Source organism: Diadema antillarum, unplaced genomic scaffold, assembly GCF_040938485.1.
Source record: "Diadema antillarum isolate AM-2024a unplaced genomic scaffold, OU_Dant_1.0 seq00001829_RagTag, whole genome shotgun sequence".
Lineage (NCBI taxonomy): Eukaryota > Metazoa > Echinodermata > Echinoidea > Diadematoida > Diadematidae > Diadema > Diadema antillarum.
In genome coordinates, this window is record NW_027272502.1 from 479,864 (window position 1) to 551,952 (window position 72,089).

The 72,089-nt window shown below is 37.3% G+C and overlaps 1 protein-coding gene across 1 annotated transcript; it reads right to left on the minus strand.

Annotated features, from left to right (window-relative positions):
* Window positions 1–1,263: 1,263 nt before the first annotated feature.
* Window positions 1,264–37,977, minus strand: LOC139712613 (uncharacterized). Its single transcript, XM_071624418.1, has 4 exons — window positions 37,895–37,977; window positions 37,061–37,236; window positions 24,368–25,280; window positions 1,264–1,495 (listed from the first exon to the last, which is right to left on the minus strand). Exons 1-4 carry the CDS (start codon window positions 37,975–37,977, stop codon window positions 1,273–1,275), a joined length of 1,395 nt encoding a protein of 464 aa, XP_071480519.1. The 3' UTR covers window positions 1,264–1,272.
* Window positions 37,978–72,089: the final 34,112 nt, after the last annotated feature.

Genomic DNA, 72,089 nt, shown 5'->3' on the forward strand with positions numbered 1-72,089 from the left:
TTAACAAAACGGGTTATGAATATTTATCTTCATGATGGAAAACGGAAAAAAACGAGTTTTCTTTTCATCCCTTCATCATCTCATTTGCATTACGTGATCGTGTCCCATATCAACCTGTCAAAAATGTAGAAAGGTAAAAACTATAAACATAAAATACTATGCTAAAACTATGCAACATGGAAAGAAACAAACTATTCTTTTTAGTCCGACACGGTGAAAACATCGTTTAGTATCTCAATCATCTGTTTGTTTGTTTGTTTGTTTGTTTTTGTGTTGTTGTTTTTTTATTGCAGGAAGGTTACCATGTATTGGAAACAAAATGAAGCAAAGAAGAAAGATATACCTTCGATCCTGCTGCCGATGTACAGGTGGCAAGAAAGAAATCGTCTGCTATCTTGACATCGGAAAGCTTTAACCGACGCACAGTGGGCCAGAATGAGCTGAAAGTGCGCCAAAATTATATCCCATGGTTTCTTTTTACCCAAATTTGGTGTCTAGGGGTAATTTGGGGCGTAGAATTGATTGAACATAATTTCAAACTCATATGACGTCACTGTGATGCTGATTTTTCATTGGCTACCAAAAATCGGTCTGTAAATGACGAATAAAGCAGTGCAAATCTTAGGCTGTTTTATTTTCTTTAAAGGTTAATTTGAAAAGGGGTTCATTTATCTTTTCACATTCACTGACACTGCTTATCTACTACCATTGAATACAAGATGCTTACATAATTGGCCACAGAAAGTGTATAAACATTCTGCGATCGAATTCATGCTGCGCTGGAAGTTCCATATTATACACACGTACTGCAAAATAATACTGTTGTCCGTGTAAATTAGAATAAGTTTATGATGTACGCTGTACTTTTGGGTGAATTTCTTCACTCTATTCTAGCAGGACATAAATGTGTGATATCAAATCAATCCCTCTGCTTTATAACCTTAGGCCTATGCCATATCAATTTATACAAGCGCAACACTCGAAAAACCATTTTGTCTAATTTTACTGGAAAGATAACAAATTGTGAAGTCAGTAATCAGGAGAATGAAAGGTTATGACTTAACAACTAAGAATGAGTCTGCCGTGTATGAAGGTTTACTTGAAAAAGCTATAATAAAAGATTTTTTAATGAAAAATCTATCGGAATCACTATCATGTGAAATTATAAATTCATCCCCATTCCACAAGGATTTTTTTTTTTTCTCATCAGTCAGTCGTCGGAAGCACTCTTTTTTTTTTTTTTTTTTTTTTTTTTTGCTTCCGGCAACCCACCTATTCCAAGTATGTGGGATCACAGTCTGATGAATCCGACTTGTATTTGTCGCCTATCAGGTCAATGTCAGACAGGTCGGGCATGATCCCATGAGGCAAGATCGTCCGATGAGGATCACGCGAGCAATGTCTGACATTGACCTGATAGTCGATCGACACAGTCGGATTCATCAGACTGCGATCCGATACACTTTGGTGAGCAGCCGGATAGCAACAGACTTTGCTTTCAAAGAGTAACCGATGAGAATAGAATATCTGTGTTTAGGTGTATAACGTTCTATCTGCATATGTCAAGAGTAGGATCGAAGTATTTAGGTGTCCATACAGTATGTATCGCAGAGGGAATAGCTTGTTTACAGCAGTGGCTATGACAATATGGACAATAATATGGCTATGACCTTGGTTATATGCAATTATGTAGGGCCTACTCTTTTATCTTTGAAAGAAGGGTCTTTTAGGTGCCGGAACTAGCCCTATTCATATATTTATAACTCTGTTTACCTCTTATTCAGTGTTAATCATGTTTGCGGGCCTTTAACGTGCAAGAAAAAAAAAATGAATTAAAATATAATGCCGCCCTCGTGCGGCGCCGTACACTGTATGATAACAGAATTCCTAAGTGGCTGCCAGGTCCAAAATATACGTAATGTGCCGCGGAAAATCGGCTCTAACACAAAAAGTGGCAAAAGGTGGCAGCCAAATCTGGTATCAGCTTAAAGCTGAGACATCAGGGAATGTTGTGGTAATAGAATTTAGTTGGAAATCCGTGGCAATCTAAACTTTTCATTTGGATATATAAAAAAAGACAAATAATTACCCTCTTTTCAAGGATATTTACCGGAAAATGTTCATGAAGATTAGGTTTCTTTGCATTTTTACGGCATTCATAACGTAAGATAAACTCTGAGAAATATGTTGGAGAAATTACAGGTTGATATCTCAAAAACTATATGTCGAAATTACGTATTCATTAAAGAGGTTACAATTTGCTTTGAAACTCTTAAAATGTTGTATTTTGCTACTTCAGGTAGGAAATATATCCCTTTAATGTACATATCTAATTTAAATATTTCACTGAAATATTCTTCAAAGTATTTCCTCTCAAGAGCGCATGTCAAAAATTAAAAAAATCCCAAGTGCCCAAAATGACTTTTGGCGCACTTTGGTATCTCTCTGGCCCACTGTGCGACGGTTTGGCATGGCGCAGTGTGTTAATGATTGAAGCTTTGCAGCAAAATAATATAAGGAATAGATTAATGATAATATGACCATTACAAAATGACCATTGAAATATATATATATATATAATAATCTTGCTCATATTTTCGTAAAGATTTGATTTCCTTCTCCTCATCCACTTCAACCCGTTCTCTCCGTTCTCCTTCACTCTCCAGTTATCACGTGATCCCCGCACCTATACCCCATCTCTTTTCAATAAACTCCCTATCTATATTCGTAATGGAAGTGTTGACCAAGTTCAAACCATTGTTGAAAACTTATCTGTTTACGCAATCCTATTTTGTTTTATTGTTGTTGTTGTTGTTGTTGTTGCTGTTATATCATATGCACATAATGCTGTATCTGTTCTCATTTTTTCCGGATTAATGCACTTAGAAACATCAGTATTACGTGCTAAAGAATCAACTTTAGTGTCATCAATAATAAATGCTACATTCATAAAGCTTATCATAACGTATGCTTTTATGTGCGCTGTACAATGGAGATACAAAATATAAACAAACAAATGAATAACAAGTATAACAATCAATCTAATACATACAATAATTAACAAAAAGGGTTATGAATATTTATCTTCATGATGGAAAACGGAAAAAACGGGTTTTCTTTCCATCCCTTCATCATCTCATTTGCATTACGTGATCGTGTCCTATAAACCTGTCATAAATGTAGAAAGGTGAAACCTATAAACATAAGATACTATGCTAAAACTATGCAACATGGAAAGAAACAAACTATTCTTTTTAGTCCAACATGGCGAAAACATCGTTTAGTATCTGAATCACGTGTTTGTTTGTTTGCTTGTTTTTTTAATTACAGGAAGGTTTCCCATGCATTGGAAACTAAATGAGGCAAAGAAGATACCTTCGCTCCTGCTGCTGATGACAAGGGCAAAAAAAAAAAAAAAAAAAAAAATCTGCTATTTTGACTTTGTATAGGTGTAACGTCTGAAGGTTTGGAATGGTGCAGATACTCTTGGGGTAGGACTTTGATATAACAGGGGAGATGTCAGGTCCGCAAAGGTGTGTTATTGATTGAAGCTTTACAGCAACAAAATATAAGGAATACATTAATGATATGACCCTTACAACAAGATATGACCACATTACTCCATGCAGTTCTCCAACCCCCCATTGGCTTCCCATACATCAACGTATCAGCTTTAAAGTCCTGCTTATTGTTTACAAGACATGAAATAATCTTGCTCCATTTTTTCTTAAAGATTGATTTCTTTCTCCTCATCCACTTCAACCCGTTCTCTCCGTTCTTCCTCCAGCCTCCAGTTATCACGTGGCCCCCGCACTTATACCCTCAGCGGCTACGGCGATATGGATTTTTTTTTTCTTTTTATTTCCCCAACTCTTTGCAAGAAAAAACTCCCTATTTATATTCGTAATTAAAGTGTTGACCAAGTTCAAATCATTGTTGAAAACTTATCTGTTTATTCAATCCTAATTTTGTTGTTCTTGTTGTTGCTATTGTTATATCGTATGCACATAATGCTGGTTCTTTATACCTCATTTCTTTCGGGATTAAAGCCCTTATAGAAACGTCAGTATTACGCGCTTTATAAGGAATCAACTTTAGTGTCACCAATAATAAATGCTACATTCATAAGCGCATCAAAAACACATGCTTCTTTAATTATGCGCTGTACAATTCATATACAAGATACAAACAAACAAATTAATGAATAACAAGTATAACAACCAATCTAATACATACAATGATTAACAAAAAGGGGTTATGAATATTCATCTTGATGATGGAAGACGGAAAAACAGGTTTTCTTTCAATTCCGTTATCACTTCATTCGCATCACGTGATCGTGTCCCATATCAATCTGTCATAAACGTATAAAGGTGAAAACTATAAACATGAAATACTTTGCTAACACTATGTAACATGGAAAGAAACAGACTATTCTTTTTAGTCCAACACGGCAAAAACATCGTCTAGTATCTCAATCATCTGTTTGTTTGTTTGTTTTTGTGTTGATGTTTTTTTTTTTATTGCAGGAAGGTTTACCACGAATTGGAAACCAAATGAAGCAAAGAAGATACATATACCTTCGATCCTGCTGCTGATGTATAGAGGGCAAGAAAGAAATCGTCTGCTATCTTGACATCGTCAAGCTTTAAGGTCTGAAGGTTTGGCATGGTGCAGATACTCTTGGCGTAAGCCTCTGATGCAGCAGGGGAGATGCCAGGTCCACAACGGTGTTCTATTGATTGAAGCTTTGCAGCAACATAATATAAGGAATACATTATTAATATGATCATTAATATATATATATATATATATATATATATATATATATATATATATATAATACTAATCTTGCTCATATTTTCTTAAAGATTTGATTTCCATCCGCTCATCCACTTCAACCCGTTCTCTCCGTTCTTCCTTCACTCTCCAGTTATCACGTGATCCCCGCACCTATACCCGCAGCGGCTACATACAGTAATAGGGCTCTTTCGGTTACTCCAGTATTTCCCCATCTCTTTGCAATAAACTCCCTATCTATATTCGTAATGGAAGTGTTGACCAAGTTCATACCATTGTTGAAAACTTATCTGTTTACTCAATCCTAATTTTGCTATTGTTGTTGTTGTCGTTGCTGTTATATCATATGCAAATAATGCTGTATCTGTCCTCATTTTTTTTTTCCGGATTAATGCACTTAGAAACATCAATATTACGCGCTAAGGAATCAACTTTAGTGTCATCAATAATAAATGCTACATTCATATACCGTATGCACATAATGCTGGTACTTTATACCTCATTTCTTTAGGGATTAAAGCCCTTAGAAACGTCAGCATTACGCGCTATATAAGGAATCAACTTTAGTGTCATCAATAATAAATGCTATATTCATAAGCGCATCAAAAACACATGCTTCTTTAATTATGCGATGTACAATTCATATACAAGATACAAACAAACAAATTAATGAATAACAAGTATAACAACCAATCTAATACATACAATAATTAACAAAAAGGGGTTATGAATATTCATCTTGATGATGGAAGACGGAAAAACAGGTTTTCTTTCAATTCCGTTATCACTTCATTCGCATCACGTGATCGTGTCCCATATCAATCTGTCATAAACGTATAAAGGTGAAAACTATAAACATGAAATACTTTGCTAACACTATGTAACATGGAAAGAAACAGACTATTCTTTTTAGTCCAACACGGCAAAAACATCGTCTAGTATCTCAATCATCTGTTTGTTTGTTTGTTTTTGTGTTGTTGTTTTTTTTTTTTTATTGCAGGAAGGTTTACCACGAATTGGAAACCAAATGAAGCAAAGAAGATACATATACCTTCGATCCTGCTGCTGATGTATAGAGGCCAAAAAAGAAATCGTCTGCTATCTTGACATCGTCAAGCTTTAAGGTCTGAAGGTTTGGCATGGTGCAGATACTCTTGGCGTAAGCCTCTGATGCAGCAGGGGAGATGTCAGGTCCACAACGGTGTTCTATTGATTGAAGCTTTGCAGCAACATAATATAAGGAATACATTATTGATATGATCATTAATATATATATATATATATATATATATATATATATATAATACTAATCTTGCTCATATTTTCTTAAAGATTTGATTTCCATCCGCTCATCCACTTCAACCCGTTCTCTCCGTTCTTCCTTCACTCTCCAGTTATCACGTGATCCCCGCACCTATACCCGCAGCGGCTACATACAGTAATAGGGCTCTTTCGGTTACTCCAGTATTTCCCCATCTCTTTGCAATAAACTCCCTATCTATATTCGTAATGGAAGTGTTGACCAAGTTCATACCATTGTTGAAAACTTATCTGTTTACTCAATCCTAATTTTGCTATTGTTGTTGTTGTCGTTGCTGTTATATCATATGCAAATAATGCTGTATCTGTCCTCATTTTTTTTTCCGGATTAATGCACTTAGAAACATCAATATTACGCGCTAAGGAATCAACTTTAGTGCCATCAATAATAAATGCTACATTCATATACCGTATGCACATAATGCTGGTACTTTATACCTCATTTCTTTAGGGATTAAAGCCCTTAGAAACGTCAGCATTACGCGCTATATAAGGAATCAACTTTAGTGTCATCAATAATAAATGCTACATTCATAAGCGCATCAAAAACACATGCTTCTTTAATTATGCGATGTACAATTCATATACAAGATACAAACAAACAAATGAATAACAAGTATAACAACCAATCTAATACATACAATAATTAACAAAAAGGGGTTATGAATATTCATCTTGATGATGGAAGACGGAAAAACAGGTTTTCTTTCATTCCTTTATCACTTCATTCGCATCACGTGATCGTGTCCCATATCAATCTGTCATAAACGTATAAAGGTGAAAACTATAAACATGAAATACTTTGCTAACACTATGTAACATGGAAAGAAACAGACTATTCTTTTTAGTCCAACACGGCAAAAACATCGTCTAGTATCTCAATCATCTGTTTGTTTGTTTGTTTTTGTGTTGTTGTTTTTTCTATTGCAGGAAGGTTTCAACATGCATTGAAAACCAAATGAAGCAAAGAAGATACATATACCTTCGATCCTGCTGCTGATGTATAGAGGCCAAAAAAGAAATCGTCTGCTATCTTGACATCGTCAAGCTTTAAGGTCTGAAGGTTTGGCATGGTGCAGATACTCTTGGCGTAAGCCTCTGATGCAGCAGGGGAGATGTCAGGTCCACAACGGTGTTCTATTGATTGAAGCTTTGCAGCAACATAATATAAGGAATACATTATTGATATGATCATTAATATATATATATAATACTAATCTTGCTCATATTTTCTTAAAGATTTGATTTCCATCCGCTCATCCACTTCAACCCGTTCTCTCCGTTCTTCCTTCACTCTCCAGTTATCACGTGATCCCCGCACCTATACCCGCAGCGGCTACATACAGTAATAGGGCTCTTTCGGTTACTCCAGTATTTCCCCATCTCTTTGCAATAAACTCCCTATCTATATTCGTAATGGAAGTGTTGACCAAGTTCATACCATTGTTCAAAACTTATCTGTTTACTCAATCCTAATTTTGCTATTGTTGTTGTTGTCGTTGCTGTTATATCATATGCAAATAATGCTGTATCTGTCCTCATTTTTTTCCGGATTAATGCACTTAGAAACATCAATATTACGCGCTAAGGAATCAACTTTAGTGTCATCAATAATAAATGCTACATTCATATACCGTATGCACATAATGCTGGTACTTTATACCTCATTTCTTTAGGGATTAAAGCCCTTAGAAACGTCAGCATTACGCGCTATATAAGGAATCAACCTTAGTGTCACCAATAATAAATGCTACATTCATAAGTGCATCAAAAACACATGCTTCTTTAATTATGCGATGTACAAATCATATACAAGATACAAACAAACAAATGAATAACAAGTATAACAACCAATCTAATACATACAATAATTAACAAAAAGGGGTTATGAATATTCATCTTGATGATGGAAGACGGAACAACAGGTTTTCTTTCCATTCCTTTATCACTTCATTCGCATCACGTGATCGTGTCCCATATCAATCTGTCATAAACGTATAAAGGTGAAAACTATAAACATGAAATACTTTGCTAACACTATGTAACATGGAAAGAAACAGACTATTCTTTTTAGTCCAACACGGCAAAAACATCGTCTAGTATCTCAATCATCTGTTTGTTTGTTTGTTTTTGTGTTGTTGTTTTTTCTATTGCAGGAAGGTTTCAACATGCATTGAAAACCAAATGAAGCAAAGAAGATACATATACCTTCGCTCCTGCTGCTGATGTACAGAGGGCAAGAAAGAAATCGTCTGCTTTCTTGACATCGTCAAGCGTTAACCCTTGAAGGTTTTTTTTTTTTCCGGATTAATGCACTTAGAAACATCAGTATTACGCGCTAAGGAATCAACTTTAGTGTCATCAATAATAAATGCTACATTCATATACCGTATGCACATAATGCTGGTACTTTATACCTCATTTCTTTAGGGATTAAAGCCCTAAAGCGGGGTTCCCACTATCACGATTGGCGCCACGATTGAAATCGTGGTCTTAATCGTGAAGCAATCGTGGTGATCTTATTAGATCGTATCAGATTGTATCAGATCTTGAGGTCAATCGCAGCGATCGCGTTAATCGCAGACAATTTTTGGACGGTTCAAAAATTTTCTACGATTAACACGATTCATTTTTGATCGTGATCATCGCATCAAATTGTCTTGGATCGTATCAAAACGCAGCAAATCTTATCTTATCATGCTTCTTAATCGTGTTGATCGGGATCGACTTTTTCACTTTCCTTCTGCTTATTTTTTTTTTTTGCACATTTATTTTGCCCTTATTTTACCTGCAAATCGTATATATTTTGTATTCCGCGAGGTTCAATAAGGGAGGGGTGGCATAATGAAATATAAAACAACGACATCACTGAAACATCCACCCGAAGTAGAATGTTTCACATACCCCACAAAGTAACTTTTGTGACTTTTGAAAAGTGACAATTGTCGTGGATGTTAGGCCACTCGTACATGACTATAAAAATCACTGTCATTATTTCTCACATAGAAGTTAGTCAATAAGTCTAGCAACACCCCTGCAAAATGATTTTGCTTGATTTTGTTGTTGTTGAAGTGACATTATTTCAGGGGAGTAAATATCTTACTGTTGTGTGTGTATATCGGTTTTGTTAAACACTGTTAAATAAAACAGTAAATCAAGCCAAACCAACCAAACTTTCAATACCCCATGAGATAACGACATTTTGAAATAGAAATGTATATGATACATACTATGCGAATATGAAATCAAACACACAAGTAATACTATCATTTCGGCCAACTTTCTTATATTTAGAGTATGTTATATCATATTTTCTTCATGTATCAAAAGAAGGTGAAAACATTTTGTCTTGATCTTTTTTTTTTCTAGGGAAGAGGGGGCAATGATCTGATCTTGTGTATTCGGGTTTTTTTGTTTTTGTTTTTGTTTTTTTTTTGGTGGGGGAGGGGGAGGGGAAGGGTGAGCAGGTCGATTCAATAATTTATTTCTTTAGGTTAATAGAGTAGGGACTATCTCAGGTTGTGGCTGGCCTAGGTGATGCTTTCTCTCTGATGATAACATAATTGTCATTTGCAATACTGCAAAGGTCACGTTGTCATCATTCTCAACCTGTCAACCCTTGCCATCATCAATGATTGTGGATAGTAGGCCTAATCATTCTGCAGAAGTTAAGGAAATGATGAAATCCATTGTCGGTCGGACTATAATTTCCCATTCGGGTCCAATCGCACCTTAAATGGGGGTCGCTTTTGATCCCGATCGTGAAAGATATCTTATCTTATCTCGACAGCCCGCATTGGTTCGCGGTATTCGTATTCGAACGAGTCAGAAAGTAACTGCACGCACCAAATCGGGGATCCCGATCGTAATGATCGTGGTAGATCGGAACCAATCATGGACTCAATCGGGACAATCCTATCGGATCGTATTTGAACGGCAGACCAGATCGTGACAGATCGTATCGCTTGAAATAGACCAATCGTGACCATATCGCATCCAAGCGTACCAACACGTATTGACTCGCATAACCTCGTATCCAAACGTGAAATTTCAGATGAGTTCAACAAATTTTCCACGATCAGTTACGAATGTCCAATCGTGGCGTTCGCAATGGATCGCACGATAGTGGGAACCCCGCTTTAGAAACGTAAGCATTACGCGCTATATAAGGAATCAACCTTAGCGTCACCAATAATAAATGCTACATTCATAAGAGCATCAAAAACACATGCTTCTTTAATTATGCGATGTACAAATCATATACAAGATACAAACAAACAAATGAATAACAAGTATATCGACCAATCTAATACATACAATAATTAACAAAAAGGGGTTATGAATATTCATCTTGATGATGGAAGACGGAAAAACAGGTTTTCTTTCCATTCCTTTATCACTTCATTCGCATCACGTGATCGTGTCCCTTATCAATCTGTCATAAACGTATAAAGGTGAAAACTATAAACATGAAATACTTTGCTAACACTATGTAACATGGAAAGAAACAGACTATTCTTTTTAGTCCAACACGGCAAAAACATCGTCTAGTATCTCAATCATCTGTTTGTTTGTTTGTTTTTGTGTTGTTGTTTTTTTTTATTGCAGGAAGGTTTACCACGAATTGGAAACCAAATGAAGCAAAGAAGATACATATACCTTCGATCCTGCTGCTGATGTACAGAGGGCAAGAAAGAAATCGTCTGCTATCTTGACATCGTCAAGCTTTAAGGTCTGAAGGTTTGGCATGGTGCAGATACTCTTGGCGTAAGCCTCTGATGCAGCAGGGGAGATGTCAGGTCCACAACGGTGTTCTATTGATTGAAGCTTTGCAGCAACATAATATAAGGAATACATTATTGATATGATCATTAATATATATATATATATATATATATATATATATATATATATATATATAATACTAATCTTGCTCATATTTTCTTAAAGATTTGATTTCCATCCGCTCATCCACTTCAACCCGTTCTCTCCGTTCTTCCTTCACTCTCCAGTTATCACGTGATCCCCGCACCTATACCCGCAGCGGCTACATACAGTAATAGGGCTCTTTCGGTTACTCCAGTATTTCCCCATCTCTTTGCAATAAACTCCCTATCTATATTCGTAATGGAAGTGTTGACCAAGTTCATACCATTGTTGAAAACTTATCTGTTTACTCAATCCTAATTTTGCTATTGTTGTTGTTGTCGTTGCTGTTATATCATATGCAAATAATGCTGTATCTGTCCTCATTTTTTTTCCGGATTAATGCACTTAGAAACATCAATATTACGCGCTAAGGAATCAACTTTAGTGTCATCAATAATAAATGCTACATTCATATACCGTATGCACATAATGCTGGTACTTTATACCTCATTTCTTTAGGGATTAAAGCCCTTAGAAACGTCAGCATTACGCGCTATATAAGGAATCAACTTTAGTGTCATCAATAATAAATGCTACATTCATAAGCGCATCAAAAACACATGCTTCTTTAATTGTGCAATGTACAATTCATATACAAGATACAAACAAACAAATGAATAACAAGTATAACAACCAATCTAATACATACAATAATTAACAAAAAGGGGTTATGAATATTCATCTTGATGATGGAAGACGGAAAAACAGGTTTTCTTTCATTCCTTTATCACTTCATTCGCATTACGTGATCGTGTCCCATATCAATCTGTCATAAACGTATAAAGGTGAAAACTATAAACATGAAATACTTTGCTAACACTATGTAACATGGAAAGAAACAGACTATTCTTTTTAGTCCAACACGGCAAAAACATCGTCTAGTATCTCAATCATCTGTTTGTTTGTTTGTTTTTGTGTTGTTGTTTTTTTTTTTATTGCAGGAAGGTTTACCACGAATTGGAAACCAAATGAAGCAAAGAAGATACATATACCTTCGATCCTGCTGCTGATGTATAGAGGCCAAAAAAGAAATCGTCTGCTATCTTGACATCGTCAAGCTTTAAGGTCTGAAGGTTTGGCATGGTGCAGATACTCTTGGCGTAAGCCTCTGATGCAGCAGGGGAGATGTCAGGTCCACAACGGTGTTCTATTGATTGAAGCTTTGCAGCAACATAATATAAGGAATACATTATTGATATGATCATTAATATATATATATATATATATATATATATATATAATACTAATCTTGCTCATATTTTCTTAAAGATTTGATTTCCATCCGCTCATCCACTTCAACCCGTTCTCTCCGTTCTTCCTTCACTCTCCAGTTATCACGTGATCCCCGCACCTATACCCGCAGCGGCTACATACAGTAATAGGGCTCTTTCGGTTACTCCAGTATTTCCCCATCTCTTTGCAATAAACTCCCTATATATATTCGTAATGGAAGTGTTGACCAAGTTCATACCATTGTTGAAAACTTATCTGTTTACTCAATCCTAATTTTGCTATTGTTGTTGTTGTCGTTGCTGTTATATCATATGCAAATAATGCTGTATCTGTCCTCATTTTTTTTTTCGGATTAATGCACTTAGAAACATCAATATTACGCGCTAAGGAATCAACTTTAGTGTCATCAATAATAAATGCTACATTCATATACCGTATGCACATAATGCTGGTACTTTATACCTCATTTCTTTAGGGATTAAAGCCCTTAGAAACGTCAGCATTACGCGCTATATAAGGAATCAATTTAGTGTCATCAATAATAAATGCTACATTCATAAGCGCATCAAAAACACATGCTTCTTTAATTATGCGATGTACAATTCATATACAAGATACAAACAAACAAATGAATAACAAGTATAACAACCAATCTAATACATACAATAATTAACAAAAAGGGGTTATGAATATTCATCTTGATGATGGAAGACGGAAAAACAGGTTTTCTTTCATTCCTTCATCACTTCATTCGCATTACGTGATCGTGTCCCATATCAATCTGTCATAAACGTATAAAGGTGAAAACTATAAACATGAAATACTTTGCTAACACTATGTAACATGGAAAGAAACAGACTATTCTTTTTAGTCCAACACGGCAAAAACATCGTCTAGTATCTCAATCATCTGTTTGTTTGTTTGTTTTTGTGTTGTTGTTTTTTCTATTGCAGGAAGGTTTCAACATGCATTGAAAACCAAATGAAGCAAAGAAGATACATATACCTTCGCTCCTGCTGCTGATGTACAGAGGGCAAGAAAGAAATCGTCTGCTTTCTTGACATCGTCAAGCGTTAACCCCTGAAGGTTTTTTTTTCCGGATTAATGCACTTAGAAACATCAGTATTACGCGCTAAGGAATCAACTTTAGTGTCATCAATAATAAATGCTACATTCATATACCGTATGCACATAACGCTGGTACTTTATACCTCATTTCTTTAGGGATTAAAGCCCTTAGAAACGTAAGCATTACGCGCTATATAAGGAATCAACCTTAGCGTCACCAATGATAAATGCTACATTCATAAGAGCATCAAAAACACATGCTTCTTTAATTATGCGATGTACAAATCATATACAAGATACAAACAAACAAATGAATAACAAGTATAACGACCAATCTAATACATACAATAATTAACAAAAAGGGGTTATGAATATTCATCTTGATGATGGAAGACGGAAAAACAGGTTTTCTTTCCATTCCTTTATCACTTCATTCGCATCACGTGATCGTGTCCCATATCAATCTGTCATAAACGTATAAAGGTGAAAACTATAAACATGAAATACTTTGCTAACACTATGTAACATGGAAAGAAACAGACTATTCTTTTTAGTCCAACACGGCAAAAACATCGTCTAGTATCTCAATCATCTGTTTGTTTGTTTGTTTTTGTGTTGTTGTTTTTTTATTGCAGGAAGGTTTACCACGAATTGGAAACCAAATGAAGCAAAGAAGATACATATACCTTCGATCCTGCTGCTGATGTACAGAGGGCAAGAAAGAAATCGTCTGCTATCTTGACATCGTCAAGCTTTAAGGTCTGAAGGTTTGGCATGGTGCAGATACTCTTGGCGTAAGCCTCTGATGCAGCAGGGGAGATGTCAGGTCCACAACGGTGTTCTATTGATTGAAGCTTTGCAGCAACATAATATAAGGAATACATTATTGATATGATCATTAATATATATATATATATATATATATATATATATATATATATATATATATATAATACTAATCTTGCTCATATTTTCTTAAAGATTTGATTTCCATCCGCTCATCCACTTCAACCCGTTCTCTCCGTTCTTCCTTCACTCTCCAGTTATCACGTGATCCCCGCACCTATACCCGCAGCGGCTACATACAGTAATAGGGCTCTTTCGGTTACTCCAGTATTTCCCCATCTCTTTGCAATAAACTCCCTATCTATATTCGTAATGGAAGTGTTGACCAAGTTCATACCATTGTTGAAAACTTATCTGTTTACTCAATCCTAATTTTGCTATTGTTGTTGTTGTCGTTGCTGTTATATCATATGCAAATAATGCTGTATCTGTCCTCATTTTTTTTCCGGATTAATGCACTTAGAAACATCAATATTATGCGCTAGGGAATCAACTTTAGTGTCATCAATAATAAATGCTACATTCATATACCGTATGCACATAATGCTGGTACTTTATACCTCATTTCTTTCGGGATTAAAGCCCTTCTATAGAAACGTCAGCATTACGCGCTTTATAAGGAATCAACTTTAGTGTCATCGATAATAAATGCTACATTCATAAAGCGCATCAAAAACACATGCTTCTTTAATTATGCGCTGTACAATTCATATGCAAGATACAAACAAACAAATGAATAACAAGTATAACAATCAATCTAATACATACAATAATTAACAAAAAGGGGTTATGAATATTCATCTTGATGATGGAAGACGGAAAAACAGGTTTTCTTTCATTCCTTTATCACTTCATTCGCATTACGTGATCGTGTCCCATATCAATCTGTCATAAACGTATAAAGGTGAAAACTATAAACATGAAATACTTTGCTAACACTATGTAACATGGAAAGAAACAGACTATTCTTTTTAGTCCAACACGGCAAAAACATCGTCTAGTATCTCAATCATCTGTTTGTTTGTTTGTTTTTGTGTTGTTGTTTTTTCTATTGCAGGAAGGTTTCAACATGCATTGAAAACCAAATGAAGCAAAGAAGATACATATACTTTCGCTCCTGCTGCTGATGTACAGAGGGCAAGAAAGAAATCGTCTGCTTTCTTGACATCGTCAAGCGTTAACCCCTGAAGGTTTTTTTTTCCGGATTAATGCACTTAGAAACATCAGTATTACGCGCTAAGGAATCAACTTTAGTGTCATCAATAATAAATGCTACTTTCATATACCGTATGCACATAACGCTGGTACTTTATACCTCATTTCTTTAGGGATTAAAGCCCTTAGAAACGTAAGCATTACGCGCTATATAAGGAATCAACCTTAGCGTCACCAATAATAAATGCTACATTCATAAGAGCATCAAAAACACATGCTTCTTTAATTATGCGATGTACAAATCATATACAAGATACAAACAAACAAATGAATAACAAGTATATCGACCAATCTAATACATACAATAATTAACAAAAAGGGGTTATGAATATTCATCTTGATGATGGAAGACGGAAAAACAGGTTTTCTTTCCATTCCTTTATCACTTCATTCGCATCACGTGATCGTGTCCCATATCAATCTGTCATAAACGTATAAAGGTGAAAACTATAAACATCAAATACTTTGCTAACACTATGTAACATGGAAAGAAACAGACTATTCTTTTTAGTCCAACACGGCAAAAACATCGTCTAGTATCTCAATCATCTGTTTGTTTGTTTGTTTTTGTGTTGTTTTTTTTTTTTATTGCAGGAAGGTTTACCACGAATTGGAAACCAAATGAAGCAAAGAAGATACATATACCTTCGCTCCTGCTGCTGATGTACAGAGGGCAAGAAAGAAATCGTCTGCTATCTTGACATCGTCAAGCTTTAAGGTCTGAAGGTTTGGCATGGTGCAGATACTCTTGGCGTAAGCCTCTGATGCAGCAGGGGAGATGTCAGGTCCACAACGGTGTTCTATTGATTGAAGCTTTGCAGCAACATAATATAAGGAATACATTATTGATATGATCATTAATATATATATATATATATATATATATATATATATATATATAATACTAATCTTGCTCATATTTTCTTAAAGATTTGATTTCCATCCGCTCATCCACTTCAACCCGTTCTCTCCGTTCTTCCTTCACTCTCCAGTTATCACGTGATCCCCGCACCTATACCCGCAGCGGCTACATACAGTAATAGGGCTCTTTCGGTTACTCCAGTATTTCCCCATCTCTTTGCAATAAACTCCCTATCTATATTCGTAATGGAAGTGTTGACCAAGTTCATACCATTGTTGAAAACTTATCTGTTTACTCAATCCTAATTTTGCTATTGTTGTTGTTGTCGTTGCTGTTATATCATATGCAAATAATGCTGTATCTGTCCTCATTTTTTTTCCGGATTAATGCACTTAGAAACATCAATATTACGCGCTAAGGAATCAACTTTAGTGTCATCAATAATAAATGCTACATTCATATACCGTATGCACATAATGCTGGTACTTTATACCTCATTTCTTTAGGGATTAAAGCCCTTAGAAACGTCAGCATTACGCGCTATATAAGGAATCAACCTTAGTGTCACCAATAATAAATGCTACATTCATAAGTGCATCAAAAACACATGCTTCTTTAATTATGCGATGTACAAATCATATACAAGATACAAACAAACAAATGAATAACAAGTATAAAAACCAATCTAATACATACAACAATTAACAAAAAGGGGTTATGAATATTCATCTTGATGATGGAAGACGGAACAACAGGTTTTCTTTCCATTCCTTTATCACTTCATTCGCATCACGTGATCGTGTCCCATATCAATCTGTCATAAACGTATAAAGGTGAAAACTATAAACATGAAATACTTTGCTAACACTATGTAACATGGAAAGAAACAGACTATTCTTTTAAGTCCAACACGGCAAAAACATCGTCTAGTATCTCAATCATCTGTTTGTTTGTTTGTTTTTGTGTTGTTGTTTTTTTTTTATTGCAGGAAGGTTTACCACGAATTGGAAACCAAATGAAGCAAAGAAGATACATATACCTTCGATCCTGCTGCTGATGTACAGAGGGCAAGAAAGAAATCGTCTGCTATCTTGACATCGTCAAGCTTTAAGGTCTGAAGGTTTGGCATGGTGCAGATACTCTTGGCGTAAGCCTCTGATGCAGCAGGGGAGATGTCAGGTCCACAACGGTGTTCTATTGATTGAAGCTTTGCAGCAACATAATATAAGGAATACATTATTGATATGATCATTAAAAATATATAATAATCTTGCTCATATTTTCTTAAAGATATGATTTCCTTCTGCTCATCCACTTCAACCCGTTCTCTCCGTTCTTCCTTCACTCTCCAGTTATCACGTGATCCCCGCACCTATACCCGCAGCGGCTACATACAGTAATAGGGCTCTTTCGGTTACTACAGTATTTCCCCATCTCTGTGCAAGAAACTCCCTATATCTATGTTCGTATAATGGAAGCGTTGACCAAGTTCAAACCATTGTTGAAAACTTATCTGTGTACTCAATCCTAATTTTGTTATTGTTGTTGTTGTTGTTGCTGCTAATGCACATAATGCTGTATCTGTCCTCATTTTTTTCCGGATTAATGCACTTAAAACCATCAGTATTATGTGCTAAGGAATCAACTTTAGTGTCATCAATAATAAATGCTACATTCATTTGATTTGATTTGATTTGATTTATTTATTCTCTGTATGCCATTTTTTTTCAAATACATCAACTTTCTGCAATTTCATTAAGAAAGTACAAAATACCGGTATTATACTTTATACAATTTTCATCATTTTCATCAATTATGCAATACATCTGTAGTATAATTACACGAGTAACGTGTTAATAATTTGCATACAGAACGATTGCCAATAATAAGCACAACGCTTGACTGTTTGGCAACCGATAACAAATAACATTATAGTGAAGAAAAACAAGAGAGTCCAACATAAGGGTTAGGGAGAGGGAGAGAGAGAGAGAGAGAGAGAGAGAAAGCTGACGCATGTTTTATGTGCGCAGTATAATGGAGATACAAAATATAAAAAAAAACAAATGAATAACAAGTATAACAATCGATCTAATACATACAATAATTAACAAGAAGGGTTATGAATATCTATCTTCATGATGAAAAACGGAAAAAACGGGTTTTCTTTCCATCCCTTCATCATCTCATTTGCATTACGTGATCGTGTTCTATATCAACCTGTCATAATAATGTAGAAAGGTGAAAAGTATAAACATAAAATACTATGCTAAAAGTATGCAACATGGAAAGAAACAAACTATTCTTTTTAGTCCAACACGGTGAAAACATCGTTTAGTATCTCAATCATCTGTTTGTTTGTTTTTTTGTTTGTTTTTGTGTTGTTGTTTTTATTGCAGGAAGGTTTATAATGCATTGAAAACCAAATCAAGCAAAGAAGAAAGATATACCTTCGATCCTGCTGCTGATGTACAGAGGGCAAGAAAGAAATCGTCTGCTATCTTGACATCGTCAAGCTCTAACCTCTGAAGGTTTGGCATGGTGCAGATACTCTTGGCGTAAGCCTCTGATGCAGCAGGGGAGATGTCAGGTCCTCTCCAGTGTTCTATTGATTGAAGCTTTGCAGCAACATAATATAAGGAATACGTTATTGATATGACCATTAAATATATATATATATATATATATATATATATATATATATATATATATATATATATATATTGGAAACTAAATGAGGCAAAGAAGATACCTTCGCTCCTGCTGCTGATGTAACAAGGGCAAGAAAAAAAAAACATCTGCTATTTTGACTTTGTATAGGTGTAACGTCTGAAGGTTTGGCATGGTGCAGATAGTCTTGGGGTAGGACTCTGATACAACAGGCAGGGGAGATGTCAAGACCGCAAAAGTGTGTTATTGATTGAAGCTTTGCAGCAACAACATTTTAAGGAATACATTAATGATATGACCCTTACAACAAGATATGACCACATTACTCCATGCAGTTCTCCAATCCCCCTATTTGCTCCCCATACATCGACGTATCAGCTTTAAAGTCCTGCTTATTGTTTACAAGACATGAAATAATCTTGCTCCATCTTTTCTTAAAGATTGATTTCCTTCTGCTCATCCACTTCAACCTGTTCTCTCCGTTCTTCCTCCAGTCTCCCGTTATCACGAGGCCCCCGCACTTATACCCGTAGCGGCTAAGGCGATATGATTTTTTCTTTCTTTTTTTTTATTTCCCCATCTCTTTGCAAGAAAAAACTTCCTATCCATATTCGTAATTAAGGTGTTGCCCTTAGAAACATCAGTATTACGCGATAAGGAATCAACTTTAGTGTCATCAATAATAAATGCTACATTCATAAAGCTTATCATAACGCATACTTTTATGTGCGCTCTATATCATTCAATGGATATAAAAAATATAAACAAACAAATGAATAACAAGTATAACAATCACTCTAATACATAAAATAGTTAACAAAAAGGGTTATGAATATTTATCTTCATGATGGAAAACGGAAAAAAACGGGTTTTCTTTCCATCCCTTCATCATCTCATTTGCATTACGTGATCGTGTCCTATATCAACCTGTCATAAATGTAGAAAGGTGAAAACTATAAACATAAAATACTATGCTAAAACTATGCAACATAGAAAGAAACAAACTATTCTTTTTAGTTCAACATGGCGAAAACATCGTTTAGTATCTCAATCATCTGTTTGTTTGTTTGTTTTTTAATTACAGGAAGGTTTCCCATGCATTGGTAACTAAATGAGGCAAAGAAGATACCTTCGCTCCTGCTGCTCATGTAACAAGGGCAAAAAAACATCTGCTATTTTGACTTTGTATAGGTGTAACATCTGAAGGTTTGGCATGGTGCAGATACTCTTGGGGTAGGACTCTGATACAACAGGGGAGATGTTTCTTTCCATGTTACATAGCCTTAGCAAAGTATTTCACGTTTATCGTTTTCAACTTTATACGTATATGACAGGACGGTGGTTGATATGGGACACAATCACTTAATGCGAATGAGATGATGAAGGGATGGAAAGAAAACCCGCTTTTTTTCGTTTTCCATCATGAAGATAGATATTCATAGCCCTTTTTGTTAATCATTGTATGTATTAGATTGATTGTTATACTCGTTATTCAATTTGTTTGTTTGTATTTTGTATCTGAATTGTGCAGCGCATATAGAAGCATGTGTTTTTTAAGCGGTTTATGAATGTAGCATTTATTATTGATGAAACTAAAGTTGATTCCTTATATAGCGCGTAATACTGACCTTTATAAGCGCATTAATCCGGAAAAAAAAATGAGGTAAGAAACAGCATCATGTGCATATGATATAACAATAGCAACAACAAAAACAACAAAATTAGGATTGAGAGTAAACAGATAAATTTTCAACAATGATTTGAACTTGTCAACACTTTAATTACGAATATAGATAGGGAGTTTTTTTTTCTTTTTTGGCAGAGAGATGGGGAAATAACATTCCCTCACTAACTAACTGTGTTCTATTGATTGGAGCTTTGCATCAATATATACATTAATGATATGACCAAGGAATACAATAATATTACCATTACAACAACCGTGATCGCCCTAACTATGCGATCTGCCAAGTTATATGAAAGCGGTACAAGTATAAAGATTCATGCGCAGTTTTGATGCACATTGATTTAACTTAATAAACCATCGATACGTCATAATACCGTTGAAATAAATGATTCGTAAATTTCCCGGCAAAGTTTGTACATTTCCCGTGAAAACTGAATGTTTTTACAATTTCCGTCGATGCCATTTCCAAAATTTGTACTCTCTGAAAAAAATCGAGTGAAAATTTTCACTCTAAAAAGAGTGAATACAAAAAGAGTGAATTTAGAGTGAAATTGGAGTGAATTTTGAGTGAAAATGTTCATTTTCACTCATTTTGTAGTGACGTCAGGGATCACTCCAAAATCTTCGAGAAATTTCTCAGATAACTGAATAGAGGATATGGCAAAGACCTGTACACTTTTAGTGCTTTTTTCCCTCCGGGGTTGGTATGATCTGTATATTGTGCTTCAAATGAACTTTAACCTGTCTACTTAGGTTTTTCTGCTGAAAAAGATGGATACAGACCGGATATAGCACGAATAGATTCATAGACAGTCAAATACAATACCGCGTTTATGCCCTCTAAATTCAGCAACATTTTTTTTTTCTTTTCAAACGGATTAGATAGCATTATATCACAACGTTCATGGGGCTCACAAGATAATAGGCTTACACATGCCCAAATCATCTGGTTTTACGGTTTTGTAATATAATAACATAGAATATTCTGTAACTCTTCTTTTCCTATCTCTCTCAACATATAGGCCTAATATTTTCCATGTTTATGCGAAACACCTAAAAATTTGATCTCAAGTGTATTGTAAAAAAAAAGTTACATCTTTGATATATAATTATGATAAGTTTTTTTTTTTTTTGTCTGTTGTTGTACACGTCAGTCTTGTCAGTATATGAATGATTTTAATTTTCAGTATTTTTTTTCTTGCATTAACACAGACGAATTGTATCAATATAGTTTAAAGGAATGAATTAATCATTAAGTCAGGGGGGGGGGAGGGAATTGGGGTAAAACAACATAACCTTGTGATTGTAGGTCTTTTGAACGCAAACTACATACCACATGGAATACCAAGGAGGCAAATCCTGAGATGGTCTAAGACCATGGAAGAACGAGTAAATACATATCCCCTCTTTTCATGACAAAACAAGCTTTACCGATTGTGAGCAAAATGACCTTGCATCAAAAAAAAAACAAAAAGTCACACACACTGATTTTGTGTGAGGACTGAAAACATCTTGACTTTTTCATATTTCTGAAAGAGCAAGTTTTCTTTTACATTATGCTAAAATTTGGGATCATAAACGGGCAGAAAAGTGTGTTTTTAGCATATTATCTTTTTTTTTTCAAAAAGTGTGATTAAATGTGGCTTTAGATTATTCTTTTCATTTCTTAAAAACCTTGTACACACTCTTCACTTTCAACTCCTATAACTTTTGAAAGGATGATGCTACTACTTGGAAAGTTGACATTAATTAAGGACGGAGTGTGTTTATAAGGCAAGCTTAATTTCAGTTTAATCTAATAATTCATTCGTTGCTGTTACTCCGGTGGTTTTCATCCTGTTTTTTCTCCCATTCATGGCACAGCCAGCACAGCTTGGTGAAGATAAGCTCTTGAAAAGACACGGTACTTCAGAGTCTCTTTTCACAGTTCACACTTTTCCTGAGTGTGTGGTTTCTTTGCAATATTTAGATAGGTTAGAAGAGTCCACTTGATCTAAGTCTGCTCTTTCAGAATATGCTCTTAATTAATTTCATGTCTGGCGATTTTCCGTTTGTTTTGTGATGCAGGGTCACAAATGATCCTCTAAGGTTGGAAAGCATGATTCTACAATATTATATTTTTTTCTTTCATTTAATAAGGCGTCCATATATAAGGATCCACTGTTTCCACAGCACGTGATTCTTCTAAAGTATACTCATGCATCAATCATCTTTGATCTTATAACTGTGTATCATCATCTCCTGAGTGCATGTTAGCTCAATTCTTACAAATTATTTCTACGCTGTTATAATTAGATGAAAAAAACCCCGAAGTAATAATGTATATACAGTACAAGCACTTTAATAGATTCATGCAAACCTTCTTACAGTAATCACAGCTGATGCCCAAATCGGCAAAGAAAAGAAGAGAAAATAGTAATACTCTTTGAACAGAAGAATCTAACCTTTGATTGTGAGGCCATAGAAGCCATTCCTGTGTAGAACGCGTCATGCAGCTGGACGTCGTCCAGTTCCATTGATCTGAGATTGGATAGTGAGCAAATGCCTCGACCAGCAAGTCGAGCAGCAGAAGCAGGACTATCGTCCTTGTCTGCTATATCACACTTATCTGAACGCTCCGATGCCTGATGATTGAAGAAGTAGAACATTAAGACATTCAGTTCTGCGTTTGTGTTACACTTGAAATGTGCAATAATCTGAACAGAAATGATGGAAAGAGGAATATTTGGTATTTTTCAGGGAAAATTGTGCTAACAACTTGCAGAGATATCAATTCTGAATGCATGGTCAGTTGAATGTCACAACTTGGGTATGCGATTGACATCCTCGTTTTCTTTGTGATCCGGCCACTCATTGTGCGTGTGTGTATGTGTGTGTGAGGCACACAAAATACAACAAATGAACTTTGACTGCAGAATTAAAACAGGTCATGAGAATTATAAGAATTCCCGTATAATCATAACTCTCGTGAAAATAAAGCTATAATGATGTACCCTGCTGCTGTGTATGCGGCATAACAGTAATATAGAAACGTAGTGATGTGAAGGAAAGGTGAACAATGCTTACAGAGTAACTACAGGCCTGAAGTACATACATCCATCCAGAAGTTGTATGGTCATATCCTCTAATCCGCAATGATGAAAGTGTGTTAAGATGAAGAATCAGAGGCTTGGCGGCATCCAGATAATTGCATTCAAAGGCGACATTAATGACAAACAACAGTTCGTCCTCATCCTCAACATTCAACATCTCACATAAGAAACCAAGGACAGCCGTTCCAACATCTAGTCCTTGTGCTGCAGTGAAGTAGAGGAGGTATCGATACGACTGGTAGTCATCAATCAGCTGTTTTGTCAGCTTGTTGAACTCCTCCAGGTTGTTCTCATACAGCCATGCCAGATGTATTCCCGCTAGATACTCATGAAATAACTTGTGGGGAATTCGGTATTCAACCACAAGTTCTGTTTTTCTCTTGTTGTTTTCCCAACTTGAAACAAAACGCTTGTCTCTTGTGAGGACCCCAATATCACATGCCGTCTGTAAATCATCTTCACTTGCAATGAGGTCTTTTGCTCTAACTACAAGTTCGTTACGAAGGACACTATACAAAGCATCTTTGCCAAAATTCTGTAAACAGACGTTACCTTGCTCCAATTTCTTTTGTTGGTCTTCTTGGACAGTCACCTTACCAGCATAGTGCTCTTTAAGAAGGAGTATCAATTGGTCGAAGAGTTTTGGAAAATGTCTTTAGTTCCTGAATCACACTGCGGCTTCCTTCGTTCTGCCAGATGAAACAAAGCATGCTGCAGTAAATGGGGTAGGGTGCCATATTCTGTGCTACAAGGCTGTCCTTCTCTGTCATCAATCTAGTGAGACTCTCCCTGGCCTCTTCGTTGTTTTGGAAGAATTTCGAAATGTAGCAGGAAACATCACCTGGCTTGAAGCCCTCAATCTTAACAAATGTGTACTGCTTCTTCAATTTCTCATCGGATCTTATCCGATCAGCTTTCCACGGTCTAGTGGTAACAATAACTCGGGAACTTTTGAACTTCTCGCACTTGATCACTGCAGGGGTGGCATCTCTTGAAGCTTTTACACTAATATCCTGACCGTACTCATCAAGACCGTCATAGAGAATCATTACTTTCTGCTGGTTCGTTCGAATGTATTCGTCTAATTCAACCCAATCACAGTTCAGGTCATCAGACAAATTGTTCATGATGGAATGACTAAAGCATGTACTCTCCTCAATTTCCCTAAGATGAATTAAGAAAAGGAGATCAATGGCCTGCAGACATCTTCCCAAAGCCCAGTCAAGTGCAAGTTTAGTAAGGAAAGTTGTTTTGCCAACACCCGCTTCTCCACTAATTGCAATACGTTTTCGTATACCTCTTTTAGTGCCAATCTGCTCCAAGTGTTCAATGAAATTATCGTAATTGATGTCTATTCCTTCATCGCTCTTATCATTAGACAACATCACTAAATTTGTGTATATTTCCTCCAGCTTCATTGATGATTTCGAATAAAGAGGGGAAGTGCGCACACTGCTGTACATGTTGTCATAATGTTCCCGTAACTCCTTTTTGATTTGTTGAACTCTGTCATTTGTAGAGCCTTTACTTGCTGGAACTGAACTTGATGTACCTGATGAATCTGAAAGAATGCAAATTTGAGATCATTGATACCAACTAAATCTGGAATGCATACTATGCAACAAGGATTCTTTTATGTTCACCAAATCATGGATTCTGTCATCTCAATATTAGGCCAATACAAAGCTAAAATGATTAGACTGCATGGATGTCACATTGTTAACCACAGACCCCCCTGCCGCGGTGCAAAGTGGGGGGGGGGGATCACTGGCTATAAGATATTGCTGCCATTTCTAACATCCGTTTGGCATTTGTTGTACCATTACCCTCCTTTGGTTGATAAAAAAGCCTTGAAATCCTCCAAACATCTTCTTACTGACATAGTACAGCATGGACACAAGAAGACTGTAATCTTAATGTCTAATAAAGTCATTCAAAATCATTCACTGTTTCACCATATTTTAATTATAACCACACATGCAAAAAAAAAAAAAAAAAAAAAGAAGAAAAGATGACTGGAATCAAACATTTTGGCCAGTTCCGGATAAGTTGATCTCCAGAGCTGTGGTCGAATCGAATGGAGCAACATTACGCTAATTCCCTTTTCATGAAGAAAAAAAAAAGAAATCAAACAAACGAATACATAATTACAATGTACACACCATCGCACAATATTATGCTGCCGCAAACTAGAATTCAAAGAGTCAGTATCTGATAGTTTGGCTACACATTTAATCTTTAATCTGATTGAAAAGTCTGCCAGCTAATTCATACTATTACTTTTCTACTTTGATGTAATTTCAAGTCTGTAACTCCCAAATGAGTGCCAATGAATACAGTGTACTAGCAAGAATGCAATTTTGTATCTTTGGGAAATGATATTCTAATATTTTAATATGAGTATCATCTTGGCCATTTCATGTATAAATTTAGTAATAATTTGTTACCTCCCACTTTTACTGGGACGTTTGTGAGAAACAACTCCTTTCACAGATATCCGACTCGTCATTCTAATGAATTTCATTTACCTTTAACCAGAACGATATTCATTCAATCCACATTTACTTTCCTTGGACCAAAATTTTGGAATGGCCTCAGTAATAATTTATAAACGGCCACAAGTTTGAATTGTTTTAAAGTTAAGTTAAAGATTTTTTTTAAAGATAATTCTAAAAACAAAATTCTTTTGAACGTTATCATTAAACATATATATTTTTCACATTTAAATTGAAAAGGTCAAATTTTGTTGACTTTTCAATGATTTCAGAATTACTGGAATATTCACTCTCATTGTTCCCTTCATATTTTGCGTATAGCTTAGCGGTTCCGTTCACTCTTCACTTCTTGTCTTCTCAATGGACATAATTCTTTCTTTCTCCTATTCTCCAACCATATTATTTCTTGTTCTTCTTTTTCTTCTTCTTCATCTCTCTGTCTTTTCTTTCCCGTTCTGTTTTCTGCATGACAGCGACGTAGTGTTTGGATTTGTCTGGGTGTCTGTGTAGGGATAGTTAGGTTTTTATGCCTCCGCCACGAAGTGGTGCCGCAGGCATTATGTTTTCGGGTTGTCCGTCCGTCCGTCCGTCTGTCCTTCCGTCCGTCCGTCCTTCCGTCCGTCCGTAATGAATTTTGTGGCAAGCGTAACTACAATTTTTTTTTAGAAGTATCCTAATGAAACTTGACATGTATGTGTATTAGGGGGTGAAGTTGTGCCTGTCAACTTTTGGGTGCACATGCTCAAGGTAAAAGGTCAAAAGGTCAAGGTCAAATACATACGATTTCACTATTTCCTCCATATCTATGCATTGCCTGAAGATATTTTCTTGAAACTTAGTGTATACATGTAATACCTAATTAAGATTCTCTGGTGAAAGTTTGGGGTCATGAGGTCAAAGGTCAAAGGTCAAAAGGTCAAGTAAAAATATTAAAATTTCACCTTTTTCTCTGTACCTTGGAAATTGTTCAAGGTATCTTTTTTTTTTTAATTCACGTTCCATATTTCACATTTCGTACAAGTTTTATATTCCATTTGATTTGAAGCAGAAATGTTTTTCACACAATGGTCAGTTTGAACCAATAATGCACAAATGTATAAGGACATATAATTAACGTGTAATATGAGGAACCCACTAAAAAGCAAAGCTTGTAGGATGTGGGTTCCAAAAATATAACATAGGGTTTTTAGTACAGTATATCAAAGTCAGAAGTGACGTAACCTGCAAAATTCAAAATATCGAGAATATTACAATGTTTACGGGATGTAAAAAGTATAGTATGTAATGTTTTATGATGAACTTATGGTATAAATACTTTAAAAAGTAGCAAGTTAATCAAACTGGTGAGGTCATCCGAGCGAGGCATCATTTAAGTATATGCAAAAAAAAAAAATTAAGCGATTACGGCAAAATAATTACACATAGGATTTTAGAAAATTGGCTTTGAGATTTTTCTTAAAGGAGCTTAAAGAACTTGAGTGCAACCGAACCGAATCTTACTCATTCCAGAAAGAAGGGCCGGCGGTAGATGTAATTGTCTTAAGGGCTAAAAATGTACGAACAGGGGAAAAATGATAGGATTCACTGTGTCTTGTAGGGTAAGTATGACTATCACTGTTTTTCACAAACATTGAGGAAAATATACTAGGAAGGTTACCAGTATTCAACTTATACATGAAAATTCCAACATGATATAAATACAAATCAGAAATTTTTAACAATTTACTAGAAACAAACAATTCATCAGTATGATCAAAAAATTGTGCTCGATTTATAATCCGCAAGGCCTTTTTCTGAACCAAAAGTAAGGAATCAATTTTAGTCTTTGAGCAATTCCCCCAGGCTAATATTCCGTAATTCAAGTAAGGTAATAATAAAGTTGTATAAAGAGAATGCAATATTGGCTTTAGGAAGAGATATTTCAGTTTGTGAATAATTCCAACATTCTTGCACAACAATTTACATAAATAATCAATATGTACTTTCCATGAAAGGTTACTGTCAATATAAATACCTAAAAATTTTGTTGAATCTATTTGATTTAACTGTAAACCGTTCATTAAAACTAAACCTGGAAGAGATTTTATTGTGTTACTGAAAACCATATAATTGGTCTTATTCATGTTAAGCGACAATTTATTTGCCTGAATCCACTCAAACACCAACTTAAGTTCATTATTCAGAGAATCGAGTGCTCAAAACATAAGGATCTGAGTGAGAATAAAAGAGACTTGTATCATCTGCGAACAGAAGAAAAGACAGCAGAGAGGATGAGTTTACGGAAGTCATTGATGTATAAAATGAATAAAAGAGGACCTAAGAGGGAGCCCTGTGGAACACCACAACAAATCGAGTTTATATCAGATTCATGATTATTTACGGAAACAAATTGAGATCGACCGGTAAGATAACTTCTGAACCACTCCAAGGCCTTTCCACGAATACCGTAATGATTTAGTTTATACAAAAGAATTTCGTGATCTATTGTGTCAAAGGCCTTGGAGTAGTCCAGAAACAGACCGACTGTATGCGACTTGCGTCTATAGCCATGGCTCGACACTAACTTTTTTGTTTGGTGGCCCGATGGGGCCACCAAAATCCTAAATCTTCAAATTTTTGGTGGCCCGAGAGAAAAATTTGGTGTCCCGAAAAAAAAACAATAAAAAACATTAAAAGTCCTTTTTGTTAATGAGTCAAATATTTAAGTTTTATGATAGTAAGAATTAGAAGTTAGACATATCTACTCATAAATAAACTTCAACAAACTTGCAACACTCACTCTCAGGCACTCATTCAGTCCTTTTCATCCATCCTTTAAACAAATTTAACTGCTAATTTCCGGCGCAAAGAGTTACGAATTTATTGACATACTTTTCAAAAAAATTTTTGATGGCCCGAGGCGGGCCACCAAATTTGCCCTTTTTTGAAATTTGGTGGCCCGACTTTCATTTTTGGTGGCCCCGGGCCACCGGGCTACCGTTAGTGTCGAGCCCTGCTATAGCTCTTACAATTTTCTCAACCAGTAGTAATATAGCATGGGTGGTTGCATGTTTTTTTTCCGGAACCCGAATTGATTATCAGCTAAAATATCACAATCGTTTACAAATTTGATTAAACGATTATAAATCACCTTCTCAAGTAATTTAGAAAAGAATGACAGAAGCGATATTGGTCGAAAATTTCCTAACTCATCCTCTCTGCCTTTCTTATAGATTGGGATAACTTTAGCAATTTTCATTTTAATGGGCACAATACCAGTCAATAAAGATAAATTCAAAATGTGAACTAAGGGTGATAGTATTTCGTTTACAATACATTTCATGAGGTGATTAGAAATCCCATCATGACCTGTACTCTTCTTGGGGCTAAAAGAATTGACAATATCTACGACCTCTGTTTCAAGTACTGGGAGAAAAAATAAGGACTGTGGATTGGAATTTTAAAAGGTAAGAATGAAAGGGTCTGTGTACAGATGAAATATTGCGGGCCAGATTCGGACCAATATTAACAAAAAAAAAAAGAGTTGAATGCTTCAGCAATTTCCACATCATTTGTTAAATTCTTCCCTTCACAAAGGATATTATCAATACTACCCTTATTTACACGTTTATGAATAACACTGTTTATTACATGCCAGGTAGATTTTGCATCTGACTTGTGCTGTTCAAACAAAGAACAAAAATAATCTTTCTTTGCTTTACGTAACAGGGACGTAAGAGTATTCCGATATTTTAATGTACTTTGATTTATTCAAAGCTGTATTACATGATTTATATCTGTAAAATAAAGTATCTTCATGGAACATACTGACTGGCAGTGATTGTCTAGCAGATTTAGGGTTCATGGGGTCAAAGGTCAAGGGCAACACTTCAAAATTTTACTATTTCCCTCATATTTATGCAATGCCAGCAGGAGTATTTTTTTTTACACTTGGTGTATGCATGTATAACACAATAGAGATTCTCTGTTAAGTTTCTTTTCTTCTTCTTTTTTTGCCTCAAAGGTCAAAAGGTCAAAGATCAAGTGAAAGTGCTGAACTGTTTCCTCCATAATGCTATCTAGGAAATGGTTCAAGTTATCTTGAAACTTACTACATATTTATGCATGTTCTACCTGACAGTGATTATCTTAATATGAATTTTATGGTCAAAGACCAGATGAAAATGGCAACAATTTACTATTCAATACAGAAATTGCACTTTTTCTCCATACCTTGAATATTACTCAGTGCATAAACTTATGGATGGATCAAAGTCAAGTTAAAGTTCTAAAATCTCCAAATACATGCTCTAATACATGTATTCTTCCAATTAAACCTAGGTCAAGGAAGGTGAGCATATAACACGTTTGTGACAAACTTGTCATTTTAATATTTTGCCAATTTTGTGAAAATGTAATCACACATTGTCCACATGTACTATAGACCAATTAGGAGAACCATGCATTATGACGGAGGCATACCAGTCGCCGTAGCAACATTTCTAGTTATTCGTAATTTGTGTTATTCATTTTTGTAGATTGAATTTCGAGTACTAAAGTAAAATATCAATGCTATCTTATGTATATTTTTGTTTTCCTGTGTGTGTGGGGGGGGGGGGGGGAGGGGAATGCACCCTACAAGCGTTGCTTCTTCAGCATTCCTCCCCATCTCCTGCATTCTCTAAACTTCAAAATGTTTTGTGTTTTTTTCCACCCTATCATTTGTTTTTTCCTTAAATATCATACTTCATATTTGTAATTATTGACACATATATGTGCTTATATTTTATGTGATAAAAAATGTATTTACAAGTTCTGTTGGAGATGAAAAAAAAATGAATGAATGAAAGAATGAATGAATGACGAGATGAGAGAAATATATAAATATGTCTAGCAGGGTATAAATCAGGTAGACAAGGCATCCCTAAGACGTGTGTGGATTCTTTCGATCGATTCCTACATTTTGGTAGTTGAAACACCCACAATGTCATCCTCAAGACAATTGACAAGTTACTATAATATATAGCTGAAGGCAAGTGTCAAGTGATAAGCTGAAATACCACGGGCCATTATTTTTATCTTATTCTCTCAGTTTGATTCATCATGCTGGGAGTTATGATACAGCTTACCTTCTCTCTTCGTATTTTCTTTCAAATTGAAATTAACAGAATATTTCATTTATGCTTTATAATTCCTTGATACTAAAGAAACATCTCCTATTGTGACATTGTTTGGGCAACTGCAAAAAGTCACATTGACAGTACAGTATGTATATTGCTTCTACAGAAAGAAAGCTATACGTGATACACCAATTCAGGTTATCGGGACCATTCAGATCCTCTGTTCGTAGAATTAAAAACACTAAAGGTAATTTACATTATCATTATTATTTTTTTTTGTGCAAATTCACATTTCATGTTTCGTTTGTATAACGGTCAGTTGTCATCTTCTTTTTTTTCCTCATTATTTCAGTCGAATAAGGACATACATTCTTATCCCATTAGGCAATCTGATAAATTTCATGTACAAAATCTGAAAACGGTGATGGCTCTGAAATCTATCAGACACACTGGACCCGATATTTGGAACTCTCTTCCTTCTGAAATTCGAACTTTAAAGTCTATGTATTCTTTTAAGAAAGTTGTAAAGACAATGCTGCTCTCTGAATGTCAGTGATCTTATAATGTCATTGTAAATGTATTGTACATGAAATTCCCTCGTGGAATTATCGCCGTTCTGAATTTATAGCGTAGTGTTATGTAACCGACCATGACCTGTAACCGTTCACCTGTACCTCGGTGAGAAAATACTTTGCCATTCTTACTATTTAGCGATGCAGGTGATCTAACGTTGTGTATTAGCGAAAGCAGACAGACCTCTCCTCTCTCCTTTCTTCTATCCCATGTCTATGCAAGTCATACCTCCCTCCTTTTTTCCTATAATACTAGTAATGTATTATGCACGAGGGCTGCATACAAATCAAGCAATGCTTAAGCTGTAGCCCTTCTGCGTTTGTTCATTGCATTGCTGATATGTTCTGTTGTACATTGTAAAGGCAACGAAGAAACTGTATTGCTGTATAGTATTCTAAAGTTGATGAAGAAACTTACTTTGTTAGCAATTAATGTTTATGTATATATGTATATGTATATATACAATTATATATATATATATATATTATATATTGTATATGTATTATATATATATATGTGTGTGTGTGTGTGTGTGTGTGTGTGTGTGTGTACATATATACATATACAGGGTAGCCCAAAAAGAACGGAACACCAAAGATCTTTAATTACTGCAATATTGTTGCAAATATTTCATTATTTTATATACTATTGGAAAGTCCGTTCTCTTTCTAATAGAATGACACCAAGTTCTTTAATTTCAGTTAATGCGTTATGATTTAAGGACCATTTTAGTGAACCCTTGCAATTTTCCAAATGTGATCATTTTTGCACTCTCAGAGATACCGAAATCAGCGATAATTCGGCTTGCCATAGAACCAGTAGCGTCTTCACAATGTGTGGAATGTGGATAACAGCTCTTAATGTGAATGGAAGAAAGAGTGGGCGGGGCGCACGGTGTGGTTGTCATTGTCCGTTATCATTGTGAATGAGACAACATGTTGGGCTCAATGAAATGCTAAATTTAGCTGGAAAGTAGCGAGGTTTATTCAAAGGCATGATTGGCAGTGCTGACGTGAGTTCATGAGTGGTTTAGGAATAAAGCACAGTACTTTTAATTAAGTATACATTGATAAGCACAGTGAGAACTAAGAATGTTGCTATGTCGGTTTATGAACGAATTAAGAGGTATCTCACCTGGCTTGAAACTATAGTTCGCGACTGCAGAGCAGTTGCAGAGATGTCACCGCTACAGTCTACGACTCTGAGACGTTCTATTGCGAAATTTACGGATCTCCGAGCAGTCGCAAGAAAATTTGATGACATGATTTAACAATGTGGCTGGCCGATTTTTAAAAATTCTCAGTCTCAGCTCTCTGACCTTTATGATTATGTTCAGATGGACGAAAACTATAAGGAAAATCAAGCATAATGAAGATCATGAACCACCGGGTGGTGGGGGGGGGGGGGGTGAGGTTTGCTGGTTAAAAAAAAAAGGTGATGAAAAAATTTGCCCTCCGGCCTCCGTGTACTTGCACCCCTGTTCACAGAACCACCTAGTGTGCATTTTGTAGAACTTGCCTGGTACGATTCAAGTTTTACTAATCCACTCACAGATACAGATTCTCACTGTATTTATCAATGCATACTTACAATTAAAAGTACGGCCTTTATTCCTAAACCACTCATGAACTCACGCCACTACCAATCATGCCTTTAAATTAACCTCGCTACTTTCCAGCTAAATTTAGCATATTTTCATTGAGCCCAACTTGTCGTCTCATTCACAATGATAACGGACAATGAAATTCACACCCTCCTTCCCGCCCCACTCTCTCTTCCATTCACAGTAAAGAGCCGTTGTCCACATTCCACACATTGTGAACGCTATTGGTTCTATGGTAAGCCGAATTATCTCTGATTTCGGTATCTCTGAGAGAGCAAAATGATCACATTTTGAAAATTGCAATCGTTCACAAAATAGTCCTTAAATCATAACGCATTAACCAAAATTAAATAACTTGGCGTCATTCCATAGGAAAAAAAGGCCTTCCAATAGTATGCACAATAATGACACATGTGCAACAATATTGCTGTAATTAAAGATCTTAGGTAATCCGTTCTTTTTGGGCCACCCCTGTATAATGTATGGTACAATCAATGTATATAACATATGTTTTTGTTTCTGCATGAACAATGATATAATGCAGGAACCAATAAAATCAAATCAAATCAAATCAAATCAAATCAAATCAAATTACAGAAGTTACTGCAGATGACTCAAATATTCATTGTATATAGTATATATAAGAAGCATTCTTCATGGTGACACGTTACCATTATTTCTCCTAATACATTGCTGCAAGAATATCCTTTCTTGTTATTAAAGTTAATGCAGGCAATTGCAGTTTTTAGTTAAATTATAAATAAAGCCCTTACAAGTTGCAGTTTTGAACAATTGCAAAAATTTCCTTCAAAATGTTTGATGGCAAGAGATCATAAAATATATGCATTCATACAAGTTTGCTAAATGAGGAATTGAAATAGGGCAGAAGGATTATGAAGGTTGATTCGGGGGAATAAATTGTACACTAACCCAAGGTAACCCCAACCTATCGTCATTGTCCCTGTTACAAGTCATTCCTCCCCTGATCTTTGCTTATATTTATGTTATGTAGCTTCTGAGGTTATTGCCATGAAGCCAGAATATAATACTGTTCTTGTTATTGATCCTGTACGGCACATAAAGTGGTGAGTTCTTAGCATTATTTTATGTACCAATACTTGCCTCCTTCAGCAGAATGCTGCTTGTCACTGGCAGCCTGTTATTTCATTCAAGTAATTCTAGACTAAACTTTAATTGACAGGTGGAGGAGAGGAAACAGAAAGCTTGGGAGGAGCTTGCTACCAGCCTGAGCAGCCATGGGAAAGGGAGAGCATGAATGGAGAGAAATACAGATGAAAAAAAAGGGGCAGGATATGAAGAGGCGAGTTCTGAGGGTCTCTGCTATTAGAGAAAGCAATATCTATTTCATTTAACGAATATGTTGCTTGTAGTTTGCATTGAAGCTAAGATGTTCCAGTAGTGGTTTTTTTTTTTTATTTGCTTTTGGTGTTGTTGTTGTTTGTTTGTTTGTTTGTTTGTTTGTTTGTTTGTTTGGTGGGGGTAAAACATGAAGGAAGGGGTGACAACAGATGGGAATGAGATACCTCAGAAGTTTCTAATCGCATAGGCCAAATAGAAGACATGGTGCCATGGTGATGAGTTTCCTCACCTCTACATTTGTCTACCCCAACATTGGTGTTTGTGAGGCTCATTTTCAGTCGCTGACCTTCTAAATACAGAGTGTGATTTATTGCTTTCACTCATTGAGAGCAACTTTAATTTGCTTATACTTTCACTAAGCCTTTTGATACTTAAGTCCCTGAAATTATGTTCGCTTGATTGATTGCAACATAATTATTATGGTATTGCGCGCATCATCCGTCTGTCCATCCGTTATCTCCTTGCTCCCTCACTAATTTCTGCATTGTCTTAGTTCTTGCATTGATGAATTATACTGATGAGCACGTGCGCATAAACAGAATAAAGCTTGGGTAAGTCGAAGGTCAAAGAACATGGGTCATTGATCTGAAAATATATTTCTTAAAGATATCTTATACTGTTCAAGACATCGACTTCAAACGTGTCACATGCATGCATACTTGTGAATCAATTTACTATTTAGCTAATTGCACTGAGATCATCCATAATGACTGCAGGACAGTCTTGTTACAATTTTAATTACTATAATGGTGATTGCCCTTCATAAAAAGGCAATTCATTACAATAACATGGCGTCCATTATGATCATAGTGGAATTGGCATATAAGCGTCTCAGAGAGATCTTAACTTTCAGGGCCACATTTCATATAAGAAAGATGTTAAGATAGCAAATCGTGCTGGAATGGCTACTTCCCATAGAAACAGCCAATCAGAAATCTGTCACAACTCAACACAGGAAAACTGATCCTAATATAGATGTATGTTATATAAAGTACACTGCAAGGCAAATTATATTACTGCAATAAATTCACACTTGTAAGAGATTGGATAGAGGTCTTTTTCTGATTGTCCTGTATAATCGTAGAGCATGTGCCAACAGGTTGGCCAAAATACACTATCCTGCTCGTGTGACGCCAGTAAAGGGTAAAGAACCCTCTACTAGGGTTCTGCCTGCACAGAAATACCCTTCTTTCCCTAATCTGCTTGCAGGTGTTTTGTTGCTCTGAAACACTTACGAACGGCTTACAAACACATTTGATTTTTAAGAGCAACCTGAACCATATCTGTAGTAAAGGTACAAGCACCTTCTTGAACTTACAAACAACTCAGATCTTTATGAAACAGCCTCAGTTGATCGTAATATTACGAACTAATCTATGAAGGACTTAACAACTGGGTGCACTTACAAGCAACTTGGTGCTTTTACGAACAACTTGGGCATATACGAACAGCTTTATGAAACACCCCCCCCCCCCGTTCTATTAATAATTGCTGTTATGACATTGTTAAAACAGTGAGGTGTATATGAATGATTCAAGACCTTTAGCTTTTGTTTTTATTTGTCATCAAGTGTGCTTATTTTTTAATGGTAAGCTGAAGAGGGGATAGGGGACTGGTAATTAAAGTAAAGGAAACAAAGGGTTATGACAGAGTGCACAAACAGCTGTTGGAATTCAACCTCACTTTCCAAACAGAATGATGACACAATGCCGGATAAAATGCCTATACAATGTATGACTAAAGTTAAACACACGATTTGTTTTGCCATGAGCTATTATTATCATTTTATTGATTGATTGATTGATTTTACCATGTAAATAGCATCTACACTACGTAACATAAACATTACAAACATTAAACAAAAATGAGAGTGAACATAACAACACACTCTGTATGCATTTAACACAAAATGGTAGAGGAAAAGATCGTGACAATATTACGGTGTATATCTATTTAATTAGGACTACTCTTTTAATGATCAATGTCATGTTTGTCTCCTGAATCACTCTGTCTATAGGAAAATTACCCTATGCATCTGCACACAATACTTTTCATCACTTTTAATCTTTACAGTATGATGACCTACCCGATGGTAGATATGTCTCAGCAATCCGGACAAGCCTGGCTCTCATCAAAGCTTCTCTCAAGTCTGATCGAAGTGACGACGGGCTTACCCTTTGGCTCCACTTACGAAGCATGCTGACAGTTCCATCACTGGTTACTTCATGGTAACGATTGTTGGTTTTGATAAAGTTCTGGATTTCTCCCAAAGTGAAACCCAATTGTTTCCCAAGGTTCTCGATGTCTTCATTGTTTGAGATATCTAATGCAATACCTTTCAGAAGGGTATCCACATCGTCTGACATCCTGTGATAAATTGAGAGGAATGGGCCCATTTTGAATTCTGTATGATTATATACATTAATTACATGAATAATGAAGTGCCCCGATCAGTTCTGCTTGTTCAAGTCTGATGTAAATCATATTTTATCCCTGATTGAGTCCCCTGCGGTATTATAGGGGTTGAAGCCCTAAGTGTAAACAACACATGGGTCGCAGTAAATGACATGAGTTAGCCCAGATGCAAACCTTATCATGCAATCAAAGTAGTCGATCAGTTTGTACGATGCAAAACCAAGTTCGAATGGCTAAGAGAGCATCTCTATGAATAATAACCAGCCATAATCCAGATATTTTGTCAAGTCTGCAATTAATCATTTTAGTCATGATTCGAAATGTGCCTATTGAAAACCCATGTCAATCGAGGGAACATTCCGACTGGTTTTCCTTTTGTGAAGCAATCACAGCGAAATGTTTTTCATAGCTTCTTTTTTAATATGAAAACTAAACATGATTTTGCAAAGGTCAGAAACATACACTTGGAACTTTTCATTTTTTTTAAAGAAACCCGGTATGCAGGCTTTTTCCGCTATCCTGTCTGCCATCAAAATTGAAAGTCATACGCATGATTTGAAGACATTTCTTTGAGATTAAAATGTTCCGTTTTGACTATAATATGGCTTACCTCTCCTCATCAACTTCGTGTTGAAACTTGGCACGTTTTGCAGCCTTGTCTGGCTGTTCTCCCCTCTCAAAATTTTTAGCCATGATTTCCAGCGAAGTATTGACACCCAAAATGCATGAAGTCGAAATGGAGGGTGGTGCAGGGTTGTAATAATTTTGTCCTATACTGGCGATTCCACGTCGTAAGGCGACTAGACTGGGAGAAGGGCGTGGCTACATGTAGTCATTGATCAGTGTACTTCATATTCTTGTGGGGTTGGAAACTTTCTCCTGGACCCTATTGCATAAAAGTTGAGATCAACCAGAACATAAAAGATACAATAAGTACCGAATTCTGGTTGGCTGATATCGGCTCTGAGTTATTCTGACTTGCGTTTGATTGCATGTTGTCATTCAAATGGAGGCAGAATTCCAAAAGGAATTAGAATACTTTGATTATTATCATGTTTATGAAGTCTACTTTTAGTTGTATATAGGCCTAACTGCATCTTTTGTGTAAAGAAAATAAACGAATAAGAAGAATAATCAACAAGATCAGTTGCATTCAGGAACTAATATTCCCAGCGCCCCTTTTTTTTTTGTTTCCGTGCGACGCTCACGTATACATGTGAGTGCATACGTGTGTATGCATGGGTGTGTTTCAGTTTCAGTTTCAGTAAGTTTTATTTATCCATTATAATATTCAATTCAACAAAAATAAGTATGACAATATCAAAGATTCACAAATCACTGACATATAAATAGTAGTACTTAGTACATAGTCATGTAAAAATGTTAATGTAAATATTTCATGACGACAAAACTTTATTGGTATACAGGTGGAGGAGACCGTTTGTCAATAGGCATATCGCTTGACTTTGACAAGGGCGTGTAATCTTTACTGCTTTGAACAATTATATAATATATTTATTTAACTGAAGGAACACAACACATACACAAATATCTGTAGAATAAATAACATGAACATTTCAAGTATTTTGAATGTCATTTGACCGAAAAAAGGACAACATTAGGTGGAAAATACAAAAGGACAAGAAAGAAAAACGAGTATAAGGGACAAGAATAATAGGGTACTCAAATTGCAACAGAACGGAGAAGCGAAAAGATTATATATATATAAACAATGTTCAGGAACTTGGAGCTAAACGGCGTATTTCTAATTCGAGTGATATGTTGCGAGAACTTTTATAGGATGATTTGAATCACTGTAAGGAAGAACTGCGTCTATATAAGATCATCAGTCAATGGGTGATTTCAAGTTCGGTGCTAGTGCTAGTGCTAGTGCTATCTCGGCACTAGCACCGGCGATAAAACCGAACTTGAAATCACGTCGGTGTTGGGAGTTGACCTCAAAATTATGACGTATTTCCGGTTGCTGGTGCTGGGCTTGGTGTTGAATGTCATCTGCTGAACCGAGCTCCGCCGATTGTGTTAGCGATTTACGTGCTTTTTCACCATTGACTAACACTAGCCTCTAGGGATTAACATTTCGTCATTTCAAGTTCGGTGCTGGTGTTAGCGTTGCCGTGCGAGACTCATATTCACGTCTTTAACAGATGCACGTTTTACGTGCAAAGTCTATGCTAATGCAGTGGTGGCCCACATAACGTACTCGAACACTCTCGACATGGCTTTATAAATCTGAGCCTGGGAGCAAAATTAAGATAGTTATATTTTGGGGAGTGGGTGAAATTTGTGGCATTTTAATCTGTCTTCCTGAATATGTCTCTAAAACTGAGCAATTTTGGCTACATCTTTTAATATTTGACTGTAATCACGCGCAATCACTCTTCTTCGTCGCGCAATTCCCGAGGAGCTCGCGGTGCTGTGATTCCAACACCTAGTGCTGGTGATCGATAATTTTGATCGGTATCGCCTTGTTAATCTGACCGTCGGTGGTGGAGCTCGATTTAGCGCTGTTATTCGGGGGCTAGCACTAGCACTAGCACCGAACTTGAAATCACCCAATGAGTTTCATATATCTGGATCGTTATGCCTTACGGACTTTTGAGCTATAAAAAAAGTTTTAGATTTTCTATGATATTCTGTTGCATCACAGGTAGGATATGAATGGATACTAACATTTGCTAACATTTGAAAGACATGCAAATATTGCATGGAGCTGATTGTAAATATCCCTTCCGAAAACCTTCCCAACTCTCGATGGAGACGGACGTACAGCTGTAGTTCTCCCGCGTTGTCGGCCGCCGCCCTATTTTCCAGCCTTTTCCTCTCACAAGATTCGTTACTATACAATTCTTCGTGCTCCTCATCTATAAACTGCAAATTACACCATTATTTCTAGAAAGCCCTTACTCTACCCTCATGGAGCTGTATTTCGGGCAACTTGAACTCTGTTTGGTTGATACAAAAAACAGCATAATAATAGCTTCCCGCAAAACTCGGCAAACCACTAAAGAAGTGAGTGCCATCACCGCCCATCTGGCCCACTCTGATCGGCCCGAATCTTCAAGCGACACCGAGCCCGTCGATCTAACACTGGCTGACATCCACCGCTTCCAGTATTCAACTTTCTTCGGCCAACGTCTGTGCGAAGCTCGATTCGTTGTCCAGTGAAGTTGCCTCCATCAACAAAAAGATCTCCGACCTTGAGGGTTCTGTCACAATGAACTCAGATAAGATCACAGAGCTGGAACGGAGAAAAGACCCAGAAATAGGGGGAAAAAAGATGACGGAGGAAATCAACAAGCTACAGAATAAGCTGACAATCACGGAGATTCACGGTAGACGTACAAATCGTCTTTTCTATGTTGTTGCAGAAACCCAAGATGGGCACGTTGATGACGTCCTTCGGGATACCTTATCCTATCTTGGGATTAGGGACGCTGACAACATTGCCCTGGTTAACCCCCATCGCCTCCCACGCCGTGACAACGCTTCGAGCCAGGCCAGCGGAGGGTCCGTCCCATGACCCAGCTCCACGCGATATCATTGCCGCGTCCGTATACATGACAAAACGAAACAAAATCCTGGCCGCATTTGAAGACCGTCAACGCCAACAACAACCACAAGGATCCCACGCCGCCGCCGAGGACCAGAACCCGCGTAGGATCATCGTCCGCACAGGCCTCCCCAGAAGGAGTGTACTGGCAAAAGATTCCTACAACCTCCGCAAAGTAAGAGAAGCACGTCTATACGAAAATCTCAGTTGTCGGTTCTAATGTGCTGCTGCATTGGAAGGAAAAGCGTACCAACAGATGAAACATATATTATATACATATATATATATATATATATATATATATATATATGTTGTGGTTACTGTTTTAATACATCGTTTAAGTCTGAATCAAGACTATTTTATGTCATGAAACGGCCTGAAATAAGGCTAAGAGAGTGAAAAATGGATCGTGATTAAACGACGTTGAACCTACGACATGCCTCCAGTTTTCCTAAATTCGTGTCTCTTTCGGAAGTAGACATAACATTTTGGCGACGAGATGGCGCATTTACAGCCTCCGCCACCATTTCTACCAAATCCTGGCCCTCCTTCTATGCCATGGACGCAATGGCAAGGACTTTTCAAGACTTTCTTGCTCGCAAGTGGGGCGAACAAATTTGCTGACGATCGCCGTAGGGCTATGCTGCTACACTGCCTTGGGCCTGAGGGGCAGCGCATCTACAATACACTACCGCCCAGTGTTTCTACGGATTCGTCAGGCAGCGGAGATGCCGAAGCACGTGCACATAGCGCAACTGCGGTCGAAACGTACGACGAGACATTGGCTCGACTTACGGCACATTTCACGCCTGCGGTCAATGTAGTAGCTGAACGCTATAAATTCCGGCAGAGAGCTCAACTTCCAAATGAAACTGTGGACGAGTATGTAAGTGCTCTCAGGATCCTTGCTGTACCGTGCAACTTCGGAACAATGAGGGATGAATTCATCAGGGACCAGCTGGTCGAGAAGACCAATTCTGAGCGTGTTCGGGATCGATTACTGACTGAACCATCGCTAACTCTTTCAAACGCTTGTGTGCTTGCACGGCAAATTGAATCTGCCGTTCGCGATGCCCGTGCATTGCAGTTGGACCCTACTTCTAGTGATGTTTGTGCTGTGGGATTCAGGCCAAAAGCTCAACAAAACGTCAACAAAAACACAAGCAGGACATTCCACATCAGAAAGCTGGTAAGTCCGCATCTTCACCAGTTTGTTATCGCTGTGGTCTCAACGGTCATAAGGCTAATGATCCTCACTGTAAAGCCAGAAATGTTCACTGTTCTTCTTGTCATAAACTTGGACATTTTGCTCGTGTGTGTAAATCATCCGTCAATCAGATTTCTGCGAGTGAACAATCGGATCACATGAATACAGATGAACTTGCGCGCAATGACAGTGATCCTGCTAGTGATGGTGCACATTTTCAGGTCCTTTCCATTTCCGATCCAGATATTAAGTGCACTGTATCTGTCAATGGGGCTCCAGTTCACATGATATTTGACACCGGCTCGCCTGTTTCACTCCTTCCGTTGGACATTTTCGACAAAAATTTTCTTCGCGAGGCTTTGTTACATCCAAAGCCGGGCGTGACATTGACTACGTACCTCCATGAGCCCATTCCCATTGTTGGTATGTTTCCAGCTACAGTTTCACATGGACAACATACAACTGAATGCCTGCTGTATGTCGTCGCACGTGGCAACAACATTTTGGGACGCGATTTGATTTCTTCATTACATCTTGCGCTACAGGACAACATTGTAATGCATGTTTCGTGTAATGAGTTCCCAAAACTCTTCAGCAATGATGTAGGACTTGCAAAGGGTTATGTTCACCGTGTCAAAATGAGGCCTGCTGTGCAGCCAGTGCAGCATAAACTTCGCCGTCTTCCCTTTGCAATGCGGGACAAGGTATCTGCAGAATTGAAACGACTTGAACAGGCAGATATCATTGAGCGAGTGGATGCCAGTGAATGGATTTCTTCACTTGTGGTGGTTCACAAGAAAAATGGTGCCATTCGCATTTGTGTAGATCTTCGTGATGTCAACAAGGCTGTTGTGGAGGACAAATACCCACTTCCTAACATACAGGAATTGCTCGCTGAACTGAGAGGTGCGACAGTATTCAGTACTTTAGATCTTGCATCAGCGTACCACCAGTTGCTTTTGCATGAAGAATCTCGTGATCTCACTACGTTCATCACGCATGACGGACTGTTCAGATTCAAACGTGTGTGTTTTGGACTGTCATCAGCACCTTCAGCCTTTCAAAAACTCATGGCTTCAGTTCTCTGTGGTCTGGAAGGTGTACAGTGTTACCTTGACGACGTGGTTGTCTATGGTGATACTCAAGCTGCGCATGATGCAAACCTACGTGCAGTACTTCAGCGGTTGCAGGATGTTGGGATGACACTCAATGCTCAAAAGTGTCATTTCAGTCTACATGAGATCCACTACTTGGGGCATGTGATATCCAGCAAGGGACTACAACCAGATGAATCACATGTCGATGCCATTCGGGATGCCCCGGTTCCTACTGATATTTCCTCACTGCGCTCGTTCATCGGTTTGGCATCATATTACTCTCGCTTCTTGCCAAACTTTTCAAGCGTGACTGAACCACTCCGAGCGTTAACACGAAAAGGAGTTCCCTTTGTGTGGACCGCTGAGACAGATCAAGCGTTTCGCGAAATCAAGGATCTCATCGCAAACAGTACAACATTGCAGTTGTTCAACCCCGACTTCCCAGTGATTGTTGCAACAGACGCATCTGCGTATGGTCTTGGAGCGGTCCTGCTTCAAGTGCGCGATGGAAAGGAAGTTCCTGTCGCGTTTGCCTCACGCACGCTCACCAACGCAGAGCGAAATTATTCGGTTGGAGAGAAAGAAGCCCTTGCTTGCGTATGGGCTTGTGAGAAGTGGTTTCAATACATCTGGGGTCGCCACTTCATCCTACGTACTGACCATCAGTCTCTTACGACTCTACTATCGAGTAAGGGAACCGGACGACAGACCATGCGAATCGCACGATGGGCAACACGATTTATGCGATTCAACTACACAGTTGAGTACAGTCCTGGAGTACACAACACGACAGCTGACGCACTTTCGCGACTTCCGCGGCCAACCACTGATCCCGTCATCGATGACGACGATGAAGTTGTCATTCAGCATGTTAACGCGATGTTCGCTAGCGCTACGATGACAAAATCTGAGCTTCAAAAAGCGACCGCTACGGATACAGTGCTACAGCGTGTTATTTCATACACAGTGAATGGGTGGTCTAAGGAAGCATGCAGGGATGACGCGATGAAACCATTCTACATGGTTCGCGATGAGTTGTCAGTGATAGATCAGTGTCTGTTCAGGGGTGACAGAGTTGTCATTCCTTCTACATGTCAATCCGTTTTGATTGCAGCTGCACATTCTGCTCATCAAGGGATCGTTCGCACAAAACAACGATTGCGCGAAACGTATTGGTGGCCAAAGATGGATGGAATGGTGGAAGAATCCATTCGACACTGCATTTCATGCCAGACGAGCGATAAAGTGGCACGTCCTCGCAATACGCCACTTCAAAGCGTTCCACTTCCTTGTGGCCCGTGGGAAAAGCTTGGAATTGATATCACAGGGCCATTCAATTCATGTGAATGCAAGTATGCTATTGTGGCAATTGATTACTACTCCAAATGGCCAGAAGTAGCATTCGTTCGTGAAGTGACATCGCGTACAGTTATTGGTTTCCTTAGCCAGCTGTTCGCGAGGGAAGGTTTGCCATCGGAAATTGTCACTGACAACGGTGTTCAGTTCGTTTCTACCGAGTTTGAGGAGTTTCTGAAACCGCTCAACATTCAACATCGCAAATCTTCATTGTACTATCCGCGTGCCAACGGAGAAGTTGAGAGGTGGAATAGAGTGCTAAAGCAAACCGTGCAGATTGCTTCCATGGAAAGGAAACCATGGAAAGATGCAGCGCTTGAATTGCTGATGGCGTATCGCTCAACACCGCACCAAACGACCGGGAAATCTCCTGCTGAGTTACTCCACGGTCGACGCATGGTAACACCTGTCAACATTCGCAAAGATCGCAATAGTGAGCGAAGTACCACGCGCAATGACACAGATGTTCGCGAACGCGTGGAGAAAATGCAAGCCAAATCGCGTGAATACGCAGACAAAACTAGGGGTGCAACCGTCCCTATGTTCAAAGTAGGGGATTTGGTCAGAGCAAAGCGTGCCGTTAAAGTGCGCAATTCAAAATACTACCCACCACAGCGCATTGTAGGCAAGAAGGGCCCCTACACATACATTCTTCAGGACAATCGCATTTGGAATGCATCCAAATTAACAAAATGCCAAAACCAAGAAAATGAGTAAAGACTCGAACACTAAAGACTGAGAACTATGTTCATATATTCACCATGTGTTGCATGACAATGCATATGGAAGTTTTGTATGTGTTGTTCCATAAATAAACATGTTATACCTTGTGCAGAGAGTAAAGGTATTGACACTCATTTGCAACCATCTTATAGATGACTTCTTAAAAAAAAAAAAAAAACACACCAAAACAAAACAAATGTGGGAAGTTCTAGGTCCAAATGTTTCCGTAATTGTTACTGGGAAACTTATGTTGTTTAAAGTCACATTTAGTTTGGTTTATGTCTGTCCATTCAGTTGACGATTTGCTTAAGTGGTTCTCTTCAGGACTCCACATGTGTGCAAATGAGTGATACCACCTTTAAAGAATATTTGAAGTATTGGCTTTAATAGATGTATATGCGTGTATACAGTTTCATACATTGGAAACAGAGAGAAATTAAGGATAGACATTTATGTGTAAATTGTTCCACACAGGTTTTATTGGCTTAAAAATAAAGTGAGATGTATACAGTCAAATTTAACAGATAAATAGATAGATTTGAGAAATTTCATTTTAATTCAGTTTTAGGATTTAAGTCAAACAAAGAAATACATAAAATGTGATTTGCACAATATCATTATGGGAGTTAAATTACACTTTATACGCATGCAAGTTAAATGAGTTTAAGGTAGTGGAAAACATACAAGATGATACAGGTTTGATTTTAAAGATAATACGGCATTTGGTTATGATGGCAGGCATGCAAAATATGTACCTGGGGAAATATTATTTGGAGTTTATTATACATATTCAAACCATTGAAATTACTGACAAGTTATTGGTTATAAAAGTATCAGGTACATGTTATGAAGGATATTCCTTTTAAGGAGAGGGGAAATGTTGTGGTTACTGTTTTAATACATCGTTTAAGTCTGAATCAAGACTATTTTATGTCATGAAACGGCCTGAAATAAGGCTAAGAGAGTGAAAAATGGATCGTGATTAAACGACGTTGAACCTACGACATGCCTCCAGTTTTCCTAAATTCGTGTCTCTTTCGGAAGTAGACATAACAATATATATATATATATATATATATGAAGAGTTTGTTTGCAAAAACCGATAAGTCCATATTTGTCAAATGGAGATATTTGCGATTAAAGGTCAAGAAAAATAAAGAGAATAATAAGAAAATTTTTGCTTCTTTTGACCATAACTTCAAAAATGTACCTTTATATGTAGTGACCAATATATCATTTAAAAGGTATTATTTTGTACTTTATGACAGAGACCGTACTTCAAAACCTTCAAAAATGGACTTATCGGTTTTTGCAAACAAACTCTTCATATATATATATATATATATATATATATATATATATTGTTATTATTATTGTTATTATTACTATTATTATTATTATTATTATCATTATCATTATTTCAAGATTGTCCTTTTGCTCACGTGAATCCTTTTCTCTTCTGATCTAATATACCATCAGATACCTTTCAGTTAGTGCAGGTCATGATTCACCTACAGTGCGTGCTAGCATTCTTACTTTGTAACCTCATTTCCATTAAGTGTATCACCGGTAATGATTGTTATTGCTTCTGCGACAATGGAAGTCTTCCAACTCTCGAATGTCATGTATCCCTTTGGACTATCACCGGGTGTTCTCAAATTACTATCCGTTACATTGTCAAGCTGATACAGTTGATTCCTTTTTAAATTAACCGGCATGTTTTCCTGTGTGTTGACGTATAGTTACGGCCTTTCCAATGTTACAGAGTAAAGCTTAGTTAGTCACCTTAGAATGCCTTCAAGGTTTTCACTTATTTTAATATGTCAACTTCGTTTCTGGAATAGGAGGCTTGAATCCTCTCCTCATGTCTGCATTTTCGTAGTTTTATTCCAGCCTAATCCCATTTTGTATTAGTCAAAATTCCAACTTTTTTTTTGCAACTAGCATGACTTAAAGGCAAAATTTATCATTTGTATTTTTTAGATGAAACAATAAACCCAGCATTAATGCTTTAAAAACAGTTTTAAACTGTGAGTTAGGGATAAAAATAACCACTGTAAAAATTTGTATCAGAAATTGTTGTTAAGTGTTAAGTACTGCTAAGTATACGAGATATGGAAAACAGTTTTAATTTAAAAAAAAAATGTTTTTAGGATCAAACCGTCTACAGACGCTACAGATATGGTTTATTAAAAAGAAAACCAGATATCTTTTTATAATTCAGTCTTTATTGGGAAAATTTTATATGATAGGATGTTTTGTGGTACAACAGACCAATACGTATGCATTAAATGTTATATTTTGAAAATCTTTAATATTACTATTCCCGAAGGTAAACATGACCTCTAAGTGACACCTGTACTGTGGCTAAAGAGTAGGATGGGTGGCCGTTAAAACCGCGAAACTTGGTTAAAGAAGCTATGTTTGTTAGGAGTCTTTTCTTGATTGCGTACTTCTATACATTACTATGCTCAAAGTTAGAGCCATTGTTTGTTTGTTTTTTTGTACATAGTTTTTGATCTACTTTTCTTCGCGAATGCGTTTCAATTAATTCTTATTTTTTAACTTCTTGATAATGATGCCTACCATAATTCATTTTTCATGCATGCATCCCAGGTCTTCTCACTCGACAATTATGCTAAACCACATGTCTGCAAACTCTTGTAGCAAAATGTTATATGTCGTTGATATACATGTTCCCTGATTGCAATTTTCTGCACACCTATAACTTGGCTTCGAAAAAAAAAACTCACGCTGAATTTTGATTTCAAAATAAGCTTTAAGTCCTCGTTTACTCTTGCAATGTTGAGACAAATCTATACACTTGCTCTTTTGACTACAGTGTTATGCCACATTTGGGCTTGTGCATCTTTCCGTACTCCACGTCTTTCTGTGTCTATGACGCAGATTACTCTTTCTCACCTTCGTCCAGTCAAAATACGACAAAAAGGGGGTTAACCCACAACTAATTGCAACAGAAACGATTCCACTCGCATTTGACCCGGAAGAGCTATCAAAATAACATATTAAAAGTTCCCTAAAATTCGAGTGGTGGATCAGTGTTTAATTTCCATAAATTCAAAATGGCCGCCAACAATATATTCATGCCTATATCTCGGGATATATAACCCACAGAAAGTAAATTCCGGTGTCTACACCTATGTTTTTTAGGTCAAGGAATACAATTATGTTATCTGTAGCAACTTTCAAGCATCCCTTTATATAGTTTTTGCTTATATTTGCATATAATTACATGCAAAATGGCCGCCATATTGCCTGTGCAAGCCCGTATGTTCGTTAATGTAGTACACTCAGGAATAAGTCGCTATATATCTGGAAATAGAACCCGCAGAAAATAGAGTCTAGTGTCTAAACCTATTTTTTTTTTTTCAGGTCAAGGAATAGAATTATGATATAAACAATAACTTTCAAGCTTCCCTTTATACATTTTTTGCATATATTTGCATTTAATTAAATGCAAAATTGCCGCCATAATGCCTCTACAGGCTTATATGTCTATCTGTAAAAGGTACCTAGTGATGGTGTCTGTGGTCTTAATTTTACTGCTGAGAATCACTGATGTAGAATACTTTCCAATCAGGAATAATTACCTGTATTTCACTAAACATTTGCATTTATTTATACATAAATCTATTCAAATTAAGAGTAGCTTATATCCATAAGCTACTCTACAAAAGTTTCATGAGTTTGGACATTTTGTTTAGAGAATGTTCTTGTCATATCAGTGTATCATGTCACTCACTCACTTTCTGAATAAAGGACCCAGGGGTCCAGCCCTCACCCGAGTATCTTCAGTTCACCTTCCATGCATTCTTACAGACTATTACTTGGGAGAGAGGAAATTGAAAGACTTTGGGAACCTCTAGGGCCATATCTGGAAGCCTTTAGGGACCTCCAGGGCCCAGGGAGGCATGATGTTCATATAGGAAATGACACTAGCGATAAATGCACCTACAATACTAAGTTTGTTGAAAATTTGACCATGTGTTTTCAAAAAGAGGATAAAAAATCAAAATTGGTCCCCAATAATTTGGTCAAAGCCCCAAGGCTGCCGCACCTAGATCAAATTTTAGGTGCCTTTGGGCATCCTGTGGCCTGGGGGGGGGGGGGGGGTAGATGGTACCTATTTTACCACTATTCTACCAGCTAAGTTTGGTAACAAATTGAACACATTTTTTGCGAAGATGAACGTGTGAAAATTGGTTTCTATTTGGCACTAGCCCCAAGTATGAGTATATTGAAAGTATGCTTATACACTCACTGATGTATTTACTCAATGCTCTTCTAGTTTTATAAAAGCAGCAACTCTAACTCAGAGGGGGACATATATAGTGCCCACACGTAATATATATATATATATATATATATATATATATATATATATATGAAGAGTTTGTTTGCAAAAACCGATAAGTCCATATTTGCCAAATGGAGATATTTGCGATTAAAGGTCAAGAAAAATAACGAGAATAATAAGAAATTTTCGGCTTCTTTTGACCATAACTTCAAAAATATACCTTTATATGTAGTGACCAATATATCATTTAAAAGGTATTATTTTGTACTTTATGACAGAGATCGTACTTCAAAATCTTCAAAAATGGACTTATCGGTTTTTGCAAACAAACCCTTCATATATATATATATATATATAACGAAGTAGGGTGGTAATGCATTTTAGTCCAACAGTGCTATTTATTCAGATCCAATTTTCGACGGATACATTCCTCTCCCTCAGGGTCGACAATGACAATGTGAAGAAAGATCGTCAAAAATTTGGTCTGACTAAATAGCACTGTTGGACTGAAATGCATTACCACTCTACTTCATCATCTTTTCTGTACTGGTACCAACACGCGGATTACAAGTATTATATATATATAATATAATATATATAATATATATAATGTGTAATATTTCGAAAAGAAGATAAAATCGCGAAAGTAAAATTAAAACTATATGCAGTCTCCAAGATATTAAACTTTGTACATTATACCCAGCTCTGTTACACCTGGTTTGTGTGTGTGTGTGTGTGTGTGTGTGTGTGTGTGTGTGTGTGTGCATGTGAGGGGGATTTTGTTTTAATGATAGATTCCTTAATTTCGGGGTTCTGGGACCTTTTCGACATGGTGTCTATTTGAACACCTTGAAAGTCTATCATCCTTGGGATGCTACTTGCCTAGTTTGTTGAAAATCTGTCATTACATGGGGAAGAGAATCTGAAAATGGGTTTTGAAAATGTATGCATGACTGACGACCGGACGGCAGAAGAGAAATGATGACTATTTGCAATATTAGCTTCAACCATTTTTTGCTGTCTTGTACCTTTGGCTAAGATGAGTTTAAAATCTAATGAATCAAAGTCACTTGATTTCAAGAAAACTTTCTTTCGTTTCCAGTACATCATTTTCATTTTCTGCCTTGTGATAATACAGATACTCAAGGTATATAATGTGATCTCTGAAAATATAGATCAATGATAAAAGTGTAAAACGAGCACACAAAACTCGCTTACACTCACAGTGTTCTATGCGTTTACCACAAATTCTGGACTAGGGTAGTGTGAAATTGCAGTTGATTAATTTAAAGCAAACAGGATCTCGGCTCCATTTCATACTGAAGCGTGGTAAGTCTCACGTTTGCAATAAACTGTGTCGATGTCTTTTGAGAATGCTTCTTATTCCTAATCACCAATTAGAACAGCATCATCTGACTCCTCACATATTTCAGAAATACAACATTACAAGTATCTGATATATAATGGCCCACATCTGCCACTGGTATGGGTTGTGTGCAGTCAAATTTGTTTGCCCTGCAACTACACACTGCCAGTTGCTAAAAGCCTGTCTTACAATTGCATCAGACTTCCTTCAGGAGTTCCTTAATAGCTGCAGCTTTGTCTGTAGTGATCAGAACATATTTTTGATTAAACATCTTCCTCAAATCGTCCCAATTCCAATGATTGCATGTCATTTCCCTTCCACTGTTTAACATGAAGAAAAGCTGCTGCTGAAGTGGAGGGAAGGGACCTTTTGGAACAGGGACAGAAAATGATGTTATGTATTTGGTGTATTTTGTTTTGTTTTTCATCTGACTTAAGACTGCTTTTTTGCCAGCAAATTGAATTCAGCCTTCATGCTGCTCGCATTTCCGAAAAAAAAAAATTGCGTTGATGAAAATGCTATTAGTGCGAAGCCTCAATGCAATAGGAAACATTTCTTTTAATAAAGCTGCAGATACAACGCGAAAAATGGTAAAAGTAAGACTTATAAGAATTCATACGTGTTGTACGAGCTTGAAGCCGATAAGAAGGATGCTGTTTGTATTGATTGACTGATGAATCCAGAGTACTAGTAATAGAAATGTTAAGGCATTTCCTCTTTTTTTCCTTTTTTTTTGTATCTGGCTGTAAATCACAATGTTTTACATTTTCAATAAGTCACTGGGTGAAACCGGGCAAAAATATGACAAAATTCACTTCCATACAAATTATCACGGTCATATGTTGTACATTGATAAACATGCCTTTACCAAAAGTTTTGCAACAAAAGACACAAGTATCGACTAAACATGGATGCAAACTCATGAAACCTTTGTAGAGTAGCTTATGGATAATCATGAACTTGATGACATTCCCCCCTCCCTCCTCCCCCTTTGGCAAAAAAAGAAAAGAATAAATAATGAATTGCAACATAGACACAAGTATAAGCAGTAAACATGAGGGCAAATTACAAAATATAATACATTGAATATACATGAAATATTATAACAATTCCTACTACATAATTTGAGACTTTAATATTTGTGTACCTATTGAGCACACTTTGGAAGCTAAGTTGAGATTACAGTTAAATACAAATATGTTCTATTCGATGCTACTTACAGTTGTTTTCTGTTCTGAGGCTTTATGTCAAGAAAGTGTGAGTGCAATGTAATACAATACTTTTAATCAATGCAAGAACATAAACACTAGGTGTAAGGATAATCATCAAGGTTGTGAATGGCATTATAACAATTTTCCCTTGAAATCTTGGATGTAGACATTACCGTACAATTAACGTTCTGCAGCTCGTATTCGTATATCTGAAATTATATTTGAATAGATTTATGTATAAATATATCCAAATTTTTAGTGAAATATAGGTTATTATTCCTGAGTGGAACGTATTCTACATCAGTGATTCTCAGCAGTAAAATTAAGACCACAGACACCATCACTAGGTACCTTTTACAGATAGAAATATAAGCCTGTAGTGGCATTATGGCGGCCATTTTGCATTTGATTAAATGCAAATATATGCAAAAAATGTATAAAGGGAAGTTTGAAATTTACTGCTTATATCATAATGGTATTCCCCGACCTAAAAAAAACATAGGTTTAGACATCAGAATTTATTTTTTGCGGGTTCTATGTCCAGATATATAGCGACTTATTCCTGAGTGTACTACATTAATGGTATACGAAGATACGAGCTTGCACGGGCAATATGGCGGCCATTTTGCACGTAATTATATGCAAACATATGCAAAAACTATAAAAAGGGATGCTTGAAAGTTGCTACAGATAACATAATTGTATTCCTTGACCTCAAAAACATAGGTGTAGACACCGGAATTTACTTTCTGTGGGTTATATATCCCGAGATATAGGCATAAATATATTGTTGGCGGCCATTTGGAATTTATGCAAATTAGACACTGATCCACCACTCGAATTTTAGGGAACTTTTAAAATGTTATTTTAGTTGCCCTTCCAGGTCAAATGCAAGTGGAATCGTTTCTGTTGCAATTAGTTGGGGCCCTTGGGGGTCATTTCATATTTTGACTGGACTGCCTGTGTGTTACTAGCCCGCTGCTCGGGCGGTGTTTTTTCCCCCAATTATTATTAACAATAAACCGTCCTCTGTAGCTCAATATCATAAAGGGCCGTGGGGTAGTAATTTGTGGGGTGTTGCGATTTGTGGGGTGTCAACGATTCGTACGCCGCCCCGCCCGCGCTCGGTGCGATAGGCTTATGCGGCTATTAAACACGAGAGGGCGACATAGGATAGGACACACACACACACACACAAAAAAAAGGACAAGAGCCTTTTAGTGCGTTACACGAAATTTTCCTTTATATACTGTCTGTCCCTTGACATCTTGTATTTGTCCTTCACTAAAGAACATTGTTTCATTATTCACTGCGCATTACAGTTATTACCAACCGCAAGGTCATTATCATTTATGTGAACGCTGTGTGTTATGAATATACTCTGCTTACCGACTGAATGCTATTTCTGAAACTTGTTTCCAAGAGACCTACGGTGTTCTAAGTCATGAACATGTATTTCCGGTAATCAAGTTATTATTCAACTTGTGTTTGTTCACCTTTGATAACGGATGAGTTCATAAACGCTATGTTTTCTCCTGATAACGATGCAAATGATTATCAGCCAGCTGCACTAACCCCCCCCCCCCAAAAAAAAAAAAAAAACATCTTATGACAGTGAAGAAGTTGAAGATTCCGATTTTATTACTTCTTTAAACACAGAAACCAAAGATCTGAAGCTTGATTTTGACACTTATGATGCGTCTGCTCGAAATGAAGGCCAACTTTCTCACCACCACTTGAAAAAGAAATAATTACATTTTCTCATTCACACTGCAATGAAATTTTAGTTTCACATTTGAGCATTAGAAGAATTTCGATCAATTACTCTTATTTCTCAACGAATTACAATTTAAACACAGCATTATCGGTCTCAGTGAAACCTGGCTCAAGAAAACGTCAACTTCTTCTCTATTTACCATTGACGGTTTTAAATTAGTTACCAAAAACAGGACTTTCAAAAGTGGTGGTGTTGTAGGTTTCTACGTCACGCAAAATTTAAACCACAAACTGTTAAATGAAAATTGTATTATGTCTGAATGCCTTGAGAGTATTTTCATTGAGGTCATGACCCCAAACAAGGGGGAAATCATTTTGGGGGAAATTTATAGACCTCCACATTCCAACCTTTCTGAATTCATTGAGCTATTTCACAATCTTCTCTCTGTTGATCACTTTGACAATAAGACATGCTTCATTATGGGTGACTTCAATATAAATCTTCTAAATTGTAATGATACTTTCATCTGTCAAGACTTTCTTAATTTTTTGTAGTCAAAATCATTCATTCCTCTTATCGGGAAACCTACTCGGATATCTCATGCTACTTCTACTCTCATTGATAATATATTCGTTAATAATCTATTTACTGATGTTACTTCTGGTATGCTGATCTTACCGATCACTTCCGATATATGCGCTTGTACCACATTTTTCTACTATGAAAATGCCTACCCTTAACTAATGTTTTCGTGACACGTCCGAATGTAATCGTGGGATTGAGGTCAGTTGATTGGTCCTCTGTTTGTAATCAAAGACATGTAAATTCGTCCTTTGATGTTTTCATGAACATCCTTGTAGATACTTGTACATGTAATGCTTATATATATATTCAAGTCAATCCAGATCGAATTATAAGAAAGTACCCAGACAATCGTGGATATCAAAGTCCCTACTTAAAGGGGATGGCGAGTACCTGATCAGTGGGAATCAGTGGGAATGCTGGGGGATGATTGTTCCAATCCTTGTGGGATTCATTTAAGAGTTCATTATATCTATTGTTGTGTGAAAATATTATTTGCTTCAGAATGGTCTCATATTCAGGTAATGTGCAGTTTAATCGCCATGTCACTGTACAGGCATGCTTACCTGGAAAGAATGATCCAAGTCCAGGACTTGGGCCATTCTTACATTCATATTATAGCGCCCTCTCTCATCACTCCTTGTCCAGGCCTATTCATGTATACAAAAAATGAACATGACTTGCTGGACAGTGATGAGGAGTTATGTTGGGAAAAACAAAGGAATTAGTCAGAATGGAAGCAAAATAAGAGCAAAAGGCTTTAGAGCAGTTGGAGAAAGGTACAAAAATGCAAAAGAACCAAGTTCCTGCCATCTGAATAACACAAAATTGTTGGGGAAAATGAAGAAATTTGTGTTTTCAGTTCGCATGTTAGTTATAGGACGATGTATGGTCTGCATTTAGGAGTAACTAAAAATGTAGCAATCAAACCATTTTAGAGGATGGGGAAACTAGTGAAATGACAGCATTTTTTACCTTAACTTTGAACAAATGGCCATACAGATTCAGAGAATTGATGTCTAGTAATACGTGTGTATTATAACTTTATGCAGTTACTTCCCGCACTGCAGAGACACGTGGAAAATTGTGACATTTTGCAATTTAAACTTTACCAATGACTTTTGACCCTTGACCTTAGTTATGTGCAACCATGGGTTGATGGGGACAGCTTTATCCACTTATTTATGCATGTGCAAATATTCAGCTGGGTACCTCTTGCGGTTCCTTAGTTATATCGTACACATAATTATTCCTCATAAGAGACAGATGGAAGACATTTCCACGCATTTAACACATATACATAATGCACATTATAGCTCCATGTATACACACAGACGTGCACACACACAGATACACACACATGAAGAATTATATAGTATAGAGATGAGGGACATTATACTATGGTAGACAACTACATTTTTGTATTCCATACGGACTAAAAGCTGAAAAAAAGTAACAAACCTCTCCTATCTTTTGCTTAACTTTAACCAAACCATTGATATAGCAGCCTATCCTGTATGAATCAAAGAACGACCCAAGTCCATATGATTCAAAGAACAACTCAAGGCCATCACAAAAACAGACCTCTCCACAATTAATGTAAATGTTAATTGTGATAGTAATATATGTATTAATTTGTATTTAAAAATGTTGCCTTCCCATCACAGTTAAATAGAATATTATTGGAGAAATAAAAAAAAAGATATGAAGTTGTTTTTTTTAAGTTTTCTCGAAATGACCTATCACATATTAAACACATATTAAACACATGTGTTCGACACTGTGTTACACACTGTGTTCCACACTGTGTTCGACACTGTGTGCCACACTTTGTTGCACACTGTGTAACATAGTGTGGTAAAACTGTGTTCTTTCCATAAGGGTGACTTGGATCGTTCGTATATTCAGATACTCAATTCTCTGCAAGCTATTCCTGATGATGTTAAGATAAATGTATTAATCTAACCCGAGTAGAGAGTACAAAGTTTTAGGACTTTACATCGATAACGAACTCTCCTGAAAAACTCACTTTAATTTTTTAAGCAAAACTTTGTAACGAAACACAGGAATCCTAAACAAACTGAAACATTTTCTGCCCAAACATATTTTGCAGATTATGCATGTATATTCCACCATGATTTCCCCATATCTCAACTATGGAATTCTTGCTTGCGGTAACGCCTCCAAATATTTGCCGGATTCGCTTGTTCTTCTTCTACAGCGAGCGATCAGAATTATTAACCATGCCGGGTATTTATCTCACACAAGCGTCTTAATCCAGAAAAACAAAATTTTGAAACTGACAGATTTGTTTGATTATAACTTAGGTATTTTTATGTATCAACTTTTCCTCAGAAGATCTTCCAGATTTGTTTTTTACAGATGTTCATAAGAACTAAGCAATTTTGTCCACCACTATCCAACTCGCCAAAGTGACGCTTATCACCTTCCATGAACTCGAACAGTTTTCGCTAAAAACACAATTATGTATACAGGTCCAAAATATTGGAATGATCTCCCAAACAGAAGTCTTGCAAGCTGTTTGTCATTATCCTTTAAACGTAAACTCAGATAGCATGTATTGAATAGTTACGACACACAAGTGCAATAACATTCCTTTTTATCATGTTCATGCTCATGGATGCTCTGCTATATACTGCTCGGTTGTTGCCATGTGAACAGGCTTATGCATACGTATAGTTGCATGCTCTCTGAAGGTTCCTGTCTATCGGTGTGTTTTCTTCCACTTCTGGTATAAAACCTTCGGTCACGTCACATACCGTCATAGTTTATCCTTCTTTCTTCTTTCTCTTTTCATGCGGCATTGCAGCTAGCTGGTATTTATAAAATGGGTTCAAGAATGTAGCCAATAGGAAGCGCTGAAATGAGTCACATGTGCTTTGGTTACTCAGTCCCATGGCACTGCGTGTTAAATCCTATTGCGATCGTCTGTGCGCGCGGCGGCTCCTTTGCATGCATACGCGCTGTCAATCCTGTAAACAACTTCTAGTTCGGGCTGCCGGCCGGCCGGCCTTTCTTCCCTTGTGCATAACGTGTACGTGGCGTACGTATCATACGTACAGTGTATACAGTAGACCAAGCGTTGTGGGACCGGACGCGCACATGGAGTCACTTTGAAGGGCAAATCCAACGATTTAGCGGGTTAATTCTCACGCCGTTTTCAGAGTATGTTGTCTAGTAGGCCTATATGAGGAGTCTATATCAAGTCTTTAAGGTAAAGGGTGCATATTCTATGTAAAATAAATAAGTTTTCATGCGGGAACTTAAGTGTCCGGAAACCCAACCCCCCATCATACTTATAATGTGCGGGATTTCCGAATGCGACGTGCGTAAATGTTTGGGACGAACATCTTCGGACGTCTTGACCCACAAAGGTACGTGAAAAACGCTGAAAAATGCTGTTAGTTTTTCGCCTCGTGCATGTTTCACAATTGTAAATACCCTCGAGTGCACTATACGCCTCCACTAACGCACTCTATCCTGTGCATCATTTGTATAATCACATATAGGAATTGTTAATTCATGTCTTCCATTTTCTGACTCTTTCCCAGTGTATTTCAATGGAAGCAGGAATTTTACAACCATATAATTATGTCGTATTCACATCATCACTCCCCTGTCAAATTGCTCTTGGAGCAAGAACTGCATAGTGTGCAGCATGTGGATACTTGTTCTCATTTTATATGTGAGAAGAATCGTCTGCGCCCCCTTCGTATTGATAGTCATTCTCTTTTGTTTATTCTTTTTTCGGTCTTTAGTTGTACCCGTGCTCCTCATCCTGTTCTCTACACTAGGCTTTTGTTAAGACCTACGCCCAACAAGCTTTGCTTTTTAGTAGGTTCCATCGTATTTCTCTTTAATAGCATTCTTTTACATTGATTGAAAATGACACATCGACCGGTATGTACTATGTTGTTTTTCTATCCAAGCTGGACATTCTGTATGATCATATTTTGTTATATTTTATGCATTTTCCATCAAGAAACACCAAATAATATAATTGAATAATTGAAATTCAAATTGAAATACATTTACAAAGAAACATTGTTGTTTGCCATGCATGCATGTATGAATAACGGAAATTTTAGTCTGGGTGCCAGAGGCTGAACCTTGTACTATCGTCCACACAAATTATTTTGATGCTTTTACCCTATTTCGAGGTGCTCAATCTAAAAAAGCGTTTTCACATCAGCCCGATAAAAATCCAAGCTCGAAATATTTTCCGCGATTGCGAATTAGAGCGCTATTTCATTTCATATTCATATCAGCCCGAAAGATGGGGTAGCCCGAATAGTTAGAAATTTTAAAATAGCTAATTCGACAGCTGAGTATGTGCACACAGCATCAGTAATGTGTGTGCCTTCTCAAAAAATTCCTCATGATTTGTGTACAGTTTGCCTCGATCGATCGGGTCACACACGCTAGGCATGATGGGATCCATCGCGCTAATTTCTTGAGTCGTTTTCACATTATCAAATAGCGCGCTACTATTCCGCTATTTCAGAAATTTCCCGAGTTGGAGACGAGAAATTTTCTCGATCAGAGCGATACAATTAGCGCGCTAATTTGTGTTCACATTATCAAATAGCGCGCTATTTCGCTATCGGGAAAATTTCCCAAGTCAGAAAATAGCGCGCTATTTCGAAACATAGGGCTGATGTGAAAACGCCTAATGTGAATGATGCAACCCTTGCACCCTTGAGGGTTTTGAGATATTCAAAATGGCTGCCAATGATAGTCGCCCAAACCGGAAATTCTCATGTATTTCCTTCTAGTTGTGAGAAATTGAAAACATTTGATGGTAAATCTACCCTATTTCAGGGGTGCTGAATCCGAATCTGGATAATGCAACTCAAAACCTTGAAGGTTTTGAGATATTCAAGACTGTCGCCAAAATTGCCGCTAAAAATAGCCTCCAAAATGGCCGGCAATTGAAAATATGAATTCATTTTCACGTATTTCCTTCTAAATAGTGAGAAATTGAAAGCAATTGATGATTTTACCCTATTTCGAGGTTCGGAATACGACTCGGGATGATGCAACACATGTATCCTTGAAGATTTTGAGATATTCAAGATGGTCGCCGAAATGGCAGCAAACGACTGAAATTCCTGTGTATCAATTCCTATTAAATTTTGACAATTTGAAAGCAATTGGTGGTTTGTATTCTATTTTGTGTGTTTTTAGATAGCACAGATGGCGGCCAGAGTGACCGCTGAAAAAAAAATTCACATGTAGGCCCCCTATTTCCTTGTAAACGGTGTAAAATTGAAAACAGTTGGTGGTTTCACCCTATTTTAAGTTTGCAGAATCTGAAACTGCAGGATACAGCAGCTAATGTCGGACTAGACGGACGCAGCTAATGTAAGCTCCCGGAATTTTCTCCTAACTCCTAATTCCAATGTTAATATTTTTTTCAGAATGGTGAAAAATTGAAAGTAAATTGATGGTGTTACCCCATTTCGAGGGCGCTGAAGGTTTTTTAAGGTTTGGGGACTTTTATAAATATCCTGCTTAAAGGAAATGTTCTATTATGTTGTTATAAATGGTGAAATATTATGGCCTAACGCGAAGGGGAGGGGGGGGGGATTTAAGCCCAGGGTGAAAAGCAGCAATTCGTATTCTTAGGCTCAACTCAGTTGAGCAAATTTGTCAAATCGGCCAAAAATTAATGGCATCCAAAATGACTGTCACAATGTTTTTTGTAATAAGCTAAGATATCCCGATATGTCTCAAACGGAACTTTAACACGTACTGAAAAGAAAAATGATATTGACATCATACTGACACGTACACTGCAAAAGTCCGGTGTTAAATATGAAACACCGAGCTGGTGTTAAATTTCCGGTGCTCATTCATGGTGTTAAATTAACACCTCCGGGTGTCATTTCAAAATTTGAAATTGTTTTTTGAATAGTTTCTTAGTTACTGCACTTCTTGTTAATTTTGAACTTCAACAAGACGATAAAGAATTTTCCGATAAAGTACTTGATTTTTGAAAAAAGAATGTGTAAACACATTTACACCACAGTAACAGCAGTTGGTGTGGTCCCCTATTGAAGCTGGACGGGTGTTGTACCATTGAAATTAACACCACCAATATCAAATCAACACCATGCGGTGTCATTATTGAGTTAACTCTAGCGCAGCGTCAAAAATATCACCAGCCACAGTGTCAAATTAACACCACGAAGTGCCAGGTGAACACTTTTAACACCGTGACAATACATTTTCTACACCTGTGGGTGTGGTCCTCTATTGAAGTTTGATCGGTGTTAGATTTAACACCCATGGTGTTAAATCTAACACCGATGTTTTTACAGTGTACAAACACAAAGATACGAGTGAAAATTTCTTAAGGCATAATGGTTATAAAGTAATGCTTGTGGTCATTGATTATATGGCTCCACAGATGTGAAATTAATCCTTTTCGGCTGTCAATAGAGTAAAATTTAATTATGGCATACTGGTTTTTGGTGTTGAAGCTTGTTGCATATTCTGATTTCGTCATTAAAAATGGTTGCATTCGTGACCACTATAGTATATATCAATAAAGGTAATTTCGAAAGCACTCTGCATGATTATGATATTCGTAAGCACTGGACAATGAACTATTACCATACATGTGGTCATTTGTTTGTCTCTTTTAACCGTGCGTTGCCCGTGATTTTTCGTTACAGTTTGTTCGTAATATATAATAATGTTGCGAATTCACGTATTGGCTCCAATATAAAGAAGAATCAAGAAATAAGCTAGTATTAAAGTAATGCATTATTTCGCCAATAAAGAATGAGTTTAAAGGGGATGGCTAGTAACTGATCAGTGGAAATCAGTAGGAATGCTTGGGGATGATTGTTCCAATCCTTGTGGGATTCATTTAAGAGTACATTATCTATTGTTGTCTAAAAATTATTTGCTTCAGGATGGTCTCATATTCAAGCAATGTGCAGTTTAATGTTTCCAGGTTAGCTTGCCTGTACATAGACGGGGCAATAAACTGCACATTACTTGAATTTCCGATTTGGGCGGCCATTTGAAATCGAAGAAGGGTAGAACCATTCATAAATTGTTCTCAATTTTGAAACACTGGACAGACATAGTTCACTCCACAAAGTTACCATCGTAATGCTTTCTCCGACAAACGCAAAAAAAAAACATGTTTTGCACATCTCCAGCTCAATGTCATCAAGTACACAAAATTTGAGTTCAATATCTTCTAAATTGTTAGTAGTTCACTGCTCAATATTTTCAAGAAAATATGCCGTTACCATGGCAATGACTTGCCGCGTGCAAACACATAGTGTGTCTTGCATAACCACACCAAGAGATCATTATACAAACCAAATTTAAAGTAAATCGCGTAAATACTGTGGAAGTAGTTAAATCCACAAGGTTTTGGGGAAAAAATGGTTACCATACTAATGGCAACGCTTTTTCTGACAAACACACACACACACATACACACACACACAAAGAAATCATGTCTGCACATCTACACTTCAATGTCATCTTGTACCCCAAGTTTCATCAAAATTGCTTCAAAACTGTAGAAGGATTTCGCGACGCAAGATTTGCAACTGACCGCCCGACCAACCGCGACCGACCGACCGATCACACGCTGATTCGTATACTCCTTTATGCGCTTTGTGTATACTGGGGTATATTATTATTCTCAAACTCCCTCACCAGCTTACATATAAACTTGACAAGCCTTGCTTCCGGTTACAAATACTATAAAGAAACGGTAATATGTGTGGGTGCAAGTTTTCGACCTTGACTTCATCAAAACTGTAACATTTGCATTCTATGTTGGCTGTAGCAGGAAGTGTCTGAGTGTCTGTGTGTTGTAACGGTCATTTCATGAGGCTAAAAACAAGTGTGTGTTTTTTGTTGAAAGAGGGCATGTTCGATGAACATAAAAGTGCTAATTCGCATTCACTGCATAATAAAGACGTACAGTGTGATGGACTAAAGAGTCAGAAAAAAAAAACTTTAATATTAAACATAGTTGTCTTTGGTAGAAAATGTCTCCACATTGTGTTGCATAAAAGACTAGGCCTACTTAGTAAATAAAATGATAACTTACAATGACACCATTAACTAGAACCGGAATTTGTCAACACTGACAAATTAGGTGATCCGATCTCTTCGAAAATCAATGATTTGAGTCCTGATCCCAATAGGCATGACCATACCGGTTTCATTTGTGTCGAGGAGACATTGGCCGTGTGATGTTTGGATTCTCATTTAGAAAAGGAAGTCAGACTTGCCATCTTTGGTACCGAATTCCGTATCCACTAACGAAGATACAGAATGAAGTATATTTGACCTTTGACCCCACTTTGCACACCCAAGATGGCATCTGAGCAAATAGTGGTTATTTAGTGAAGTGATTATTGTAACATGCCCTTTGCGTGTGCAAAATATGGGAAAGACAGGACATGTATTCACCAAGATACAGGATGAACAATTTGTGACCTTTGACCCTAATTTACCTACTCAAGATGGTGTCCGATCAAGTAGTTGTTATTTTATGAAATAATGTACGGGACATGAACTAAACATGTGCAAAATATGGGGGTGATAAAGGCTGTTTTTCTTGAGTTATTGCAAAGAAAGTTTCAGAAAAAAAATCATAAAACATCGAAGATAAGCTTTATATTCAACCAAGTTTTTTGACATGATGCCGACGTTGTATGAAGAAACAAATTGCTTATTACGATAGCCCAAAGTCTCAGCTACATCATATTAAAATCTGGGAGAAATTCACCGAAGGGTAAGTGAGCTAGTTCTCGATAAAGACAACCATGTCAATTTTCACATCTAGAAAAATTCCCTCCCCTAGAGATAACACGTCATAACGAAGATAGAGAAAAAAAGTACATATGACCTTTGACCCCACTTTGCACAGACAAGATGGCATCTGAGCAAAAAGTGGTTATTTTGTTAAATGATTTTTTTAACATGGTCTTTGCGTGTGCAAAATATGGGAAAGATAGGACATGTATTCACCAAGATACAAGATAAAACATTTATGACCTTTGACCCTAATTTACATACCCAAGATGGCGTCTGATCAAGTAGTTGTTATTTTATGAAATAATGTACGTGACATGAACTAAACATGTGCATAATATTGGGCTGATAGAGCTTGTTTTTCTTGAGGTATTGCAAAGAAAGTTGCAAAAAGAAAGGAATATCTCAATACATCGAAGATAAGCTTTAATTTCAACCAAGTTTTGGGACGTGATCCCGGCATGAAATGAAAAAAATGGAGGGCACATACATGATAGCCCAAAGTCTCAGCTACAACATATTAAAATCTGGGAGGAATTCACCGAAGCATAAGGGAGCTAGTGTTCGATAAAGATAGTCATGTCAATTTTCATTTCCAGAAAAACTGCACTCCCATAGAGATAACACGTAAAATTGTCAAATTTGACAAGATTACTTTTAATCCATTTCTACGAGGTGATGCCGTCATCCAATCAAAATGTTGTTATTACATTAATGAAAGAATATTTAATAAGCTACATCATACTGAAATCTGGGTGAAAATTGGCAAAGGATTAGTGTGATACGCTCGAGTGAACTTGAAACTTGATGACGTCATTTTGAAAATTTACTTTTTTTATTTTATTAGGAAATTTGATATCTTTTAATCATTTTTTCGGCATCGCCAACCCATGAAATGACATGTACAACTCATCAGCTTTCAGAATATAAAAAGAAAATGGGGGGTCACCGTCCATCCTGACGAGTAATATCGGATTTAAAATTGGTGGTTTTTTGGCATTGTTGCACTGTATATCGCCATTGACGCGCGCGCAGAATTTCAACTTTGACGGGCCCGTATGACGTCATATTGAGTTGGATTGACTTGAAACTTGGTAGAAATATTCCTTGACATTTCAGGCATCCGATAAATGTAAAAAAACGGGAAATTTCTATTGCATATGAGCTGTGCGTGCGTATATGTGCGCACGCGTACGCGTCCGTCCAATTTTTTTAATTTTTCAAAAAATGCTCCAAATGGTCTGAACGTGTGCAAAAAAATTTGAGCTCGATTTGAGCATACAAATATTTCAACGCGCGCGTACGCGCGCGTTTTAAGAGTAAATAGGAATTTTGAGAATATGAGTACAATGCGCATAACTTGAAATATATGTGACATAAATTTCATTGAAAAACTCCATTCCATTGATGAGATATGATTGAGAATGTGTTTTCATATAATGACGTCATAGTGACGTCACGGTCGACTGATCACTATGATTTTATTACACCCGTCGTCTTTGGGACATGATACATATGGTATAAGTTTGAAATTGATGGGAAGAATACTTTCTGAGCTAATCGATACACAAAATTTGTCCAGAAATAAAGAAAGAAGAAGAACCACCAACAAAGAATCCGTAGAGATACAGAAGGTGATCCGAGAGGATACTCGGATCACCTAATAATTATAAAATAGCTGAGCAACTTTCACGTCTGTTCTAGCATTACAGCAGCATTTGCCCAGATTGTTTGTTAAATCACTGTAACTGGTCTTTTCAACATCCAAGAGGGGCGGAATGATTTAAACAAAATGGTAACGTACATATAGATCTCATTTAGGAAGAGTTACAGTTTCATGCATGTGAAATGAGACACAGAAACTGAAATTTATAACTTGATTAAATATGCCATCATTATACATAAACAGTCAAAGGGTGTTTCACGAGTTGTCATTCAGAAATAGGGGTTCTGCAGCTAGTGGTGCAGTTTTTTTATGTTGAGAGAGATAATCATATTGAGGCCATGACAGAGACATATGTCACAATACAAAGAATGACGCAGAGGAATGATTGTACGCAGGCATATCAAAGTGGAGAAAAAACTGATAAACATTACCACTTTCACCCGTAATCTTTTCCCAGTAGGTGCAGAAAACTAGATGACCGTCACGGCATAAATCTCCTATGTGTTATCCAACTACAAATGTGACCCTGCACCATACGACAAACAAAAAGTCGCCAGATATGAATTTTAAGTTAAGACCATATTATGAAAGAGCAGACTTTAAGCTTTAAAATGATGTATAACTCAAATCAAATGGACTCTCCTAACCTATGTATACATTGGAAAGAAAGCACAAACTCAGGAAAAGTGTGAACTGAGAAAAGAGGCTTTAAAGTACAGTGGCTATTCAAGCGCTTAATCTTTACCAAACCGTGCTGGCTGTGCGACGAATGGGACAAAAAAACAGGAAGTAAACCACCCGAGTAACAACAATGAAAGGATTATTAGATTAAACTGAAATTACATATACCTCAATAACACATTCTGTCCATAATTAATGCCAACTCTCAAAGCAGTAGCCCTATTCTTTCAAAAGTTATTGGAGTTGAAAGTGAAGAGTGTGTACAAGGTGTTTTTTTTTCAGAAATGAAAAAGGGACTCTAAAGACACACCTGATCACATTATTCTACCAAAAATGTTCGAGATAAACTGCTTAAAAAAACACATTTTCCCGCCCGTTTTATGACCCCAAATTTTAGCGTAATGTAAAAGAAGACTTGCTTTTTCAGAAAATATGAAAAAGTCAAGATAGGCTAGGTTGACCCATTTCACCTATTTTCAGTCCTCACGCAAAATCAGTGTGTGCGACTTTTTGTTCGTTTTGTGATGCACGGTCACAAATTGCACCTTCATGTGACATGCGATCATGTAGTCTCCAAGTTAGAAGATAGTTGTTCGGCCAGTAGGAACTCTCTCCCAAGTGCTAACAGTAAAACGTATTATATCCCTCATGTAAAGCTTCTTGCCATAGGATTGTACAGAGCACGAACATGGTGTAGTTTTACTAGCTAGCTACGAGCAGCTGGATGCGGTGCAATTGGTTACTAGCCAGCGGGATATAGTACTTTTGGGAATCCACGATCTGCACCCAATCGTGATCGTGTGATCGATATCGACATATCTCACTTAAGAATGTACGCAGTGCGCGTAGTAGCGACACTTTTGAGCGACAGTCCTGCGCGTGGCTTGTAGCTTGCGCTGGCATGCAGTGCTTTGGAATTGCGCCACGGCATTACAGAAATCTGTGGTGCGATGGCGTGTCTGTGTGTGTACGTACGTGTGTATTCGTTAGTGTGATCAATGCAGTTCAGCTCATTATTGACAAAGTGACTGCGCTTCAAGTAACGGAGGAATGATGGCACCAGAAGGACACCATATCGGATCAGGTACGAATTAGGAATAAACTAAAAGCGATTTTGAAGATGATGTGGGTAACCAAGCCGCTTTAGACCTACTAACGTAGTCCTGGACCTCCTCGATCTTTCGGAGTTTTGCACGCTGTAGTGTAGCTCGTGTGTAGGAACCAACGGTGTCGTTCGCTACGCGCTGCACGCACTGCTGCTGCACTCCGTTTTTTACAAAAGGGAACCATCATCACTCTAGTAAAATGCTCGAGAGGGATATAAAACAAATATCGACTGCTTTCTTTCGGGCCATGGTAAGAAAAACTATTTGACCTCGGTGATTTCTCAACAGTGCCATGTCCCTCGACTTCGTCTCGGGACATAGCACTGTTGAGAAATCACCTCGGTGCAAATAGTTTTACCATCTCCCTCTGCAGCAGTCGATATTTGTATAATATTTTGTACCGCTTACAAACAACACAGCCACTCCCTACTTCGCTGTACAATAAATCATCTGTGAAAACAAGCCTGCTTTACATCCTCCTTGCGAGCTTCCACCACCGAGCTACTCAGTAGTCCGGTTTCCAGACCCTTTGCCAACTGGACTCTGCGACGGAAGTCGCCGCCTTTGCCTATCTAAAGTCAAAGGCACGGGACAAAACCACCTTAAACTGTACCAGTTTTCGACGTTGAGGGCGTCAATATCCTGAAGAGAAAAATAGAACGAGTAGAGGGTCTGGAAGCCAGACTACCACCGATCAGACACTCCAGACAGATTTGGCAGCGATCATTTCCCCGTACTCATTGAGTTACATATTATGGGAGATGATTTTATACATTTCTTTTTAAAGAAGTTGATCAAAATGTCACATGGAATAAGAAAAATAGGAAGTGTGAAAACCACACTAATATATCTTCCCCCCCCCCCCCAAGGAAAAACGCAGTATCTACTTTCAGCTCTATTTCTCAACAACCGAGATATTCACCATTTTATATTTTTGCCAGAGCCCTTGGAAAATTTATATTCTTTTGAAAAATTCCTTCATTGTAAAATTTTAGTCTATCTAGCTACCAATTTTCCTGGAAAATATCATTTTGTGTTTTTGTTTCGTTTTAAAGTTATTGATGAAAATGTAGATACTTTGGGGAAACCCCCAGCAATTGACTGATTTCCCCAAGGAAAAACGCAGTATATACAGCGGAATGACTAGGATTAATTTTACTCATTACCGTTGTTAATTAATCAACCTAGAATACATGTTTATGCATTTAAAATGTATATTGAAAATAAATATGCATTTGAATTTATGGAGGGCGTCCTTTTAAGCAAGGATGCCCTCTCTTGTCAAGTAATAATTTTCCTTAAAATGAACAAGAAATTACACAAAAAATAACTACGTGAAGGCTAAATACACTATTTTTTATGCCTCCGCCCCGTTAGGGCACCAGAGGCATTATATTTTCTAGTTTGCTCGTCCAGTCATTCGTCCGGCTGTTAGTCCATTCGTCCAAATAGCCATCTGTCCGTCAGTTTTTCCGTCCGTCCGTCCGTCCATACGAAATTCTTGTAAACATATCTCAAGAACCCCTTGGTAGATTTTCACCAAACTTGGCACAGAGATGCTCTACCAGGAATAAATGAACTTATTAGATTTTGGCCGAGACCCACCCAAGTTCAAAGGTCAAATGTCAACGAACTTTGTCAAAAAAGGGCTATCTTCACACCGTAAACACTATATCTTGAGAACCCCTGAGTGAATTTTCATCAAACTTGATGTAGACATAAATACATTTTAGTCTAGACTAGATAGATCTAGATTCTAGTAGTACTAGTAGCCTATGAAAGCATACCAATCACATTACAGCGCACAGGCAGTAGTGTAGACATATTGAGAAAATTGTGTATACATTTTCCTACAGATAGAATACTGTTCAGCTCTGTTACCTGTCTGAAGGCCGGCGTACACACGTCATGCAATATGCCAAATTTGATACAATCACATTTCTGCTTCCTCCATTTTTTCCCTCAAAATTCAGGGGGGATGAATTTACAGGCCATCCCCCCTCCTCCATTTCAGGGGGGATATATCCCCTTACCCCCCCCCCCCCCCCCGGATTTACGCCCATGATTCAGATGGAGTATAATGACGCAACCATTATGCAATCAAAATCACAGATGTGGCAGGCAAAAACAATGTAATTGCTGACACTCTGTCAAGAGTGTAACACGAAGAGAGTATCGAAGGTAACAAGTTTTCACCGCATATCACTTTCAGTGTATGTGTTTAGCATATCCATTAATGTATGCAAAACAGTTTGATATGATTGTATAAGCTCCGAGAATCCAAACAATATCGTTGTTAATGGTATCCATGAAAAGAGAACATGGAACTAATGCACCTGTTCTAAAGGCATGTGAAGTGTGTGATTATTGTTGCTTGAGGTGGACTTTACCTCACATTCGTTGTAGATAATAATTAGAAATTGTGAAGGTGAAAAAACCATTGCTACGGCAACTCTTTCTTTTTCCCATAGGGGATGTTGTCACAAATGTACACACTAGTAGTTGTGATTGTACATGTATGATGTACTGTATGCATGGTTGTTTTAATGTGTATGTACACAGGTTGACCAGATTAATGGAGAACATTCTATTCGGTATAGACATCATACATACAGGCTGACCATCAGATTAGTGGAGAATTTTCTAGGTGGTATACATGGTAGCTACAGTACATGTATGTGACATGATGTACATTATGTAGCTCACTGAATCTAGAATGATTTCTCACCCAATCCAGAATGTTCTATGAGGTGCTTACATATTGGCTGAGTGATGCACTGTCCCTGTAGCCCAATGTGATTGGTGGTTATTTTTGGCAGGCTGTTATGCACATAGTTAGGCAGTGAGTCAGCTAGGATTTCTAGAACAGTCTTGGACTTGCTAGTATAGAAGTAGGTGGCCCAAGGTTGGAGAAAATTACAGAATGTTCAAGAAAGGGGTAAATGGATAGTATATTAGCCGGAGAAATTTTGAGGTAGGCAGAGTACCTAACATCTCCTCTGAGAGTTACGTCACTTCTGGCTCTGAAGCGACTTGTTATAGTCAGTCCTGTGTTACCTGCTGACCTGCTATATTTATTGAGATACAGCTTTGTAATGCTTGGGAGACATTTTGCCTGCAGTCCATTGACATAAAGATGGAGTCTATCTCCAGTGTATCAATAGGCCAATTAATTCTCTGCAGCAGCTGCTGCTGCAGAGAATTAAGTTGCCTACACTGGAGACTCCATCTTTATGTCAATGGACATATTGCTACGGCAAAGTTGTGGCGGGCTGGATTCCTTGCTAGATATATTGGCTGAATCATCATTCAACGCATCGACTGGATGTTGACACTATACCGTGGATCTATGACGTGGACATATACACCGTGGTTCTATAACGTGGACATACCGCCTATCTATAACGTGGACTATTGTAACCAGCGCCTCTGGATTTACGTTGGAGGAATCATTCATCGGTGCATCAAGGATCATTCTTCTGTGCATCGAACATCGTATTTGGACATTTCCAGAGGATTACATGGACCTTGCGCGATTTAAGATTTGGCTGTAATACGTGTAAGTGATTCCATTACTGATTTATAATTGTTTTTATTGATCTTTATTGTACTGATGTGAAAACGGATTACGAGTCTGTACATACGATATGCAAATATACAAATATGAAAAAAAAAAAAGATTAATTTAGTTTCAAGACCCATTTCACCTGTTTTGAGTCCTCACGTAAAATCAAGGGGTGCGACTTTTTGTTTGTTCTGTGATGCACGGTCACATGCGGTGCATAAATTGGTCTAGGACACCTACACCTCGAAAACCGCCCTCCAGATATCTACCACCCGGATAATTACCCACAGGATAATTCCCAACTACCCACTGGATAACTACTCCCCCCTCCCCCAATTACAACCCCCAGATAATAACCCACAGGAAAACTACCCCCTGGATAACTACTCCTCGAATAAACTACCTCCCCCCCCCCGAGAAAAGTACCCCTCGGAAAACTACCCCCGGATAACCCCCCCCCCCCCCTCGTTACTACCACCCAATGAGTACCCCCCCCCCCATATTAATGGTGGAAGATCAAGGAAAGATCTTGTGGATTGAACTACTTCCTCAGTTTTTGACAAAAGCTTATGAAATGTGGCACACACAACAGTCTTGGTGGGAAGATGTGCAAGACATATTTTTCGGACGTGTCGGAAGCTGCGTTGCCATGGTAACGGCATTTAAATGGCAGAAGATCAAGGAAAGATCTTGCGGATTGAACTACTTCCTCTGTATTCGACTGAAGCTCATGAAATGTGGCACACACATTGGTCTTGGAGTGAAGAAGTGCAACGCATATTTTTCGACGTGTCAGAAACTGTGTTGCAATGGTGACAACATTTTAATAGCAATAAATCTGGAAAAACCCTTGCAGATTGAACTACTTCCATCGTGACGTCAAATTATTGCAGTAAATCTTGGAAAAATCTTGCGTAGCAGGCTACTTTCTCATCTTCTTTCTAAGGTGTTGCCATGGTAATGGTATTTGTTGTTTTTTGTTTGCTTTTTCCATTCATGTTATGACACCATTCAAGTTATCTGCATCTTCAATGGCAGTTTTCGTATGTTTCCTATTGTAAAGTATCCATATCTAGCAAAATAAAAACTTTGATTAAAAGAATTCATGAACACTTTGTTTTTTGCTAATTTACCCATTCTGTAACATTAAGCAAATTCCACATTTTCAACATTTGCTCATGTTGTCATACAACAAATTTCAAAAACAATTCAGGAGAATAATCACTTGCCCCCTGATGGTACATGCAGATGGTTTGAATAGACCATGCGTCCTCGTCGCGGTGTCGGTAACATAATGCATTTATTGTATATCCCTGCTATTTCTTTTGCAATCCACATCTCACCTTCTGGTCTGCCTTTTACTGCACGTGTATTTTGATGTGTATAGCACATGATGAACACATCTACGTATACACAGAATTAAAGAATGCTGTTGGTGCTAATTGTCATATAGGAACTAGATGCATTATGGCTAAATGGTCTGAGCCAAGCCACAGGACTGTCTGTGTAAAGAAGAAAGAGAACAGTCAAACACAAAGACAATCAAATCTGACCGATAAACAGGATTGGCTGAAAGGTTATACCATTCCAAAGTTAGCATCCAAGCAGAAAGAAAGCACTACCAGTTCAGTGCAAAAAGAAGACACAGAACATTTAATAACAGTGAACTGGACACATGAAACAGACAGAAATGCAAGAGAGAGGCAAAGAATTGAATTGAAAAGAAGTCTTGAAACATCAGATGAACGTTTGAGACGCCAAAAAGGAGACAGAATACGTAAAGAAAACCAACGTAAGGAACCTTGCTACAGATTACAAAGAA

Excerpts from the sequence above, each read along its gene's own strand:
- LOC139712613 (XM_071624418.1), bottom strand. The coding sequence starts at position 37,977 with ATGGCTAAAAATTTTGAGAGGGGAGAACAGCCAGACAAGGCTGCAAAA. Across the intron at positions 37,237-37,894 it reads CACGAAGTTGATGAGGAGAG|GATGTCAGACGATGTGGATA; the intron begins GTAAGCCATATT and ends AATTTATCACAG. Across the intron at positions 1,496-24,367 it reads ATTCAGGAACTAAAGACATT|CAAAGTCTGTTGCTATCCGG; the intron begins TTCCAAAACTCT and ends ACTCTTTGAAAG.